The sequence below is a fragment of the Aquarana catesbeiana genome, linkage group LG01 (genome assembly GCF_042186555.1).
Source record: "Aquarana catesbeiana isolate 2022-GZ linkage group LG01, ASM4218655v1, whole genome shotgun sequence".
NCBI classification, from domain to species: Eukaryota; Metazoa; Chordata; class Amphibia; order Anura; family Ranidae; genus Aquarana; species Aquarana catesbeiana.
In genome coordinates this window covers 901,843,499-901,915,587 of record NC_133324.1, presented here as the reverse complement: position 1 = coordinate 901,915,587, position 72,089 = coordinate 901,843,499, and the positions used below count along the sequence as shown (strand labels likewise).

Below are 72,089 nucleotides of genomic sequence, written 5' to 3'. Positions count from 1 at the left end.
CCCCCCCCCTTCCCTCTATTTTCACGTTCTTTTCTCTCTTTCTCTTCCTTACATCCTAATCATGCTTAGATACCTCAGCCGCTGCACGGCTGTATCACAACTGTAGAGATCATAGGACCCATAAAGATTACGCAATTTCTGGTGTTAGGATGACGGTACATGATCTACACACTTGATCGATTAACTCTGTTATATTAACTTTATGTTTTAGTTAACATGATAATTCTATAAAGGTTTTCACATAGACAAAGTAATCCTTGATCTGTTAACAACATTATTGGTGAGTCTTGACATATCTCTTAATTCACGGACTTTGTTGAATAATATATATGTATAAAAAAGATGTGACCACTGTATGTCAAGGAACTTTGCCTTAAATAAAGAATTCTTTTAAAAAAAGCTCCTTGTATCTGCATCCCCAGGGGAAGAGCTGTGAAGATAAGGATGAAGCAGGGCCGGCAGAAGTCCCTAAAAAGAGATGTGCCTCTTGTAAACATACGTTATCATCCTCATGGAAAAAAATCATTATGCCAGGATTGCATAAACGCCTTAGCCAAGAAAGAAACAAACAAGAGCTATGTTCAAGAAGCTTCTAGATACAATGAAGACAGAAATGGTTAAAACGTTTGAATCCTTCAGATCCTCTCCAAGATTCAGGACCTCCAGATACTGCTATTCCTAGTACTTCAGGTGCTAGTTTAGCAACTCTGACTCCCACCCCTGTGACAGCAGTAGGGAAGCAGGGGGTGCTAGAGGAGATGGGAGAAGGGTCCAGCGGGAAATCTAGCCCTGAAGAGGGAGAACTCATGGAAAAAAAAAGGTAGTCGGGTTCAGAAATTCCTTTTTCCTTCCGATGAAACAGAGGAGCTCCTGAAATTAATTTGATACTTTAGAGCTGGAAGAGGATTTATCTATCCATGACAAATTATATGTGGGGTTACATACAAAAGATTCAAGATCTTTTCCAGTTCATGCAGCATTGAAGGATACGATTTTACATGAATGGAAAGAGCCCGAAACTAACATTTATCCCTGGAAGCCTCAAAGGGAGGTTTCCGTTTAAAGAGGAGGATGCGTCCCTATGGGAGAAGTGTCCAAAACTGGATGCAGCCCTGTCCAGTGTAGCGAGGAGTTCAGACTTATCTTTTGAAGATGCAGGATCGCTCAAAGATGCTATGGACAGAAAGGCAGAAGCCTACCTTAGGAAGGCATGGGACGCAGGAGCAGCAAATTTCGAACCTGCCATTGCTTCTACCTGCATTGCCAGGACCCTTGACCTATGGTTAAGACAGCTAAAAATTTTACTGGAGAGTGATACCCCAAAAGAAGAGCTGGATTCACTTACGGTACTTAACAAAACGGTTGCCTATATTGCTGACGCTTCAGCTGAAGCAATCAGATTTTCGGCTAGATGCACAGCTATAATCAATCAACCAAGCAAGAAGGGCTATTTGGTAGAAAACATGGGCAGAGGATGCCTCTTCCAAGGAAAAGTTGTGCTCCCTACCATTTAGTCTTTTTGGAGAAGATTTAGATTCGGTGTTGGAACGTTCGTCAGACAAGAAGCGAGGTTTTCTGTTCCCCAAAAAAAACAGAAAATCGAAAAAGGGTTTCGTCCTTTCAGGAAAATGGGTCCAAAAGGAGGTGGCAAGCAAGAGCAGAAAAAGCCATGGCAAAATAGGAAAAGGGGGTTTTCTGTTTAACTCCTCGCAGCCTAAAGAAAAATGGCAATGACTCCCTTTGCCGGGTAGGAGGGAGGCTGGGGGCTTTCCTAACTCAGTGGCAAGCCACATCAACCAATGGAGAAATATACCGCTCAGGATGGCAATAGCCTCATCTCACCTTCTCCGTTAGATAGGGTGCCGGCTCAGTATACAAGGTAATGTGAGCAAAAAGAAAAGTCCAGATGGTCGCACACCATAATATATTCGTTTATTGAAAAACAGTCCATACAGCAATGGGAATAAAAGCACAAACTGACGCGTTTCACACCACTCTACAGGTGCTTATGACTAAGGTCTAAAACGGACAACCTATTTTCAATTCAACACGTTACCTTTCGGGTTAGCTTCAGCTCAGAGAATATTCACAAAGGTGTTAGCAGAGGCACTACAGACCTTGAGGATAGAAGGGATCTTGATAATATCGTACCTAGAGGACCTACCTCTTGTTTGCAAAAACAGCAGCGGAATTGGAAAGGTCTTTAACCACTTGCCGCACGCCCTATTACAGAATGACAGCAGCAAAGTGGTTTGATATTCCTGATCGGACATCATATGACGTGATCAGGAATATCGAGCCGCTGCGCGCCCCCGGGGGCACGCATCGCGGCGATCGTTGTTGCGGGGTGTCAGTCTGACACCCTGCAACACCGATCTAGGTAAAGAGTCTCCGTCGTGTCCAATCACGGCTGATCACGATGTAAATAGGAAGACACAACAGACGCGAGTAGAGGAGAGCCGATCGGCTGCTCTCCTGACGGGGGGTCTGTGCTGATTGTTTATCAGCACAGCCCCCCTCGGATCCTACCCAGGACCACCAGGGAAGCCGCTAAGGACCACCAGGAAAGCGATCCACACTGGACCACCAGGTATGCCCCTAGACCACCAGGGAAATGCCACTGTGTGCCCAGGCAGCTGCCAATCTGTGCCCAGGCAGCTGCCAGTCAGTGCCCACTTCAAAGCCTACCACTGCCAGCGCCACCAGGGATGCCCATCAGTGCCTCATATCAGTGCCGCGTATCAGTGCCCATCTGTGCAACGTATCACTGCCCAGCAGTGCCCCCTATCAGTGCCCAGCAGTGCCGCCTATCAGTGCCGCCTATCAGCGCCACCCTATCAGTGCCCAGCAATGCCGCCTTTCATTGCCCATCAGTGTCACCTATCAATGCCCATCAGTGCTGCATATCAGTGCCACCCATCAGTGCCGCCTACCAGTGCCCATCAGTGCCGCATATCAGTGCCCGCTCATTGGTGCCACCTCATCGGTGCTGCCGTATCAGTGCCTGTCAGTGCCGCCTTATCAGTGCCCATCAGTGAAAGAGAAAACTTACGTATTTACAATTTTTTTTAACAGAAACAAAAGCAAAACTTTTATTTTTTTCAAAATTTTCGGTCTTTTTTTATTTGTTTAGCAAAAAATAAAAACCGCAGAGGTGATCAAATACCACCAAAAGAAAGCTCTATTTGTGGGAACAAAATGATAAAAATTTAGTTTGGGCACAGTGTAGCATGACCGCGCAATTGTCATTCAAAATGCGACAGCGCTGAAAGCTGAAAATTGGTCTGGGCAGGAAGGTGTCTAAGTGCCCTGTATTGAAGTGGTTAAACATAACACGAAAACACCTTCAGAATCTGGGATGGATTTTAAACACAGAAAAATCAAATTTTCTCCCTGTACAGAGTTATTTATTTGGGTTACATAGTGGATTCCCTAAAGGCAAATCTTTTTACCAGAAGAAAAAAGAGCAACGCTGATACCAGAAACCGACAGGCTCATACTGAACCCCTCAGTGTCCATCAGGAAGATAATGAGATTATTAGGACTTATGACAGCAGCGATTCGGGCAGTAACTTGGGCTCAGACTCGCATGAGAGCTCTTCAGAGGTTCAAGTTATGCGTATGGGATGGTCACCAACAATCACTAAACAAGCTTCTGGAACTGCCGAGTCAAGTGAGGGAGTCCTTACAGTGGTGACTGCAAGAAAAGAATCAGTCCCTGGGATGCTGCTGGACACAAGTAAACCCATTAAGGATTACAACAGACACAAGTGCACGGGGCTAGGGAGCTCACATAGACCACCAGGCAGCGCAGGAAAGATGGGATCAGTCCTGGACCGAGAAGTCTTCAAATGCAAGAGAACTGAGGGCCACCTGGGAAGCTCTATGCACCTTCGCATCCATCCTAAGGGGAAGACATGTATTAATCTATTTAGACAATATCGCCGCGGTATCCTATGTAAACAAACAAGAAGGCACGTGCTCAGCAATCCTCTTAGAAATACCGGGGTTAATATTTTCGCGGGCAGAAGAGAACGTTATTTCCCTTGCAGCAGTGCACATCAAAGGAAAGTTAAAGCAGATTTTCTGAGCAGAGAACGGATCTCACATACAGAATGGAGTCTAAACAAAGCAGTGTTCATGCTGATCGCTCGTTTTATCCAGAGATGGACCTTTTTTGCTTCTTCAAAAATGCTTCAATACATGGATCCGAGCAGTTTAGTCTTGGATGTGTTAGCCCACCCCTGGTCAGGGAAGCTACTGTACACATTTACTGCCTTCAGGTTCATTCAGAAAGTATTACAGAAGATCCAAGCCACAGAAGCAAAGGTCATCGTAATAGCCCCGTTCTGGTCGAAAAGAGCGTGTTTTTTTTTTCTGCGCTCCAGAACCTCTAGACCATACCCCTGGAAACTTCCAGTGAGGGAGGACTTACTAGTACAAGGAGAATTGCATCACCCACAACCGGGCTGTCTTTCTCTGACCACCTAGCTACTGAGGAAGAATTACAAAAAAATAAATAAATATGTTAGAGAAAGTGATCGGTACTATATTGGATAGTAGAAAAAAGTCCACAAACTTAATTTACTCCAAAATTTGGAAGAAGTTCTGCAGCAGCTGGAAGGAAAAGGGCAGGATCTTTGGGTCTGTAATTCCAGCCATACTTGATTTTTTACAGGACACTACAGATTTAGGCCTTGCACCCAATACCCTTAAAGTGCAAGTAGCGGCATTATCCAATTTTTTAGACCTAAGATTAGCAGACAACTCTGATAAAGTGGTTCATTGAGGCAGTCTCCAGGAACATACCTCAACAAAGGAGATTTATCCCTTGGGACCTATCAGCAGTACTGGAGAGTTTCATAAAAGAACCATTTTGAGCCTCTGGAAGAAAGCTCTTTAAAATCTCTAACCTACAAAACAGTACTCCTTATAGCCCTGTAGTCGGCCAGGAGAATTGGTAAATTATAAGCTTTATTAATAGCTGAACCTTTTATTGCTCTAATTTTCCCAACGAGGTAATTTTGTCCATGGACCCCAGGGTTCCTACCTAAAGTGTCCACGCATTTTCACAGGTCTCGGGACATAGTAATTCCATATTTTTGCAGGCAAGCACGCAATGTAAAAGAAGAAAATTTTCACAAATTGTCTGTCAGGAGATGCCTGTTATGCTACAGCGAAAGAACTAAGGATGGAAAACGGTACCCAATCTGTTTGTACTGTACTCAGGACCTAGGAAAGGACAAGGCGCCTCAAAAACAACTATTTATAGGTGGATGAAATCCACTACTGAGGATGCCTATTCCATAGCAGGACTGCAAGCGCCACCAAAACTTAGAGCGCATTGCACTAGAGCCTTAGCCACCTCTTGGGCGGAGAAAGCAGGGGCTACCCCGATCTAGATCTGCAAAGCAGCCACCTGGTCGATTTTCTAGACCTTCGTAAGACACTAACGTCTGGCACTGCTGTCATCAATCGACCAGGCTTTTGGTAGAAAAATGCTTCAGTCAGTAGTCTCTCCCTAACAGTTATTTTATGATGTCGCTCTCCTAAGGCTTTCCTGGAAGATGACTTAGGAAAACTAAGTTATTACCACCTTATGATTATGTAATTGCAATTAATGGTTTTTAAGGGTGTACGTTATAGGCCTTCTATTATTTGTTATTACCGAGGGACAATGCATAGTGCCTGTCCTTTTATACTAACGTGGGTTTGTGTTTCCTGTGCGAGGAGCCACTCTCTCATAAAGGCGTCCTGGAAGATTCCTGGAAATCAAGTTAACACGTAATAACTTAGTTTTTTATTTTCCTTGCATGCCCCCCTCAGACCTACAGAGATTGCACTCCCAAGTGCACTTGTAGTGGAAAGTGGATTTGCCTTTAGTAAAAGAACCCCATAGATTTCTGTTACCTGCGGGTTTGGTGCGCTTTCAGAAAGTGCACCACACCTGCAAGATATAATAGAATTCTATGGCAAAGTGCAGCTAACCTACAGAAAAGCCACAGGTACACTGTGCTGCACCCGTTGTACGGGTAAACCGCAGAGCATCAGTGTGACAGCAGCCTTAGGCCCCTTTCACACGAGCAGGGTGATCAGGTCTGCCCATTTGCTTTTCAGGCGGACCTAATCGGACCCTCCATTCACCTCTATGGAGCGGCAGATTTAAACAGATTTGTGTGTGTTTACACCCACCTACCTACAATCTGATCTGCTAAAAAAATAAAAATAAAAACACACAGAAGGGGGATCTGTTTGGGCGGATAGGATTGGAGGGCCCATAGCGTAGAGTGGGCTGTATCTTGTTATCCGCCCGCTCCACTCATTGTGGCCCGCAACCGGTTACCAAGTCGCTGAAGTGGTCCTCGCTCTTAAAAAGGTTGGTCACCCCTGCACTATAATTTGACCCTAGAATTTCATTCAGTTCTTTACTTGTTGTTTAGTCACACTGTAACCACAGACATTGCCCATAAAGTACCCCAGAATCTCAGTATCTAAAAGTGCATTCTGTTACTTCATCATGAAATACAGTATTCTAGTTCTGGGGAAAACGTGTGTAAATCCTAGATGTGTTTCACACGTTACCCTGCTTCATCAGGAAGCTGTGGGACCTACTCATGTGTACGCCCAATGCATATGCAAGCAGTCCCATTCACGTCAATTAGGATGTAGCAAATGCTCTCCTGCAGGTCCCTAAACGTAGACAGTGTGTGTTCAGAGATCCACATGCTTAAAGCAGAGTTCCACCCTAAAAAAAAAAATTTACATTAAAAGACTCCTTTTAACCTAGAAAAAATAATTTGGAGGAATTTTTTATTTTTTTTTATACTTACCAGAAAGGGCCTGTTGCTATGTAGTCCTCGTAATCTGCCACTTCCTGGTCCGCGGAGCTCCTAGAGACTTCCTCCCTCGCCTGTCCTCCTGGGAAATGATGACACATCATTTTCCAGGAGTCTGTGGGCAGTACTGTCCTCGGCGCTACGGCCGCCGTTGAATCGCGCATGAGATCGAGAGGTGCATGCTGTTACCCAGCATTCACCTCTCCCAAGGTATTCCAGGAAGTGATCTCGATTGGGCTTCACATGCCCACATTAAGGATGGAAACGGCCACAAACGGAGGCATAAAAAAGAACCGTAAGATATTTATTTTTTTTAACAAGCAATCTTGATCATTGTGTAGTCTCTTTTGAAATTTCATTAGCAATAATGCTATGATGCAAAAAATGTTTTAAAAATGTTCGCCAGAACTCCGCTTTAAGTACTCTTCTGTGAATTGAAATCCCAAAATGTTACTCAAATCACATACAACATCTATATTGGAGTACAATAACATAGAGTTTCACATTCATAGATTGATGTATTTAACCCTTTCATGACTTATGCCGCGTACACACGGTCGGACTTTACGGCGGACTTTGCCCGGCGGATTTTTCGACGTACTTTCCGACGGACTTTGTGAATGAACGGACTTGCCTACACACAATCCACCAAAGTCCGTCGAATTCGTACGTGATGACGTACGACCGGACTAAAACAAGGAAGTTCATAGCCAGTAGCCAATAGCTGCCCTAGCGTGCCTTTTTGTCCGTCGAACTAGCATACAGACGAGCGGACTTTTCGACCGGACTCGATTTCAACGGATAAATTTTAAACAAGTTTAAAATCTAAGTCCGTCCAACTTTTGAGAAAACAAAGTCCGCTGGAGCCCACACACATCGAATTGTCCGACGAAATCCAGTCCGCCGGGCAAAGTCCGCCGTAAAGTCCGCTCGTGTGTACGCGGCATAAGCCTATTTTTGAAATTTGGTGTTTACAAGTTAAAATTCATATTTTTTGCTAGAAAATTACTTAGAACCCCCAAACATTATATATATATATTTTTTTAGCAGAGAATCTAGAGAATAAAATGGAGATTGTTGCAATATTTCATATCACACAGTATTTGTGCAGCTGTGTTTTAAACGCAAATTTTTGGAAAAGGGACACTTCCATGAGTTTTAAAAAATCCAAACAGTAAAGTTACCCCAATTTTTTTGTATAATGTGAAAGACGATGTTACGCCGAGTAAATAGATACCAAGCATGTCACGCTTTATAATTGCACGCACTCGTGGAATGACGACAAACTATGGTAGCTATGAATTTCCATAGGCGACGCTTTAAATTTTTTTACGGTTACCAGGTTACAGAGGAGGTCTAGGGCTAGAATTATTGCTCTCGCTCTGACGATCGCGGCGATACCTCACATGTGTGATTTGAACACCGTTTACATATGCGGGCGCGACTTCCGTATGCGTTTTCTTCGCTGCGCGAGCTCGCGGGGACGGGGGCGCTTTAAAAAAATTTTTTTTTTAAATTTATTTTTATACTTATAAATGGTGTTTAAAAAAAATGTTTTTTTTTTTACTATTATTGCTGTCACAAGGAATGTAAACATCCCTTGTGACAGTAATAGGTGGTGACAGGTACTCTTTATGGAGGGATCGGGGGTCTAAAAGACCCCCGATCCCTCCTCTGCACTTCAAAGTATTCAGATCGGCGAAAACGGCGATTCCGAATACTATGTATTTTTTTTAATTTGGCGCCATTGGCAGCCGAGTAAACGGGAAGTGACATCATGACGACGCTTCCGCGTTTACATTGAGAAGGCTGGAACGAAGCCACCCACAGCTTCATTCCAGCCCACCCACAGCCACCGGAGGCACCCGATTGGACACGATCGGGAGGCCCAGTAAGAGCGGCGGGAGGCGGCGGGAGGGGGGGATGTCCCCTCCCGCTCCTCCAGTATAACAGCCGAGTGGCTTTTAGCCGCATCGGTTGTTATATACGGATAGCCGATCGCCCGCTCGAAACAACAGTACCGGAATGATGCCTGCAGCTGCGGGCATCATCCCGGTATAACCCCCGAAAGCCGAGTACGCAGATATGCGTACTGTCCGCGGGAAGGGGTTAACTTACATAGACTTTGCACATACAGGTATGCATCCCAGAAATGCGAAGAACCACCAGCCAGCAAACCACTCTGTAGGACGGTGTAATAAAAGCCAGCAGAATACCTCAGTACAAAAACAAAAAACTTCCGGAGTACAATCTAAATATGGGAGGTGTAGAGTTTAGCAACCAGTTGATGAAGTCCTACCTGCCAACCTAAAGAACTTGGCACTGGTACAAAAAAGTATCTTCTATTTATTTCAATTTATTTCAAAGAGCTCATCACAACCCTAATTTAAAGCCAAGTCCTGGCAGTATCTCTCTCAGGTAAAAACGTGTCACATAAACTGTGTGAAAGAACCATGGTTTACACGCTTTCTGCATTTAGAAAAGGAGAGAGAGCCAGCTGGAGCCCCCTGATTGAACATCTTCTATTGGTAGCAACTGAAAGGATAGTGTGGGACCTTTTGTCACCGATCAGAGATACCACCTCCATGTGGACAATGTTGTTGTGTGCCACTTTTCCAACCTACTTGTGCAAATCCTAGCTTGTAGTACAATGTGACCAATTCACAATAGCTTTCAACAAGGACTGGTGAAAAGCTGAAAACGGGGGAGCAAGATTGCATAATGCAGAACTTTTGGCCTTTTAAATGGAAGGATACGTTCTTTCATCCATCGACCAAGATACCAAAACAGTTTCCTCTATAGCTTGACATGAAAAATATCTCTGCCCTAATTTAATTAGGACTCTATTCAGATGCAGTGTGCGTGAGAGATGTATCTCTGATCTCCTTTTTACATAAATGCAAAGGAATCCATAAAAAGATGCCATTTGCACCAAAGATGGAATAAGGTGCAACGCCTGTTTTAATTCTTCCTCCACAGACTGGACTCTTTTTATAAAGTATTTCCATATCTCAATATTATTCCAAGGTATCAGACTGCACAGTGTGGTGAAAGGTAGCTTCCATTTGCATTTTATCTGGTTTCCTGTGTGCCGACCTTTTTTTGCTTGATTTTATTTTTTTTTTTTACCACATTTCTGCCTGTTGGCTGGACCAACCCATCGCCTGCATTTTGACCATAGAAAAAGGACATTCATTTGGACTTTAAAAGCACCAAAAAAACAAAAAACTCATGGTAACAGCATTTTTTTAAGAAAAAGTTAAGACAAGGTTTATTTTTAGTTTGTATTAAAATCAAATAAAACCAACAAGATAGATCTTGTAGTTTGTATATGTAATACTGTGCCACTATGGCACTGGAAAGGATGTATCAATACAACATTTAACACATGTATAGTGCCATATTTTCATGATGCCATCCACAGCAGCTTATGGCAAGTATGGTTCTACGCGTTTCACAGCTAACAATGCTGCTTTCTCAGGAGCACATTATGAGACAGAAAGAAAGAGGATCCACAATAAATGCATGTATAATTATGGCGTTAGAACTATATGCAAACAGCTGGTATACAAGATATCATTAACCCCTTTCTGCCACCACCTGGTCCTTCTAAATGCCTGGAGGCGACCATTTGGGTCATGTGACTGCTGTGATTGGCTGTCACAGCAGTCATATGATGCGAATGCTTCCGATCGCAAGTATGCTTCAAGAGCTTTTCAGTTCCTGCCGGTAACTATGCTGAGAGCACGCAGGGCGCATGCTTTCAGTACAGAAAAGTGTTTACATAGGGCTGCATATGTGCGTATGGCAGGCGGGAAGAGGTTAATGGTAAATAAAATCAGGTGCGCTACTGATGCCAAAACACACTGGTGAAAGGTGCACCTTCAACCTAAAATTCATATTATTCAGACATTGAGTGTAAATGGATTGATTATTCCAATAATGTGCAGTCCACCTAAAAAGTGAGTGACTAATAAAAAGTCCTGAAAACTGGATGGAGCCACGGGACCTGACGTCACCACACATCAGCTGGCTAGCTTCACCGCGGCTGAACTGTTAGTTTCGTTTTGGATTTTCTGCTATACCCTTTGATGTCGGCTACCCAGTCGGCACAGTTCATCATACTGTTACCACACGCTCGAGAAGGATCCAAGGCGGATTGAAGTCTGTGTGTGAAATCAAAATTTTTTTTTTTTTCAAAATTGTCTATTTTTTTTGTATAGCGCAAAAAATAAAACCCGCGCAGAGGTGATCCAATACCACCAAAAGAAAGCTCTATTTGTTCAGGGGAAAAAGGGGCATCAATTTTATTTGGGTACACTGTCGCACAGCCGCGCAATTGTCAGTTACAGTAAAAATAGTGCCGTGTTGCAAAAAAATGGCCTGGTCAGGAAGGGGGAGAACCTTCGGGGGCTGAAGCGGTTAAAGGATAAGTTCATTTGTTAAAAATAATAAATGCACAGATAAAACAAAAATGTGCATTTATTATTATTTTTTTATTTCTTTTACCAGAAGCCTGCAAAGCATTGCACCCGCAATTGGCAGATCGCAGATGTAATCTCAGGCTGCTGCAGACTGTCGGTGTGTCTGCTCGTACAGGCAGATAGTTGCACAAAGTATCAATGAACTAGAACTTGAGCGCTCAACAGCACGTTGAGCGTTAATTCATTTCCATTGGGCAGAATAAATTATTATTTTGGCCAACGAAATGAATTAATGTCCAAGCTCTTGACGCCTGTAAATGCATCTAAAAGCTTTAGAAACTTTTACAAGTGTCAGGCTTTTTTTCTGCCAAAACGTTACTGCCAGGAAGAAAAAAACCTTCTAGGAGAGTTTGCAAAACATCTTGTGTGCATGAGGCCTTACCTGTTGGAGCAGCCTGGTACAGGGGCAGACTAATGACTCATGGGGCCCCCGGGCAATAGGAGATTATGGGGCCCCCAGGCAATCAGAGATTATGGGGCCACACGGTATACACACACACAGTATACAATCACACAGTATACATGTGCCTGTACACACAGTATACACAGACAGATGTAAAAAAAACACAGATTTATACATTCTGTCCCTGGTTTTACTGAGGCTGGCAACCCTGATGGGGCCCCCAGGCAGTGCCCGAGTGGCTCAATGGTCAGTCCGCCCCTGCCTGGTATTTGACTGTAAGGCCTGGTTCACACCTATGCAGGTGGCAGTTTGCATATGTCATGTGCATTATGCGTTTTTCAATACACGTTTTTGATCCATTGAAGTCTATGGAACCAGAAAAAAAGTCCCTGGCCCTTCCCATAAAATGCACAGATGTGAATATGACCCATAGGAAACCATGTTAAATGGACTGTAGTGTGTTTCTGCAAAACTGAAAACCCACTAAAAATGCATAGGTGTGAACCAGACCTTAATAGACCAGCTAAAAGGCTCATGTCTGTGAAAATGTAAGGTCCCCTTATTATATTTCCTTGCACACACTAGAATAAAAATTGTCAAGTAAAAAAAAAAATAATTTTTTTAAAAATTGTTTTTTTTTCTTCCAACTTTCTTTTTTTTGTGTGGGGAATAGCTAACATGCAAACCTTGGGATGAATAAATCAGTCCACTAAACTGTTCAAAGGAAATTGTAGCCTCTAGCCACATGGTGGTGCTAAGCATGTGTCATTCTCTATTCTATTCACCTCCTATGTTTTCTGTATAAAGAAGAAAGCCATTTAAGTACCAGATATATTCATTCTCCATTTAGCACTGTTTTATTTATGCTGATTATAAAAAACTTATAGAAATGAGTAGTAGTGATTTTGACCAGACCAGGCGCCCAAAATGTTTATCTAAGTTATCCAGAAATGCCCTGAAATATTTTTCATAAAGGTAAATTACACCAAATGTGTATTTTTGCAGTTTAAACTTTTTAATCTCTCTGTTAATATTCGTTAAGAAGTTCTCTTTATTATATGAAGACAGGAAAGAGTTGAACTGTGCAGTCTAGAGTCAGTCTGTTAAGTAGCCTATAGATTATTTGATTTTATGGTGGAAGGAAAGAAAATTGCTCGATTTTCCCCCATCAACACAGTCAGTGTTGATGGGGGAATCGCTCCCACAGCGCGATTGTGTTCTGCCTTCTTGGCCAGCAGAACACAATGATTACTGCTAGTGGCTATAGTCACCAATATTAATCGCATGTAGAAACTTTGACAGGCTGGTTGTACCCAAGTCGATTGATGGATCAACTTGGGTACAACCAAGGCTGCCCATAGATGGATCAAATCTCGGCCAATCCCTGCTGAACCAGCTGAAATTCCATTCATCTATGGCCGGCTTTAGTTCGGAGAAGGGAGGAAGGAGGACGACAAGAGAGTGCCTTGCAATCCTAGGCTACAAGGTTGTGTTTCTATTGAAGCACACAGTGTAGCGAGACACAAATCTAGCCCCTGCATGCATGAATTGCTCCATAGGAGGCTGCAAGAGAAGGGAAACCTGAAACTTGCTTAAAAATGCTTGAAGGGGTTGTAAACCTTTTTTGTTTTTTCACCTTAATGCATCCTATGAAAAAACACCTGGCAGTGACCGCCCCCCCCCTCCCCGTTTTACTTACCTGAGCCCTGGAACTTGACCCAGCGGGGACGCGCTGTCTCTCTGCAGTGGGGTTCTCGGCTCTTGATTGGATAGATTCATAGCAGCGCAGCCATTGGCTCCCGTTGCTGTCATTCAAATCCAATGAGCGTGGGAGGCGGGGCCTAGTCATACATTCGGTGTCTATGGATGCCGAATGCTGGACTTGGGTGCACGCCCGCAAGGTAACCCCCTCGGGAGAGCGCTTCTCCGAGGGGGTTATCTGATGTGGGGAGGAGCCACGAAAGCCTTCGGGGGACCACAGAAGACGAGGTTTGGGGCCACTCTGTGCAAAATGAGCTGCACAGTGGAGTTAAGTATCATATGTTTGTTATTTAGAAAAAAAAAAAACGAACCCTTACAATCACTTTAAATAAACTCATGGTTTAATATCCCTTTAAGAAGGAATGGACTACCTCCAAGCCATACCTATTGTCAGTTTTATCATTACTTTGTATGCGCCAAGGTGGGACCTTTGTTAGACAGGAGTTAGGAAACACACTTTGCAGACATGCAACAGTGTGGCTTTAAAGATGTACAGTACAGTGCAAAAGTTTTAGGCAGGTGTGAAGAAATGCTGTAAAGTAAGACTGCTTTCAAAAAACATTTTAATTGGTTATTTTTTTTTTTTTTTTATCAAAAATGCAAAGTGAGCAAAAATCTAAATCAAATCAGTATTTTGTGGTACTTTGGCTTTAAACCAACATCAATTCTTCTAGGTACACTTGCACACAGTAGGGTTGATTTACTAAAGGCAAATAGACAAGTGCAGTTGTACCAGAGCGAAGTACATGAGGCAAAGCTTCACTTTACAAGAATATGCAATCACATGCATGGAAAATTAAAAAAAAAAAAAAACTTTTTTGCTTGCACATGATTGGATGATGGAAGTCAGCAGAGCTGTCCCTCAGTTGAAATTGGTCTGGAGCAATTGCACTTGCAGAGTGCAACTGCGCTGGCAAATATGCGGAGTCTATTTGCCTTTCGTAAATCAACCCCAGTTTGTGAAGGGACTTCTTGGCAGGTAGGTTGTTCCAAACATCTTGGAGAACTAAGCATAGATCTTCTGTGGATGAAGGCTGCCTCAAATCCTTCTGTCTCTTCATGTAATCTCAGCCAGACTCCATGATGCTGAGATCAGGGCTCTGTGGGGGCAAAACCATCACTTCCAGGACACCTTGTTCTTTACGCTGAAGATAGTTCTCAATGACATTGGCTGTATGTTTGGAGTCGTCCTCCTGCTGCAGAATAAATTTGGGGCCAATCACACACCTCCCTCATGGATTGGCATGGTGGATAAGTATCTGCCTGTATTGCGCAGCATTGAGGACACGATTGATCCTGACCAAATCTCCAACTGTGGTGGACAGGTGGTCACAAATATTGATTTTTGAGTTCTCTCCTGTTCATTTACGTTGTTTTGTTAATTAATAATTGATCATTTATTTTAAACACTTCTATTTCTGACAGCATTCTTAATTTACAGAATTTTTTCACACCTGACAAAAATGTTTGCACAATAATATATGTATCAAAAACTGCTGTTTTTAATGCAAATAGTTGAAAACGTTTAAAGTGGTAATAAAGTCTTTTTTATTTATTTATTTTATTTTTTTTAAACTTGTACATACAGGTAAAGTTATTTAAGGCTTACCTGTAGGTTCAGTGAATATCTCCTAAACTTGCACAGTTTAGGTTAGGATATAGTCACACTGCATGCAGTCGGTGACGTCACCGGCACATGCGCTCTGAAGGGACAGCATACCCATCCCTTCAGAGCTCTGTGCCACGGCTGTTACTCCTGCATGTGTGACGTCATTGTGGCTCAGCCAGTCAGAAGGCTGGAGCATGCAAACCTGGAAGGAAGACTGGGTAAAGATAGAAGCCCGGTCAGTGGTGACAGCGTGGCGTAGGAGGGCTTTGTTCTAAGCTAAGCATTTCATAATGTGCTAGTATGCAGTGCGGGTGGGTTCTGCAAAGTGCAGATACTCGCCCACCCAGCCAATCAGGCATTGTCCTGCAGAATCCTCTCCTCTTCTGCCACCAATTGGAGCCCACGCCATCATCATTGGGAGGCTGCCTGCTCTTCTGAGCTCAGCTGGTGGGCCTCCTGATGGCGCACCACTAGGCCCCCCCTTTGTGAATTTAAGACGGTCTCCTGTGATATGTGATGTGCATATCCCAGGGAGCTCAGTGCGTGTTATTTGTCTAGGCGAGTGACATGCATGAGGGATCAAGATTGAAAGCTGTAAATTTAAAAAAAAAGGAGTGGTGGAGGGAATTTGATTTAGAGGGTGAAGATCTGCTTTAACCCGCCATTGATTGCCTGGACTTTATTCTCTTTTCTCCTTTGGCTCTGATGTTTTAAACATGGCATTCCCGGAGTCAAACCTGGACTGTCCTGTGACTTATTGGTATAAAGTCCTGTATTTTACAGCTGTGGTCACTGATCTGTCAATAAATGTACTTTGAGGAGGGAAGAGCATGGATGACAAAACACATTAAAATATGAGGGATGTACTAAAAAGTAATGTAAAAGTGGGCATAACTTTTTATTCAATTTCACATGTTGGCAGAGTAATGAATGCCCCATACACACAATGAGATTATCGGACGAATGACTGTCCGTTTTTTTTTTTTGCATGCTAATCTCAGATCGAATCTGATGAGTTTACTAAAGTCACAAATTCCCACACGGCAGAAAAAAAAATTCGGAAGTGATGTCATGTGTTGTCATGCATTTGTATTGCATTTTCGAACAATAGCTGTACTGACTAAACGAAAATCGTACGATCTGGCATCGTACAAATTTCTTTTTTCTTGCATATCCGATAGAATAATATCGGATGAACTGTCCTGATCGGCTCTCGAAAGCTCTGTACTAATGAACCGATTATCGTACGATCGATTCGAAAGCGATATTTTCCGTACGATTTTCTGATCGTGTGTACGGGGCTTAACTCTTTCTCTACAGTAACTCTTCTATTTTTGTTGAAGGTAAATAATGGATTCCAAGCAGAAGCAACGTACTGTCTTTAAATTCTACTTGGCGAAGGAGGGGGTGCAGGCTGTCCAACATTCACAGAAGGCTGCAGAATGTTTATAGAGATGACACCATTGAGAACAGTCACCAAGCAGAAGATGTTGGTCAATGGTGTCATCTCCAAAAAAACCCTCTGTAGCCCTCTCTGGATGTCTGACAGCGTGCATCCCTTCTTTGTCGAGAAGAACACAATGACAGCACATTGCTTCTGCTTAGAATCCATTATTTACCTGTAATGAAGAAGAAAAGTTGCTATAGAACACATGGATCTTAGAACTACGGCCCTCCAGCTGTTGCGAAACTACACGTCCCATGAGGCATTGTAAAACTGACATTCACAGACATGACTAGGCGTGATGGGAATTGTAGTTCCTGAACAACTGGAGGGCCGTAGTTTGGTGACCCCTCCTATAGAGGAATAGTTACTCTACCAACATGTGAAATTTGAACATCCTATGTAAGTTAAGGGCTAAAGGCTAAACCTAATTAGTCTTAAAAATGCTCCCTCCCCACTCCTAACACCTATGCTGACTAACCTGTGTAGGCAGAGGCGGCTCTAGGCCTGGAGAGGCCTTAGGCAAAACTTAGACATGAGGCCCCACTTATGCCCGTCATGAGAAAAATAATTAAAGCAATTAAAATTAACGATATAAATTACATACAGTGGGTATATAAAATAATCCCCCCTTTTAAAATAATCCCATTTTGTTGCTTTGCAGCCTGAAATTAAGACAGACACTGTTTTTGTTTTATCTAGCTGTATTTACTAGTGCAACTTATTACATCAAATTAAAAGATATAACACCAACATGTCAGAAAAAAATTGCCGCCTGTCTGAAAGAGATTGCTCTGTCACTGCAGAGGACACTGGGCAGTGGCATGCATAAAACAACTGAAACAGGCTGCATACTACGCTGGCTCCGACCACAAGCCCCCTCCCACCCTTGAACCTCCCTGCCACTTTATTACCCTTTCTTAAGTCCCTGCACACAAACCCTCATGACAAACCTGCCGACTTATCTCCCCTCCTGTAGCCTGCATCCCTTCCAACGGGATCTCTGAGGCTTGGTAATGCTCTCCCTTTCCGCCAGCGCCTGTAAGCAGCAGCCGGCCCGGATTTATAGATGCTCCGCCTCCACCTTGGTTTCTTTTTCTTTTTTTATTCATCCAGCACTGCAGAACCATAGAGAAGAGGGAGGGAATGTTGGAAAGTGCTCGGGGAGATGGGGGCAGTGCTGGAGTGCCAGAGCTTACAAGAAGGGAGCACTGGAGAGTGCTGAGGAGACACAGAGGAAGCGCCGGGGTTTTAGATTTTACCACCTCCACTATCCTGGCAGCCTAAGTGGCTGCTTTATGCTGATGCTAGCCCTGGGTGTGTTTGCAGAGGAAGCGATGCGGCCTTTTACAGGGAACAGGGCCATCTTTAATATTGATTGGACCTTGGGAAAACATTTTCTTGATCTTATGCTATTTTGCAAACATACAGTATAGCTTGTTTTGGAGACTGCATTCCAGTATATCCAACTGCTGAGATTTTGGGGGCCTCAACTGCAGCCCCTGACACACCAAAGGGTTGTGCATATTATTTAGTGCTAAACGTACTACAGGAGATGATCAGAGACTGCAGACATAGTACAGGAGACGGTCAGAGTCGGCACATAGTGTACAGGAGATGATTGGATACCGCACATAGTATACAGGAGATGATCGGAGACTGCACATAGTATACAGGAGATGATCGGAGTCTGCACATAGTATACAGGAGATGATCGGAGTCTGCACATAGTATACAGGAGATGATCGGAGACTGCACATAGTATACAGGAGATGATCGGAGTCTGCACATAGTATACAGGAGATGATCGGAGTCTGCACATAGTATACAGGAGATGATCGGAGACTGCGCATAGTATACAGGAGATGATCGGAGTCTGCACATAGTATACAGGAGATGATCGGAGTCTGCACATAGTATACAGGAGATGATCGGAGACTGCGCATAGTATACAGGAGATGATCGGAGTCTGCACATAGTATACAGGAGATGATCGGAGTCTGCACATAGTATACAGGAGATGATCGGAGTCTGCACATAGTATACAGGAGATGATCGGAGTCTGCACATAGTATACAGGAGATGATCGGAGTCTGCACATAGTATACAGGAGATGATCGGAGTCTGCACATAGTATACAGGAGATGATCGGAGTCTGCACATAGTATACAGGAGATGATCGGAGACTGCACATAGTATACAGGAGATGATCGGAGACTGCACATAGTATACAGGAGATGATCGGAGTCTGCACATAGTATACAGGAGATGATCGGAGTCTGCACATAGTATACAGGAGATGATCGGAGACTGCGCATAGTATACAGGAGATGATCGGAGTCTGCACATAGTATACAGGAGATGATCGGAGTCTGCACATAGTATACAGGAGATGATCGGAGACTGCACATAGTATACAGGAGATGATCGGAGACTGCACATAGTATACAGGAGATGATCGGAGTCTGCACATAGTATACAGGAGATGATCGGAGACTGCACATAGTATACAGGAGATGATCGGAGTCTGCACATAGTATACAGGAGATGATCGGAGACTGCACATAGTATACAGGAGATGATCGGAGTCTGCACATAGTATACAGGAGATGATCGGAGTCTGCACATAGTATACAGGAGATGATCGGAGTCTGCACATAGTATACAGGAGATGATCGGAGTCTGCACATAGTATACAGGAGATGATCGGAGTCTGCACATAGTATACAGGAGATGATCGGAGTCTGCACATAGTATACAGGAGATGATCGGAGACTGCACATAGTATACAGGAGATGATCGGAGTCTGCACATAGTATACAGGAGATGATCGGAGTCTGCACATAGTATACAGGAGATGATCGGAGACTGCACATAGTATACAGGAGATGATTGGATAACGCACATAGTATACAGGAGATGATCGGAGTCTGCACATAGTATACAGGAGATGGTCGGAGACTGCACATAGTATACAGGAGGTGATCGGAGACTGCACATAGTATACAGGAGATGATTGGAGACTGCACATATTATACAGGAGATGATCGAATATATACTATATCAATAATGTCAGCAATCTGGAGGCACTTTCATCCCATATAGTTAAACTGTCCCTTATATGAAAACCATTTTGGTAAATACAATCAGCTCTGCAATAACTTGCAGGAACAACTAAGTAGCCATTTAAAAAAATTCTACCTTACTGCAATATACAGCTTTTAAAAAGCAAACTCAAATGTTTTTCAGGTGCAGTACTTCAGGTAAACAAGAAAGCACAGGGAACAGTCTCGTTCCCCGCCCGTTCCGATCCAGCCCACTCCCGTCGCCTATTCTGAGTAACAAGTGGAGGTCTGGGGAAGGGGGGAGGGTTACAGTATAGTGCAGAATGCTGAGTGGCTGAGAGGTGGCAGGGGCGGAGCAATCGTCACTGTTGCAGCCCCGCAGTGTCAAACAATCCCCTCCACTACCTATTCAGCTGGGCACTGTGTGCAGCGGTGGATACCTGCCGCTGAGCTTCCCACTGTCGGACTCCCTCCACACTAACCGCCGGCAACTGCTTTTTAAAGACGACCTTGCCGCCAACCGGGGGACATTCCATACCACGTTAGGCAAATTAGGTGGCCGCGAGGCCCCCATGAGGGCGAGGCCTAAGGCGGCCACCTAATTAAAGAGCCACCTCTGTGTGTAAGAAAGATGTGTAGCCTGCTTGACCACTTCCGGACTGCAGCACGCCATTGTACGTTCTTACTTTGAGGACGGATATCGTTGTAATGGCAGCAGCTAGCTGCCATATCCACGTGTTCGGCCGGCAGTCCGGTACAAGATAAAAGTGGTCACTGCGGCCAATTCGCCACAAGATCACTTTTATCGGTGGCGGGAGAGGGCCCCCCTCCTGCCGCGATCCGGTACTCTCTGCCGCTTACCAGAGGCAGCGGCGGACGCAATCGGATACTTCCCATGGCTGTGCATGGAGACAAGTGAGGGGAAGATGGCCCCCACCCATCTCCATGACACTGCAGGGCAGAAGCAACGTCAAAATGTCACTTCCGCCCATAGCTCTTAATGGGCCAGAAATATACAGCTACATTTAAAAAATGTTTTTTTTTTTTTATTTTTATTATTTTGGGCCAGTTATCCTTAGATAATTAAAAAAAAAATCCTTTACCATTTACCACCAAATGAAAGCCCAATTTGTCCTGAAAAAATGTGATATAATCCACCTGGATACACAAAGTATTTGTGATGATATGTACGGTTTTCCTAACACATGTCAAGGTTGCACAATTGTGCTTAGGCATTTAGATATGTTTTACCCTTGGGTGCGAAGGGGTTAATATACATCTTTCTTATACAGGTTAGTCAGCATAGGTGTTAGGAGGTGGAAAGGAGCACCTTTAAGACTAGTTAAGTTTAGCTTGGAGTTCTACTTTAATTCATCTACTTATGTGGTGTAAGGCCCTTTTCACACTGAGGAGTTTTTCAAGCGCGTTTGCGTTAAAAAAGAAAAAAGCGTCTGAAAAGCTCACAAACTGCTTTCCATTAAAATCAATGGATGGTTTCACACTGGGGCGGTGCACTAGCGGGGAGGGGAAAAAACTCCTGCAAGCAGCATGTTTGGAGCGCTAAAAAATGCGCCTCAAAAGCACCCCCCCTCCATTGAAATGAATGGGAAGCACCTGAAAAGCGCTTCAAAATGGTTCTTGCAGCAGTTTTTTTGAGTCATGTGCCCTTCAAAAAAGCGCACCACTACTAACTCCTCAAAAGTGCCGCAAAATTACTCGCCGCTTTATAGGCAGTTTTCAAGCGCCTCCGTGTGAAAGGGGTCTAACTAAACTTGAGAAACAGGAGATCAAATGAAAGGCTATTCATGGCATAGTAGTAAATCAGTGAAGTGTTGGAGTGTTTCCGCCAGTGTAACACCTGCTCTTTACAGATGGTAAATATGTTACTGCTAAATTTTTATTTTAGAGTATTTAGCTTGTAAGAAATGTGAAAATATTTTTAAAGGTACTTTTTAGTCCTGAACATAATAAAGTTAAAACTATACATTTTTCTTTAACATGTTTTAATGCATTTCATGAAGTATAGAAGTACAAAAAAAGGTCAAAACACTCCTTTTTTTTGTTTTTCCTCCTTCAGCGTGATTCTGTCACGATTGAGGTTTTTATTCACATATAAGTACTTTTTCTCAGCATGTAGACGTGCGCGACAGAAAGAAGCAACATTTTGGGGTTTTGGCCATTTACAAGCATTAGCATGCACTTCAATCACATTACCTTCATAGAAATACATTTACATGCAGATGTAATAATAAAAGAGACGGAGGGTAAATCGACAATCTCTTGCTAACTGGGAATCTGTTAGTTAGGTTTCCATATACTTTCTGTTTTGGGCTCAATGTTTTGACAGATAGGAAGTGAGGGAAATTTTTCAACAGGAAAGCAGACAACAAAAAAGCAGTATTCAACCCAAAACCAAAAATGTCGTATATTGCAGCTTACCAATCCTCTAGATGTGGTGGCTGCATTTTCTTTTCTTTTACTTTTTTCCCCCCTCTGTTTTCACCTGGTGATCTGACCAGTAACACACCTCCTGTATGCATCCTATGCATTAAGGTGAAAAACACCTGGCAGTGACCGCCCCCCCAGGGCCAGATAAAGAGCAACATGGGCCTGGTGCTAAGGATTTTAGTGGGCCTTTTTATGGAAATAAATAAAATGAAAACGCAAACAATTTTTGTTAAATTTAAATTAAAGAGAGAGAGGGGTGTGAGAGAGTGGTTAAGAGAGAGAGAGAGAGGGGGGGGGGGTGATAGCGAGATGGGGGGTTGAAAGAGAGGGGATGAGAGGGAGGGGAAAAGAGAGAGAAAGTGGGTGAATGAGTGAGAGAGAGGGGGTGAGAAAAAGGGGAAGGGGAATAGAGAGAGGGTGAAAGAGAGAGAGGGTGGTAAGGGGTGAAGGGGGTGAGAGAGAGAACAGGGTGAAAGAGAGGGGATGAGAGAGGGGGTGAGGGGGGTGAAAGAGAGACGGGGGTGGGAGTGAGGGGGTGAGTCTGTGGGAGGCACAGCATTGTACATAACACGGGGTGGGAGGAATAGCACAGTACATTACATGGTTGGCACAACACATTACATGGTGGATACATGGATACAGCACATTTAATGGTAAGCAAAGCACAGCACATTACACAGTTGGCACGGCCTAATACAGCACATTACAAGGTAGGCACAGTTCATTATATGGTGGGCACAGCACATGACATGGTTGGTACTGCACAACACAGCACATTGCATGGTGGGCACAACACAGCACATGCACACGGTGGGCACAGGACCTTATATGATGGGCACAGCACATGACATCGCGGGCACAGCTGAGCACATTACATGGTGGGCACTGCACATTACAAGTGGGCACTGAACAGCACATTATATGGTGGGCACAGCATATTATATGGTGGGCACTGCACATAGCATGGTGGGCACTGCACAGCACATAACAAGGTAGGTACTGCATGACACCACATGACATGGTGGGCACTGCACGACACAGCACAGCACATTACATTGGGAGCACAGCACATTAAATGGTGGATACCACACATGACATGATGAGCCCTGCACACCACATTCCATTGGGCACATTGGTGGGCACTGCACGACACAGCACATTACATTGTGAGCACAGCCCATTAAATGGTGGACACAGCACATGACATGGTGAGCCCCACACAGCCCATTCCATTGTGGGTACTGCACGGCACATGCCATGGTGGACAATGTACAGCACATTACATGGTGAGTACAGCACATTAGATGGTAGGCACTGCATGGTGCAGCACATGAAATGGTGGGCATAACACAGCACATGACATGGTAGGCACAACACAGCACATGACATGGTGGGCACTGCACAGCAATTTACATGGTGGGCACTGCACATGACATGGTGGGCACTGCATGGCACAGCACATTACATGGTGGGTACAGCGCATTACATGGTGGGCACTGCATGGCACAGTACATTACATGGTGGGTACAGCACATTACATGGTGGGCACTGCATGGCACAGCACATGATGTGGTGGGCACAGCGCATTACATGGTGGGCACAGCACATTACATGGTGGGCACAACACATTACATGGTGGGCACTGCATGGCATAGCAGATTTCATGGTGGGCAATACAACTGCACATTACATGTTAGGAACTGCACATGACATAGTGGGCACTGCTGAACAGCACAGTACATTACACAGTGGGCACAACACACTACATGCTGGGCACAACACATGGCAGGGTGGGCACAGCACATGACATGGTTGGAACTGCACATGACATGGTTGGCACTGCATGGCACAGCGCATTACATGGTGGGCACTGCACATTACATGGTGGGATCACTGCATGGCACAGCACATGACATAGTGGACACTGCAAATTACATAGCGGGCATTGCAAGGCACAGCACATGACATGGTGGGCACTGCACATTACATAGGGGCACTGAATGGCACAGCCCATGACATGGTGGGCATTGCACATGACATGGTGGGCACTGGATGGCACATCACATGACATGGGCACTGCACATTACATGGCGGGCACAGTGCATGACATGGTGGGCACTGCATGGCACATCACATGACATGGTGGGCACTGCACATTACATGGTGGGCACTTCACATTACATGGTGGGCACTGCAAGGCACAGCACGACATAGGGGACACTGCACATCACATGAAGGGCAATGCAATGCACAGCACATGACATGGTGGGCACTGCACATTACATAGTGAGCACTGCAATTTACAGCACATGACATGGTGGGCACTGCACATTACATGGAGGGCACTGCAATGTACAGCATATGACATACTGGACACAGCACATTACATGGGGGGCACTGCATGGCACAGCACATTACATGGTGGGCACAACGCATTACATGGTGGGCACTGCATGGCATAGCAGATTTCATGGTGGGCAATGCAACTGCACATTACATGTTAGGAACTGCAAATGACATGGTGGCCACTGCTGAACAGCACAGTACATTACACAGTGGGCACAACACACTACATGCTGGGCCCAACACATGGCAGGGTGGGCACAGCACAGCACATGACATGGTGGGAACTGCACATGACATGATGGGCACTGCATGGCACAGCGCATTACATGGTGGGCACTGCACATTACATGGTGGGATCACTGCATGGCACAGCACATGACATGGTGGACACTGCAAATTACATAGCGGGCATTGCAAGGCACAGCACATGACATGGTGGGCACTGCACATTACATGGGGGGCACTGAATGGCACAGCCCATGACATGGTGGGCATTGCACATTACATGGGGGGCACTGAATGGCACAGCCCATGACATGGTGGGCATTGCACATGACATGGTGGGCACTGGATGGCACATCACATGACATGGTGGGCACTGCACATTACATGGCGGGCACAGTGCATGACATGGTGGGCACTGCATGGCACATCACATGACATGGTGGGCACTGCACATTGCATGGTGGGCACTTCACATTACATGGTGGGCACTGCAAGGCACAGCACGACATAGGGGGCACTGCACATCACATGAAGGGCAATGCAATGCACAGCACATGACATGGTGGGCACTGCACATTACATGGTGGGCACTACAAGGCACAGCACGACATAGGGGGCGCTGCAAATCACATGAAGGGCAATGCAATGCACAGCACATGACATGGTGGGCACGGCACATTACATAGTGAGCACTGCAATTTACAGCACATGACATGGTGGGCACTGCACATCACATGGAGGGCACTGCAATGTACAGCATATGATATACTGGACACAGCACATTTTATGGGGGCACTGCATGGCACAGCACATTACATGGTGGGCACAACACATTACATGGTGGGCACTGTATGACATAGCAGATTTCATGGTGGGCAATGCAACTGCACATTACATGTTAGGAACTGCACATGACATAGTGGGCACTGCTGAACAGCACAGTACATTACACAGTGGGCACAACACACTACATGCTGGGCACAACACATGGCAGGGTGGGCACAGCACAGCACATGACATGGTGGGAACTGCACATGACATGGTGGGCACTGCATGGCACAGCGCATTACATGGTGGGAACTGCACATTACATGGTGGGATCACTGCATGGCACAGCACATGACATGGTGGACACTGCAAATTACATAGCGGGCATTGCAAGGCACAGCACATGACATGCTGGGCACTGCACATTACATGGGGGGCACTGAATGGCACAGCCCATGACATGGTGGGCACTGGATGGCACATCACATGACATGGTGGGCACTGCACATTACATGGTGGGCGCTTCACATTACATGGTGGGCACTGCAAGGCACAGAACGACATAGGGGGCACTGCACATCACATGAAGGGCAATGCAATGCACAGCACATGACATGGTGGGCACTGCACATTACATGGAGGGCACTGCAATGTACAGCATATGACATACTGGACACAGCACATTACATGGGGGGCACTGCAATGCACAGCACATTACATGGTGGGCACAAGAGAGCACATTACATGGGGGAGCAGCAGTCTGTCCCCTAGCACAATAATTACACATCTCCCTAACAAATGTACTGACCTTATCATAACAGCATGTAAGATGTCCTTCCTCCCGGGCTCCTGCTGGATAGAACATCAGCGCCCCTCCCCCAGACAGCTCCCAGACACTGAGGAGGATCTGTGTGAGTGTATCAGATCCTGTGATAGGAGTCAGGCATCCACAGAGACAGGACTTGGCTGCACTAACACTTGTCTCCTCCATGTGTGCACAGAGGGCTCCTCTTCCTTCAGGAAGGCACATAGATATTGATAAGCCACTGCCATGGGCCTATATTGAGGGAGGGGCCTGGAGCTGCAGCTCCATCAGCCCCTATGTTAATCCGGCCCTGCCCCCCCCCCCGTTTTACTTACCTGATCCCCTTATCTCCATCGGCAGAGACGCGCTCTCCTTCTTTCCACGGGGTCCCGGCTCTGGATTGGATAGATTGATAGCAGCGCAGCCATTGGCTCCCGCTGCTGTCAATCAAATCCAATGACCCGGAGGCGGGGCCGACTCCGACATTCGTGTCTATGAACGCAAATGCTGGACTCGGGAGCGTGCCTGCAAGCAAACCCCCGGGAGAGCGCTTCTCCTAGGGGGTTATCTGATGCGGGGAGGAGCCGCCGGGGGGGACCCCAGAAGACGAGGTTCAAAAACGAGCTGCACAGTGGAGGTAAGTATGCAATTTTTGTTATTTAAAAAAAAAAATTTTAAAAAGAGGGTTTACAAACACTTTAAGGGCTGCACTACAGGAGTTAGTTCACATTTTCGTAAAATGTAAACTTACCCTTTAAATAAAAAAAAAAAATGTTTACTTCTGACTGTTGCTGTTAGAGAGATTTCCCCTAAAATCCTGTCTGGGGGACAACCTTTTAGCTAGACAGAAAGTGAAGAAATATTTCCAATGTGTCATATACAGATATGTGATGTTATGTGCAAAGGACACTTGAGTCTACATGTCACTGTGCAGTCAACCCAGAAGAGGGGAGGCAGCTATTGGACCCTGCATGCTATCTTCAGTGGGACAGCTCAGGGGAGAAGGTGTGTACTGCAGCGACAGGTGGTGGGGAATTCAAAAGCTGGAGTTGGGCTTTTAGCGCTCTCTAAATTTTTGAACATTTACAAACCCTAAAGGCTCTCTAAATAACGATCCATGTGTGGATTGCTCTTCAGAGAAAATTTAACAGGCACTGAGGATTGTCACCCCTTGGACCCCACAACTAGCACACTGCAACCATGTGCATTGCATGACGTTACAGGTAGGGTTGCACCTGTATCACTACCAATACTAAGCATTTGCAGGAGTAATCATACTCCTGCAAATGCTCCAATACCCAAACCAATACCTTTGCAGTATGATTTGGGCCCACACAAAATGAATGGGCTCAAATCTCACTGCAAAGGATCGTATACGGTTTGAACAGGAATGCAGTGCGATTCCTATCCGAATCACATGGGGGCTCCTGCACTGCTCCTGTGTTAACCCAGGCTTGTCATAGTGACTTCAGCCTGGGTTCACACAGCAGCAATGCAGGAAACTGCATGCGATTCAGATAGGAATTGCTCTTCATTCCTGTTCAAATCACATGTGATTCTTTGCAGTGCGATTTGAGCCCATTCATTTTGTATGGGCTCAAATTGCACCTCAAAGGTATTGGTACTCGGTTTCGGTGAGTACTTACTGAAAGTATTGGTACTCGTACTCGCCAGTAAAAAAAAAAACGGTATTGGTTTAACCCTAGTTGCAGGGCTTTTGCAGAATGGCACTATTTACTCGAATAGGTCGCTATCGCCAAGTGGTACCGTGCACCGAAAATACACAGGGAATATAATTCCTGCAGTAGCATGTGTACACCCCAGGTCGCTACTGCTGCAGCTAAAGGGGTTATTGGTTTGGGGGTGGTAAATCCATGGAGATTTGCTGCTCCCCTACCTCACAGGTGAATAAGCCCTAAGGAGCTGAATGGGGCCAGTCTGCAAGCACCCTGCATACAGTTGTGTTGTGCCAGTGCAGGGTCCATGGAGTTAAAGCAGGCTGTAAGGAGGCAATACAACACCTCCTCACCGCTTGTCAAATGCTCTCTGAAGATCAATCCGAACATAGATAGCTCTTCAGAGGGTATCGACCATCTGAACAGGTCCTTATGGTGACACTATGACAGGTGTGACAGTGATCATGAACACTGTAACAGGTGTGGCAATGATCGGGATACTGTAACGGGTGTGCCAGTGATCAGGGACACTCTGACAAGTGTGGCGGTAATCAGAGACACTGTGACTGGTGTGCCGGTGATCAGAGACACTGTACCATGTGTGGTGGTGATCAGGAACACTGTGACTGGTGTGGCAGTGATCAGGGACACCGTGACAAGTGTGATGGTGATCGGGGACACTGTAACAGATGTGGTAGTGATCAGGGACACTGTGACTAGTGTGGTGGTGATCAGGGACACAGTAACCGGTGTGGCAGTGATTAGGGACACTAACTGGTGTGGCGGTGATCAGGGACACTGTAACAGGCGTGGCGGTGATCGGGGACACTGTGACTAGTGTGGCGGTAATCAGGGACATGGTGACTGGTGTGTCGGTGATCAGGGACACGGTGACTGGTGTGGCGGGGATTAGGGACACTGACTGATGTGGTGGTGATCAGGGATGCCGTGACTGATGTGGTGGTTATCAGGGACTCCATGACTGATGTGGTGGTGATCAGGGACACCGTGACTGATGTGGTGGTGATCAGGGACTCCATGACTAATGTGTTGGTGGTGATCAGGGACACCGTGACTGATGTGGTGGTGATCAGGGACATGGTGACTGGTGTGTCGGTGATCAGGGACACCGTGACTGATGTGGTGGTGATCAGGGACACCGTGACTGATGTGGTGGTGATCAGGGACACTGTGACTGATGTGGTGGTGATCAGGGACGCCGTGACTGATGTGGTGGTGATCAGGGACACCGTGACTGTGGTGGTGATCAGGGACTCCATGACTGATGTGGTGGTGATCAGGGACACCGTGACTGATGTGGTGGTGATCAGGGACACTGTGACTGATGTGGTGATCAGGGACGCCGTGACTGATGTGGTGGTGATCAGGGATGCCGTGACTGATGTGGTGGTGATCAGGGACACTGTGACTGATGTGGTGGTGATCAGGGACACTGTGACTGATGTGGTGGTGATCAGGGACACTGTGACTGATGTGGTGGTGATCAGGGACACTGTGACTGATGTGGTGGTGATCAGGGACACTGTGACTGATGTGGTGGTGATCAGGGACACTGTGACTGATGTGGTGGTGATCAGGGACGCCGTGACTGATGTGGTGGTGATCAGGGACACTGTGACTGATGTGGTAATGATCAGGGACACTGTGACTGATGTGGTGGTGATCAGGGACGCCGTGACTGATGTGGTGGTGATCAGGGACACTGTGACTGATGTGGTAATGATCAGGGACACTGTGACTGGTGTGGTGGTGATCAGGGACTCGCTCTTCAGAGAGCACCACACATGTGAATGAACCCTTACAGAGTAGCATTGTATGCAAATTATGACTTGTTACAAAGTCAGAGATCTGGCACTAACCCCCACCTACTATACTGCATTGTGCAGGCCTTTCTATCAGAAGTATCCCTTTAAATTCAAGTTTTTGCAGCTCTGGCCTAATTAAGGCAGCAATTAATAGTATCGCATGCTGAAAAGTGTCCATGCTATGCATTGCAATCTTCTCTTTGACATCAATGTATTCCTGTTCTATTATGCTGTGAGCTGTACATTACAATTGTGTATTCCCATGGCTTTCCCTGATGGAGCTTTACATTAAGACATGCCTGACAATATTAAAACTCAGCTTGAATTGCAGCCAGATTGCTTTATGAGAGACTCGATGGGCTGTGAGATTTCTGAATTCCGCCAATAATGCAGGAGGTCAGGATCAGTGTTACTAGGCAGTAAAGAGAGTTAAATTATGGTACAAAGACACCGTGAGCGCCATAAGCATCCTGTTAATTAACAATGGAATTGTTAAGATTTATTAGAGCAATGAACCAATTGCAGTTAATCTGATTACAGACACAATTGACGTTAATAATGCTGCCCGCTGTTAAACGATTGGGTGGACGTTATTCATGAACAAATTTCATATCTCATACGGCATCTATGCAGCTATCATTAACATTCAACACAAAGGAGGTCATAATAAACTGTAATATTCTGTTATTTCTAATGAGCCAATTCACACATTCTGCTTTAACTTGGTAATTTGTTCTTGCAAGTGTGACTTTTTTTACCGTGCTAAATGTGGTTCTATAGTATGGTTTGAATGTTTGAACATGAGCAAGGGCGTAGGGGGAGGGGTAGGGGGTCCAAACTCTCACCAGAACTTCCAGGCCCAGAATGTTATTTAGCAACACAGGGGGAGTGTTCTGTGACATCACTTCCTGCTTAGGTCCCACCCTCTGTGACCAGGGCGGAACACAGGCTAGCTGCGGACTCTGCTCTTGGTGCCCTACTGTTCCAGGCCCGTCCCACAATAACTGTGTGTGGCTCGATCCCCACCCCATCCTCTACCTGCTGGGCTCACCAGTGGTGTTATAAGGACCTAATTTGTCTCTGTATATGGTATTAGTATTAGTATAGTACTATTACTATAATGGGCCAGAATACTGGGGGGAATCAGTGCGGAGACTGGTAGCTTGGAGTCATAGAGTCTCCAAAAAGAGCTAGAAAAACCATGTTTATATTACTAGACTAGCCACTTGTACTTTCTCTGATTGCAAACTCCCAGTCTCTGCACTGTTATAGTAATATAAATGATATCACTGTAATCAGCCAGAATACTAGAGGGTCCATGTACAAAGATTGGAACCTTGCAATCACAGAGCAGATAGAGCTTCAGGTGGAAGGTAATTTTTTGTTGTACTCTGCCTACTGACCCCTGCATTCTGCATGTTACACTTTCCTGACCCCTATACTCTGTGCGTTACTCTCCTGACCCCTGAAATGTACGCATTACTCCTGCACGCTGTACATTACTCTTCTGGCCTCCTTCACTCTGTGCGTTATGTTATCCTGATCTCTGCGCTCTGCACATAACGCTCTCCTGACTCCTGCACTCTGTGCATTACGCTCTCCTGACCTCTTGACTTGGTGCAATAAATACCCCTGACCCCTGCACTAAGTGCAATACACACTCCTGACCCCTGCACTCTGTGTGTTATGCTTTCCTGACTTCTGTTTGTTACACTCTGCTGATACATGCAGTCTGTGCGTTATGCAATAAATAACCCTGACCTTGGTGCAATACACACTCCTGACCCCTGCACTCTGTGCAAGATGCAGTCTTGACCGCTGCGCATTACACACTCCTGACCCCTTCACTCTGTCCATTATGCTCTGTGCACTCTGTCCATTATGCTCTTGTGCACTCTGTCCTTTATGCTCTCGTGCACTTTATCCAGTATGCTCCCGTGCTCTCCTGACTCCTGCTTGCTGTGCGTTATGCTCTCCTAACTCTGCACTCTGTGCGTTATGCTCTCCTGACTCCTGCACTCTGTGCGCTATGCTCTCCTGACTCCTGCACTCTGTGCGTTATGCTCTCCTGACTCCTGCACTCTGTGAGTTATGCTCTCCTGACTCCTGCACTCTGTGCGTTATGCTCTCCTGACTCCTGCACTCTGTGCGTTATGCTCTCCTGACTCCTGCACTCTGTGAGTTATGCTCTCCTGACTCCTGCACTCTGTGCGTTATGCTCTCCTGACTCCTGCACTCTGTGAGTTATGCTCTCCTGACTCCTGCACTCTGTGCGTTATGCTCTCCTGACTCCTGCACTCTGTGCGTTATGCTCTCCTGACTCCTGCACTCTGTGAGTTATGCTCTCCTGACTCCTGCACTCTGTGCGCTATGCTCTCCTGACTCCTGCACTCTGTGCGCTATGCTCTCCTGACTCCTGCACTCTGTGCGTTATGCTCTCCTGACTCCTGCACTCTGTGAGTTATGCTCTCCTGACTCCTGCACTCTGTGCGCTATGCTCTCCTAACTCTGCACTCTGTGCGTTATGCTCTCCTGACTCCTGCACTCTGTGCTCTATGCTCTCCTGACTCCTGCACTCTGTGAGTTATGCTCTCCTGACTCCTGCACTCTGTGCGTTATGCTCTCCTGACTCCTGCACTCTGTGAGTTATGCTCTCCTGACTCCTGCACTCTGTGCGTTATGCTCTCCTGACTCCTGCACTCTGTGAACTATGCTCTTCTGACTCCTGCTTGCTGTGTGCTATTCTCTCCTGACTCTTGCACTCTGTGCGTTATGCTTTCCTGACCCCTGCATTTTGTGTTTTATGCACCCAGGATTCATCATATGGTTGTGTTCTGGGTACCTAGGTACCCAGGTCATCCAACCCCCACCTGAAAAAATTACCAAAAACAACACAGGATTAAAATAGCCAAAGCATTGATGTTTTCTGCTGATGTCTCAGTGCTGATTTGTTTCGTTCAGGCAGCAAGTGCCAGTCCAAGCACAGGGAAGTATGAGGCTAAAGTAAATATGTACTAGGATTGGCTAAAGCGGCCCTGTTACTAAACTGAAAGTCCAAATAAAAGATGTGCCTGTTAAGTGTTTACCTCTCCTGCCGCACACACTGCTGAAAGCTGCTTCACTAACTGACACTTCTAGACAACTTCTGCAGTCAACAGCTTCACAAGTCAGAAAGTAAAGGAAAATGGGCTATATGGACACAGACAGAAATAAAACACAGAGAGGGGTCCTAGCTTTCTCTGCTGTATGAAAATAAATATTTTCGGTTCTGTCTGTGTTGCTACTGGCGATCTTTTTCTAATTTTTTTTTTGTCTGCTGAAAGTATTTACACCAGGACACTAAGTAACAAATCTTTCTGTTAAGGGCTTGTTTACACGCTTGGTTAGGGGGCGGTAAAAACAGGCAATTGAGCTTATGCATCGGCAAAAATTATACCTCCCTTTCTTGTTCAACAGTTAGTACCTCTGCTGAATGCATCTCATTCAAGTGAATGCATAGTGCGGCATCTACAGGGTTGAAACAGGTGAGGAGGGTCCTAATCTTACCCCATTTTATCCTGCTTTTACCCCTTTTAGTGCACTTGCAACCAAAACTCTTTAGTACTCTGTTTTATTTGTACTAAAATACAAATTTTCAGGACAAGCTTTTGGGATGTTCTCTGTTTTCAGTTGTTTTTCGATTCCTTTGCATTTGTTTTTTTTGGGGGTTTTTTTTTTTTTTTTTTAGGTGTTTGCTTAACCCTCATGACCATTTAAAGCCCATTGCACCTTTGAAAACCACCAAGGCACCTTAATTGTGGCTTAGTGGTTAGCACTTCTTCCTTGCAGCACACTGGGCTCCTCTGTGACTTTGGGACCTCAGACACTTCTCCCAGCATCTCTTCCACAAGATCCCGTGTCCAAATCTCAGACACAGTCGTTTTTGGAATCCCAGATCAGCTTCTAGTTCTCGCGCTGTCACTTGCCGATGTTTGTTCATTTAAACCTGTACATTTTCAACATTCTCGGGTGTTCTGCTTGGTGCAGGCCTTCCAGAACATGTATCACTTTCAACAGACTATCGACCATCTTTGAAGCATTTGTGGCACACTTTTATTTGTGGCGCACTGATTGCATCGTCCCCGAAAGCCTTCTGAACCATCCAAATAGTTTGTGGAGGAACATTTAAACTTAACGCAAAATTTGATGCAGATTCGCTGCTTTATTCGCTCAGGAATTTTGAATGACACATGCTCACTCAATGATGTCTAGCGTCCCCGCTGACTAGTACAGTAAAGCCGTCTTGTTCACGCATGAGCATTCCAGTCCACTCTTCTTGGCTGCCAGGTTACATTGATGTCATGCAAACTGTTCTTGTTATAATAAAGCAGTAGTAAACTCTTTAAGAGAACAAAAAAAAAGTTTCCACCTGCAAGGAAATATTATAATGTGCTAGTATGTATCACATACTAGCACATTATAAAAGACTTACCTTAAAACAAAGCCCTCCAGCAGCGGGCTGTCACCACTGCAGAGGCTTCCATCTTTACCCGATCTTCCTTCCGGGTTACGGGACTCTGGCCGTCTGACTGGACGAGCCCTGATAACATCTCTCCCGTCTCAGTCGCGGCACACAGCTCTGAGGGAATCGCAAGAGTATGCCGATCCTTCAGAGCGCATGCGCCGGGGACATCACCGGCTGCTACTCACTAGAAATGATGCACATTTAGGAGATATTCATTTTACTTACCACAAGTGCACCAAGAAGGCTACAATCGCTATATGCCAAATTTAACACGAACACTAAATTCCTCTCTTAAAGCGGAGTTCCACACAAAAATGGAACTTCCGCTTTTCGGAACCCTCCCCCCTCCGGTGTCACATTTGGCACCTTTCAGGGGGGAGGGGGGTGCAGATCAGGGGCGGATCCAGGGGGGGGGCAACGGGGCAATTGCCCCCTCCGAGAAATGCGGGTGAGTGAGCCGGCGGGCGGCTCCGTAATTGAGAGAGCCGCCGAGCGGCTCGGCGGCTCCATAGGTGAAAGAGCCGCCGGGCGGCTCCGTAGAGACAGACATCGGCAATGGCGTTGTCAGGTGGGTGCGGGGGTGTGCGGTCCGCACCCGGGTGACACCCGCCAGAGGGGTGACACCCGTAGGTAGCGGCACGCACCGCTAACACCGCTCGCTGACCCAGGGGCGGATCCAGAGTCTAGTCTCGGGAGGGGCACTGCCAGAAAATATATTTTTTTGGGGTGCATCTATCGGGGAAATGGCTGGTGTTGGCGCTTCAATCATCACGGCACCATGGTTGTTATGGTGTCAGGATGATTGAAGCTCATTATTACTATTATTACATTGTTATAAAAAATTAAATAGTTTAACTCACCATAATGCAGAATCAGTGGGAGCCCCGAGTGTGTCACTTGCCACGTCACCTGTCACCAGATGCAGATTGACACTTGCCACGTCGCCTGCCACATGTTGCGGATTGTCTCTTGCCACGTCGCCTGTCACCAGATGAAGATTGTCACTTGCCACCTGCTAAGGTGGTCTCGTGTGTCCCAGAGACAGGCAGCAGAGAGATGTTGTAATCCCCATTAGTATAGAATCCCCCCTCAGTGCAGAGCCCCCCATTAGTATAGAATCCTCCCTCAGTGCAGAGCCCCCCCATTAGTATAGAATCCCCCCTCAGTGCAGAGCCCCCCATTAGTATAGAATCCCCCCTCAGTGCAGAGCCCCCCATTAGTATAGAATCCCCCCTCAGTGCAGAGCCCCCATTAGTATAGATCCCCCTCAGTGCAGAACCCCCATTAATATAGAATCCCCCTCAGTGCAGAGCCCCCCATTTGTATAGAATCCCCCTCAGTGCAGAGCCCCCTTTAGTATAGCTCCCCCTCAGTGCAGAGCCCCCCATTTGTATAGAATCCCCCTCAGTGCAGAGCCCCCATTAGTATAGATCCCCCTCAGTGCAGAACCCCCATTAATATAGAATCCCCCTCAGTGCAGGGCCCCTATTTGTATAGAATCCCCCTCAGTGCAGAGCCCCCCATTGGTATAGAATCCCCCTCAGTGCAGAGCCCCCCATTGGTACAGAATCCCCCTCAGTGCAGAGCCCCCCATTGGTACAGAATCCCCCTCAGTGCAGAGCCCCCCATTGGTACAGAATCCCCCTCAGTGCAGAGCCCCCCATTGGTACAGAACCCCCCTCAGTGCAGAGCCCCCCATTGGTACAGAATCCCCCTCAGTGCAGAGCCCCCCATTAGTATAGAATCCCCCTCAGTGCAGAGCCCCCCATTGGTACAGAATCCCCCTCAGTGCAGAGCCCCCCATTGGTACAGAATCCCCCTCAGTGCAGAGCCCCCCATTGGTACAGAATCCCCCTCAGTGCAGAGCCCCCATTAGTATAGAATCCCCCTCAGTGCAGAGCCCCCCATTGGTACAGAATCCCCCTCAGTGCAGAGCCCCCATTAATACAGACCTCAGAACAGCGCGGACCGGAAGATACACACAGCCGTGTGTGTCCCTCGGGCTCCTCCTCCTCCTGTGTGAATGTAAACAGAGAGGAGGGGGAGGTGGCTTCAGTCCGCTGCGCTGAGGCACACACACAGCGCAAGACCTGAGAAGCAGATCAGGTCAGCGGGCGGTGTTAGCGGTGCGTGCCGCTACCTACGGGTGTCACCCCTCTGGCGGGTGTCACCCGGGTGCGGACCGCACACCCCCGCACCCACCTGACAACGCCATTGCCGCTGTCTGTCTCTACGGAGCCGCCCGGCGGCTCTTTCACCTATGGAGCCGCCGAGCCGCTCGGCGGCTCTCTCAATTACGGAGCCGCCCGCCGGCTCACTCACCCGCATTTCTCGGAGGGGGCAATTGCCCCGTTGCCCCCCCCCTGGATCCGCCCCTGCGCTGACCTGATCTGCTTCTCAGGTCTTGCGCTGTGTGTGTGCCTCAGCGCAGCGGACTGAAGCCGCCTCCCCCTCCTCTCTGTTTACATTCACACAGGAGGAGGAGGAGCCCGAGGGACACACACGGCTGTGTGTATCTTCCGGTCCGCGCTGTTCTGAGGTCTGTATTAATGGGGGCTCTGCACTGAGGGGGATTCTGTACCAATGGGGGGCTCTGCACTGAGGGGGATTCTATACTAATGGGGGCTCTGCACTGAGGGGGATTCTGTACCAATGGGGGGCTCTGCACTGAGGGGGATTCTGTACCAATGGGGGGCTCTGCACTGAGGGGGATTCTGTACCAATGGGGGGCTCTGCACTGAGGGGGATTCTGTACCAATGGGGGGCTCTGCACTGAGGGGGATTCTATACTAATGGGGGGCTCTGCACTGAGGGGGATTCTGTACCAATGGGGGGCTCTGCACTGAGGGGGATTCTGTACCAATGGGGGGATTCTGTACCAATGGGGGGCTCTGCACTGAGGGGGATTCTGTACCAATGGGGGGCTCTGCACTGAGGGGGATTCTGTACCAATGGGGGGCTCTGCACTGAGGGGGATTCTGTACCAATTAGGGGCTCTGCACTGAGGGGGATTCTATACCAATGGGGGGCTCTGCACTGAGGGGGATTCTGTACCAGTGGGGGGCTCTGCACTGAGGGGGATTCTGTACCAGTGGGGGGCTCTGCACTGAGGGGGATTCTATACTAATGGGGGCTCTGCACTGAGGGGGATTCTGTACCAATGGGGGGCTCTGCACTGAGGGGGATTCTGTACCAATGGGGGGCTCTGCACTGAGGGGGATTCTGTACTAATTAGGGGCTCTGCACTGAGGGGGATTCTATACCAATGGGGGGCTCTGCACTGAGGGGGATTCTGTACCAGTGGGGGGCTCTGCACTGAGGGGGATTCTATACTAATGGGGGCTCTGCACTGAGGGGGATTCTGTACCAATGGGGGGCTCTGCACTGAAGGGGATTCTGTACCAATGGGGGGCTCTGCACTGAAGGGGATTCTGTACCAATGGGGGGCTCTGCACTGAGGGGGATTCTGTACCAATGGGGGGCTCTGCACTGAGGGGGATTCTGTACCAATGGGGGGCTCTGCACTGAGGGGGATTCTGTACCAATGGGGGGCTCTGCACTGAGGGGGATTCTATACTAATGGGGGGCTCTCCACTGAGGGGGATTCTGTACCAATGGGGGGCTCTGCACTGAGGGGGATTCTGTACCAATGGGGGGATTCTGTACCAATGGGGGGCTCTGCACTGAGGGGGATTCTGTACCAATGGGGGGCTCTGCACTGAGGGGGATTCTGTACCAATGGGGGGCTCTGCACTGAGGGGGGTTCTGTACCAATGGGGGGCTCTGCACTGAGGGGGATTCTGTACCAATGGGGGGCTCTGCACTGAGGGGGATTCTGTACCAATGGGGGGCTCTGCACTGAGGGGGATTCTGTACCAATGGGGGGCTCTGCACTGAGGGGGATTCTGTACCAATGGGGGGCTCTGCACTGAGGGGGATTCTATACCAATGGGGGGCTCTGCACTGAGGGGGATTCTATACAAATAGGGGCCCTGCACTGAGGGGGATTCTATATTAATGGGGGTTCTGCACTGAGGGGGATCTATACTAATGGGGGCTCTGCACTGAGGGGGATTCTATACAAATGGGGGGCTCTGCACTGAGGGGGAGCTATACTAAAGGGGGCTCTGCACTGAGGGGGATTCTATACAAATGGGGGGCTCTGCACTGAGGGGGATTCTATATTAATGGGGGTTCTGCACTGAGGGGGATCTATACTAATGGGGGCTCTGCACTGAGGGGGGATTCTATACTAATGGGGGGCTCTGCACTGAGGGGGGATTCTATACTAATGGGGGGGCTCTGCACTGAGGGAGGATTCTATACTAATGGGGGGCTCTGCACTGAGGGGGGATTCTATACTAATGGGGATTACAACATCTCTCTGCTGCCTGTCTCTGGGACACACGAGACCACCTTAGCAGGTGGCAATCTTCATCTGGTGACAGGCGACGTGGCAAGAGACAATCCGCAACATGTGGCAGGCGACGTGGCAAGTGTCAATCTGCATCTGGTGACAGGTGACGTGGCAAGTGACACACTCGGGGCTCCCACTGATTCTGCATTATGGTGAGTTAAACTATTTAATTTTTTATAACAATGTAATAATAGTAATAATGCGCTTCAATCATCCTGACACCATAACAACCATGGTGCCGTGATGATTGAAGCGCCAACACCAGCCATTTCCCCGATAGATGTACCCCAAAAAAATATATTTTCTGGCAGTGCCCCTCCCGAGACTAGACTCTGGATCCGCCCCTGGACCAGTGTTTTTGATTTTTCAGCACTGTACGATGTGGGTGATGTCGTTCACTCTGTCAGAGGGAAGTGGGGAATAAAGTCAAATTGCCCGTGTTCCAATAGGAACCAAAAGCCTTCACCTAAACCAACTGTGAAAGAAGAGGTGAAACAGGTATGCAGTCCTATATTTGTTATGTACCTTATTTCTGCTTTCTGCCCTTTCTTACCACTGTGTATCTATTTGCAGAGTTCTAGCACTGAAACCACAAATGGAACTCTACCTGAGCAAAGTAAGCCTTCCACACAAGATCCTTTACCCCCTAGTAGTAAACCGCCTTTATCTTCAGGCTCTGGTCCTTTAAGTTGGCTGACAAATCTTCCCAACACAAATGTCAACAAGGAAAATAAAGGTAGGAATGGTGTTCTTTGCCGTTTTTGTCTTTGACCTAGGGCGGTACATGTGTAATTTTCCAGTGTGCAAAAGGAACAAACAAATCTCGATTATAGGCCCTATAAGCTTGGCTCTACTTTTAACAAGTGCTTTGATTTCTACAGATAACCCATTCACATCTATAGTGAAGACAGAAAGTAAAACACTACCCTCTTTTGCTAGTTTTGGGAAGCCAGCTGCCTCTCTACAGCCATTCAGCACCTCCATTCTCTCTCCTATGAGCAGTAATAGCTCTGGCTTTTTACGGAATCTCCTCAATTCTTCCAGCATCAAGGTAAGGAAGGGCCTGTGTTCACGTTTTACGAATTGTTTATATGTTGAGACCTAATAGATATGCGAGTTAAAAATATATGAAATACAACAGGCATGGTTTGACACAATTACTGTTCTAGATGCTTACTGCTGTCCCTCTAAATTCAAGTGATTGTAAAGTCTTGTGTTTGTTATTTTAATAGGGAAAAAAAAACATACTTGCCTGCTCTGTGTAATTGTTTTGCACAGGGCAGCCCGGGTCCCTGGCTGGAGCTCCTGGCCCCTCCCTCCTGTTGAGTGCCCCCACAGCTAGCTTGTTACGGGGACACCCGAGCCAAGCTGCAGCTCCGGATATCCATTTAGACACGGAGCTGCAGTTCGGCCCTGCCCCCTCTCCTGATTGGCTCCTGCTGTCAAACTCAGTTAGCCAATGGCACCGCTGCTGTGTCTCAGCCCATCAGGAAGGAGAGTTCTGGACGGTCGAGGGACTCGTGGACATCGCTGGATAGAGATGAGGCTCTGGTAAGTATGAAGGGGGTCGGGGGCTGCTGCTGCACACAGAAGGCCTTTTATCTTCATGCATATAATGTATTAAGATTAAAAACCTTCTGCCTTTACAACCCCTTTCATTCTTCCGTTGGGGCAGCCTAATATTTAGAAGCCATGCAGCTGATTTGAGCATTGTAGCGGTAGATCTCATCTTTAATGAATCAATAGGGCACATATCTTCATTGCCAAATTGCTACTTTTATTCATAAGGGATACCATGCTTTGCTTTATCCATGCAGTGAAAAGCAATATGGTCATTTAACTTGCCCCATACCTAGCGGTATATTCTGGCATTTCCCTTGCTCCCTTACTGCTCTGCTCAATTTCTTGGAGCTAAATTTAAATGCCCAGCCTATGTTTGATGGGCCTAAAAATTTGAGGTGTCAAAATTTGATATCTGGATATAGTTTGTTATGTTTGTTTATAGATTGTATCATATTTTATTATGGTATAAAGCTACTGAGCCTGCTGACTGCATCTGTAGTATTCTGAGGTTTAATGATGGCAGATCAGGGGTCTCCAAAGGTTCTAAACAAAGGGCCAGTTTACTGTCCTTTAGACTTAAGGAGGGCTGGACTGTGGGCATCAGGGGTAGAAAAGGTCCCAACGTCGGTGGGAATAAACAATGCCCCATCTTTGGTCTTAGTGGGCAGAATAGCACCCATTGTCATTGGGAGGAATTGGGCCCTTTTGGTGTCACTGGGAGGAATTCCGCCCCTTCGTTGGTGTTTGGGGGGGGGGGGGGGCGGGGATATAAACCCATTGTTATCAGTGGATGAAACTATTTCCCCTAGGGCCAAATAAAATCAAGCGAAGTATTAAATTAATCAAATTTTATACCGTGCTCTAAATCATATAAACATCCATAAACAATAATAGTGCTGAAATAAGTGAATTCATAAAACATGCCTGCCAAAGCACTAATGGTAGATGTCCACGTATAATTTCCAAAGAATGGGCAAATTGTTTTTACCATGTTTTATGCCAATGCCTCCTATGGAATAAAGGGATTTTTTTATACTACACAATGAGGAACTCCTTGTTATCTCTTAATATATGATCAATTGTTGGAGTTTATCAGGCTGTGGACCAGTCTCCCTTCAGAAGCCACACTCCTGTTGGTATCTGCGCTTGGTCTGACTACCTGTAATGGGTGTCGGTCAATTCTGGTGAGTAGATTGTTTCCCTGGTAGTTGTGGAAGACGGTATCTCACCCAGTTCATAAAGGATTCTCATCACTCATGTTAATGGAAGATTTTGGTGGTGGTCCACAGACATTTAATTTGAAAATTAATTTTCTTTGGAAATTATATGGACATCTACCATTTAGTGCTTTGGCACACATGTTTTATGAATTCACTTATTTCAGCACTATTATTTATGTATGTTTATATGATTAATTAGAGCGCGGTATGAAATTTGATTTCTTTAATACATCATTAGACCTTTGGTCTCACTACCAGATGCTCCTTAGAAGGTTTTAGCACAATTTACATTAATTCACGTTAATTGATTTCAAGGTGCGCGGCTTATAGGTATTTCCTATTTTCTTCAAAAATCAAGCAAAGGGCCACATCTGGTCTCCGGGCCGCAGTTTGAAGACCACGAATATAGATGTTTGATTTTGTGAACACGGGTCTGTGGTCTTCTGCCTTACTTTGAAATATGGTTTGTTCTGTAGCAAGAAAACAGTGAGAAGAGCACTCCGAAGCTCCTTGATGACATCTTTGCATCACTGGTACAAACAAAACCTATGACTGAACCCATCAGAAGGCCACAAGGGCTTGCAGTCCAACCCAGCCTCATGGGATTCAATACACCGCACTATTGGTTGTGCGACAACAGATTGCTATGTCTACAAGACCCCAGCAATAAAAGCAACTGGAACGTGTTTAGGGAGTGCTGGAAACAAGGCCAGGTAAGTGTCATATCTTCATGGCTATAGATCAGTGAAGTCACACTTGCTCTGTTAGTAATCTGGTGATTGTTCTGTTTTTAATAGTTTGTAGTTTAAATTGGCTTGTAGTTTTCTTAACTGATTCCTAGTGGCTGTTACACTCCTGGACAGTTGTAAGTTTCGAGACTAGAAGGGGACGTTAGTAAGGGACTTTAGACCAGTTTGCCCAGTGCTGGGTGCAATAAAGATTGTATGCGGCATCTGAGTTGTCTAGCACAGATTAGCTCTTTTGTGCACATGAGGGAACTGCCTTTGCTTTGTACAAATATTGGATCTTATTTATTAAAGTGGGGTTCCACTCAAATTTTTAACTTAATCTTACCCCCTTCAGTTAATTGCATAGATGTTCTAATGCCGCATGAAAAATTTTTTTTTGCTGTAATTACCTTTATATTGTACTTTATTGTGGCACTTCCTGTCTCTCCTCCCATGGGAGTAGGCGTGTTTTATTGCCTTTCCCCGGCGCCACACTGTCTCCTGGGAGCTTAGTGTCAGGCTTCCCAAGATTCAGTGCGGAAACAATGATCATGCGCATGAACAAGCTGTGAATGAACAGCATTCACCGCATCCCGGAAATCAATGCTTGTGGGCTTCACATGCCCACAAGCAAGATGGAAACAGCCAGCATCACATTTTTTAAGTTATTCTTCAGTACGAAAACAGACAGAGGCGGAAATATTACACCCAAGCTGTGAGTATTATTTTGGGATTAGCGAAGTGTCTCAATGACCTAAAAAAAAAAAAAAGATTGGTCGCCCGACTCCCGCTTTAAACTGCTTGAGGGAAAAGTTCTGACAATTCACAGCAGCCAGTTAGGTGCAAATGGGTCATCACATTGCTGGATTAAGTCTGGCTTCCATGGGTTATGTGAAACAGCTGTTTGGTTGCATAGATGGACACTTGTGGTGTGATTCAGACTGGAGCTCCGGCCATTTTGATTGGTATAAGGAATAAACAATTCACCCACCGTGTACAAGGGAATGAATATGTATGTTTTTGCTGTTTTGTTGCATCAGCTGTCATTCAGCGATGACTGTGTGATTTCTGTAGCGTTCAGTGAGCCCTTTAAGCAACCTAAGACTATGTGGCACTGATGATTAACCACTTGCCGCCCGCCATATAGGAAAATGACGCCGGCAAAGTGGTTGTGATATCCTGGCCGGACATCATATGATGTGGTCAGGATAACAAGCCGCTGCACGCCCCTGGGGGCGCACATCGCGACTATCGTTGTTGCGGCGGGTCAGTCTGACACACCGCAACTCCGATCTAGGTAGTTGTCAGTCTCTGACGGAGATTCTTTACCACGTGATCAGCTGTGTCCAATCATGGCTGATCACGATGTAAACAGGAAGAGCCATTGATCGGCTTTTCCTCACTCGCATCTGACAGACGCGAGTAGAGGAGAGCCGATCAGTGGCTCTCCTGATGGGTAGCACAGCCCCCCCCCCCCCCCTCAGGTGCCCACCCTGGACCACCAGGGATGGCCACCACCGATGACCACCAGGTATGGCATCCCTGGTGGCAATGATGGACATGTATGCTCACACATGATGCCAATACCTGGCAGTGCCTCCTAATCAGTGATGCCTATGGGTGCCCGGCGGTGCCGCCTTATCGGTGCCCATCAGTGAAGGAGAAAACTTTATTTACAAAGTTTTGTAACAAAAACCAAGAAAAACCTTTTTTTGAGGGAGGAAAAAAAAATTTCTGTCTTTTATTTAGGAGAAAATAAAAATCCCAGAGATGATCAAATACCGCCAAAAGAAAGCTCTATTTGTGGGAACAAAATTATAAAATCTTATTTGGGTACAGTGTAGCATGACTGCGCAATTGTCATTTAAAAAGCGACAGCGCTGAAAATTGGCTTGGGGTGGTTAAATTTAGCGCTGCAATATCATTGCCTTATTTTTGTTGTCCAGCAATACTTTACTAGTAGCTTAATTTCTAGATATTGTGTAATTTTGTTTTATACCTAGCGCAGCAGATTTGTGTGTTCACAACAATACATATCAACCCTTTACCTTCAGTGACAGGTGTAATGCTTCTCTTTCCCAAAACTTTTTTTTTTTTTTCAACATTGTTTTGTTCTCTTCTAGCCTGTGATGGTATCCGGGATCCACAACAAATTGAACAGAGAGCTTTGGAGGCCGGAATCTTTCAGGATAGAGTTTGGTGAGCAGGAGGCTGACCTGGTGAACTGCAGAACCAACGACATCATCACAGGAGCCACTGTTGGCGATTTCTGGGATGGCTTTGAAGATATATCTAGTATGTAGGATTTTGTCACTTGCTATTTGGAACACAATGTCAACAAATTTGATTGGCTTTTCAGTTATAACAATCTGTGCCCTTTTTTATATATATATATTTTTTTATTTATTTACAGAACGCCTTAAAAATGACCAAGGGGAGCCAATGGTGCTGAAGTTAAAAGATTGGCCTCCTGGTGATGATTTCAGAGATATGATGCCCTCTTGGTAGGTTAATCCAGCCTCTGTGAACCTGGGTGCGCCTTCCCAATTAGTCAGGGGTGCATTAGCAAAATGCCTTTAAATTGAGTACAAGCCAGTGGGAGGATCAAGTCTGCTTTTTTTGTGTTACACAGGGCCTCAGGTTTTCATTGTGCTATATTACAACCTTAGGCACTGGGCCAGTCACGAGCAATCCTAACCATTGCTGAAGTAATCAGTTAATATGGAGGATGTCTAGTACCTGCACAGCATCCTTGTTTCACACCCTGACCTTCTGTCATCAATAGCCTCACGTTAGCTGCGTGGTGGAGAGAAAATGAGGGAGAACCCTCAGTACTAGTGTGCAAAAGTGTATTTGTTTTGCAAGAATAAGTCATCTCCAATGTTTGGTGTCCTACATGTGTTGATGCTGCTGCATTATGTAAAACGATTAGCAGTAGGGGTGCACCAAATGGACGTTTTGGTTCCCGAAACCAAAAAAGGAGGTTGCACTTTGCCGAAAACCAAAAATGACCGTTTTTAAAAAATATTTATATATTTTTATCTAATTGTATAACATTCGACTTTTTAATTAATATCAGATTACATTTTTATATGAATTTATTTTTGGCCATTATTGGCACCTTTAGTGCAAGAAATGTCAAGAAAAATGCAGTCTCTATTGCATTTTTTTAACCATCTCTTGCATCTTGTCCTCCGTCTCTAACCGTCTCTTGCATCTTGTCCTCCGTCTCTAACCGTCTCTTGCATCTTGTCCTCCGTCTCTAACCGTCTCTTGCATCTTGTCCTCCGTCTCTAACCGTCTCTTGCATCTTGTCCTCCGTCTCTAACCGTCTCTTGCATCTTGTCCTCCGTCTCTAACCGTCTCTTGCATCTTGTCCTCCGTCTCTAACCGTCTCTTGCATCTTGTCCTCCGTCTCTAACCATCTCTTGCATCTTGTCCTCCGTCTCTAACCATCTCTTGCATCTTGTCCTCCGTCTCTAACCATCTCTTGCATCTTGTCCTCCGTCTCCTAAACTTAAACACACTGCTAATAGTATTAGCAAAATTTCCATTCAGTGCACTTCTAGCAGACATGATACAGGAGATGGTCAGAGACTGTGCAGACATGATACAAAAGATCAATGCAGCCTCACCAGTGCCTGTGGATGCAGCCCGCATGTGCCTGGATCAGAGCTGTGATCTCCCGTGTGTCGTGGAGCTGGATTTGAATCGCCCGGGCCGCAGTAAAAATGTCCCACCTTCTGTGATCACGTCACACTGATTCAATGTCCTGCAATTGGATTAGTGTTCCGTCTATCACAGGAGGCGGGACATTGCTACTGCTGTCCGTACAATTCAGCTCCGTGACACACTGAGATCGCTGGGAGGGGAGGACTGGGGCACGCCAGGATGACACCCCTGCAATGGGTGGTACCCGTGGCAGACCGCGTCCCTTTTTTTGCTTCCATTATCAGCATTTTTTTTTTTTTTCGACCGATAATTTTTGGCGACAGAAATTTAGGTGCACCACTAATTAAAAGTGGCTCGGAATTGTGCATAATTGGAAAACGGGTTAAACACTGCGGTTTTCAATATTCTACTGTTTAACTTTTATAGTTTGCCAATCATAATGGTAGTGGAGGCTGAATTACCATGGGAGAGCAGTTTACAGCTGATGATTTCCTCAAACGTTCAATATTTTCAGTTTATGGCCTGACGATGAGAACCAGTAGTTATGTAACACCAAATGTAGGTATATATCCATCATATAAAATCAGTAGCAATGGTGGCTTGAATAATCCTACCTATCCGGTCATGTGAGTTCCCCATTTCTCATCCAGTGGCAGCTGGAGATGAGAAACCACAACGGATGTGCCATTGAAAGCGATGGGTGGCCTCACTGCTCCAGGCATAACCAGCTTCTGTTGGAAGTGCTCGCCCTTCCCTTTTTGAAGCCACCGCTCTGACACAAGGTCGCGTGACTGGAGCGGCCTGAAAATAGTCAAGTACAAGGGGAGCTTAATAAGTTCTTGCCCTCACCATGATCTAGATGTGCTAGAGATCTGCGATTTTTGCAGGTTTATAGGTGGATATCTTGGTAATATGCATGCCAACTTTGTTTTTATAGGTCGTGGTGCATTATAGTTAGAGCCAAGAGAAATGAAGTAGTTATTATGCTGGACAAAGTTGAATCCCGAGCAGTGTTTTGGTGCCTCCATCTTCAAGATAAATCAGCCCAAATAGTCCATGAAGAGATGTCAGCTGTGTATGGACCATGGATGAAAGCTGGCTATATCTATATGATCTTGAGACTAAAGAAATGAGTAAAACATGGAAACATGCTAAATCGCCCACCCCCACAAAGACTAAGGTGCAACATTCATCCATTAATCACAGCTCGGTATTCAACTTTGTCTGGCATGACACTTTTATTCCATTTCTCTTGGCTCTAACTATAATTCACCACGACCTACAAAAACACAAAATTGGCATGCATATTACTAAGAGAGGCACCTATAAACCTGCAAAATTTCAGATAGCTAGCACATCTAGATCATGGTGAGGGTAAGAACTTAGTGCCCTCCCATCGTATACACCTCTTTATTGCACAGGTACGCATAGGTGTTAGGAGGGGGGTGGGCGGTTTTAGGAGTAGTCAGGGTTAATCCGTAAATCTGCTTTAGTCAGTTTGTAACTCGGTATAATTTAAAATACAAAGGCTTTCATATTATAGGTGTAATAAAGGAAATCTTGAATACGGCTTGCTGTTTTCAAATTGGTTTTATAAAATATCTTCATTTTGTATGGCAGGTTTGATGATCTCATGAATAACATCCCACTGCCAGAATACACCAGGAGGGAAGGCAAGCTAAATCTCGCCTCTCGGCTTCCAACATACTTTGTGCGCCCTGACCTTGGACCCAAAATGTACAATGCTTATGGTAAGAATCCTCGTGATCTCATGTCCATTACAGTAGCTAGTATACTAATCAGAAAACGTAGGCTGCTCTGTTTCGATAACTTCCGGAAGTTGAGTTGTGGATGCTTTTGTTCTGGGATTAATGTGATCTTTCTGTTAACATAATTTTTATACAAACAGTATACCACAGTACATGGTTGAAAGCTGTTGACATATTTTTATTAGGTCTCTTGAAAAGCAGTTTACATCCACTTCTTTCTAATTTAAATTCCTCATTTTTAAAGGCCGTATATCCTTGAGATTTCAGCTTTCATCTGTGTGTGTATTTTTTTCACTGCTTGGATATTACAACGCTTATGTACTTTGTAATAGGTTTAATTACACCAGAGGACCGAAAGTATGGGACAACCAACCTCCACCTTGATGTGTCTGATGCTGCCAATGTTATGGTGTATGTGGGAATCCCAAAGGACGAGGGTGATCAGGAGCAAGGTAGGTCGGTTTTATTTATTTTCCCTTTCCGTCATTTCAGGACAGCCACAATAGAGAGATAGTCTCCTCCCCTTCCTCTGGAAACACTGCGCCAGCCCATAAAATCTCTCCTCCCCTGCCAGACCTCAGTTATTAGTGTTTCCTCCGGTGGGGAGACACTGTGCAGAGGAACCAGGCCGGGTGCAGTCAGGGAGACTGTGGCCTCTTTTTTAAAAAAATCATCCCTAGGGAAGCAGGGGCTTCCAGGATGAAGAGTGGCGGTACTTACCGCAGCTGAAGCCACCCCTTCCTTGCCGAGCGCGGCATCAGGTCGTGGGGGACCCCTATCGCGTCCACAGGGCCGCAGCATGGAGACAGTCCGCTCTCCCCTGTATCTATACAGGCCGCAAAAGTTTGGAACCAGCGGGCCGGACGACGGGTGACGTCATTTCCGGCGGGGGGGCGGACGCTTTCCCTTTGACCCGCGACTTCCGGTTCCGGGTCGCGGGGCTGATAGGGGGCCGGGCTCAGGCTGGAGTGAGTCGGTTCACATGTACACAGTGTGAGACTCTACACAGGCAACCACCTGCAGTCATGTCTGAGGCAGATGCTGCAGCTCATACGGACGCTGTCTCCAGCCTTCCAAAGGTAAGAGTTCCCTGGGGAGGGGTCCTCTCTATCTAAGGTTTGCTCTCCCTCATGTATGGTTCCTTACTTAGAGGGAGGGCAGTCCCCCTGGGTGGTCAGGGGGTGGGGGGGTGAGCGCAGTTCCCTTAAGGTGGATCTGGTACACCCCCAGGGTTGTTTCCACTTAAACTTGCTGAAAGTAATATGTGTTTTTTTGTATGTATTTTCAGAAATCTACAGAAAAAACAAAGTCCACTCATGTCTCTAAAAGGAAGTGTGCCTCTTGTAGAGACAGTTTAGGGGAAGCATGGACTAAGGTTTTGTGTAAAGAGTGCATAGACTCCCTGGTTAAGGAAAGGGAATCTGAACAGCAGTCTGGGTTGGCAGCTTCTGTGAAAGAGCTGTCATCCACCTTTTCATCTTTTAAAACCTTGTTTGAGACGTTCAAGCTTCCCTCTAAACCCATTCAGCAGGACACAACCCCGCCTCATGCTCAGGGCTCTGCACCTGCCAGATCTACCAATTTAGTTATGGCAGAGGAGATGTCAGGCCCTTCCGGGGTGGAGCGGAGGCAACCGGACAGTGGCACGTCTGATTCCCATGAGGAATCAGAAGGGGAGGACCAGGACGGGGAGTCCAGGAAAATCTCCAGGTATAAATTGTCCCTGGATGAGGTGGAAGATCTCTTGGGGGCAATATATACAACCCTCGGGATACACGAGGATAAAAAACCCCTATCTCTCCATGACCTTATGTATAAGGGCTTGGGAGATCAAAAAAGAAAAGTTTTTCCAGTACATGAAGTTCTGGTGGAAACGATTAAGAAGGAGTAGCAGGATCCTGAGAGGAAACCCTTTTTTTCTAGCTCCCTTAAAAGAAGGTTTCCATTTTCAGAGGATCCAGCGTCCATTTGGAATAAAAATCCCAAGTTGGATGCCGCCTTCTCTCAGGTCTCTAGGCACACAGACCTGGCATTCGAGGATATGGGGGCTTTGTCGGATGTCATGGACAAAAGGATAGACTCACTTCTAAAAAAGACGTGGGACTCAACTGTGGGTAACTTAAAGCCAGAAATGGCTGTTACGGTCGTAGCCCGCAATTTAGAGCACTGGCTTTTCCAGATTCAGGAGCACATTGAAGCTGGCACAGCCAAGGAGACTATCCTAGCCTCGTTCCCCACGATTCTGCGAGGAATCGCATACATTGCAGACGCCTCAGCAGAGTCAGTCCGTATGTCGGCCAGATCAGCGGCGCTGGCGAATTCGGCCAGAAGAGCGCTCTGGCTGAAAACTTGGCCGGGGGACACCGCCTCCAAGGTCAAATTGTGCGGGATACCCCTGACAGGTGATCTACTCTTTGGCCCTGGTTTAGAGACGGTCTTAGACCGTACAGCGGACAAAAAGAAGTCCTTTCCGCCTAAGAGGAAAGCCCCAGCTCAGACGAGAAAGGGGTTTCGTCCGAAAAAAGGCAAGGAATCTCCCAAGCAAGGGAGGAAAACTTGGGGCCAAAGAGGCAAGGGCAGAGGAGGGGCGATTTTTCGCCCTCCTGAGAAGGCCCGTAAAGATCAATGACTCTCTAGGGACGGTGGGAGGAAGACTGGGGGCCTTCCTTCCACAGTGGGAGACCCTCTCACCCAATCGATTCATCCTGGGGGTCATAAGAAGGGGTATCTCTTGGAATTCTCAAGGCCACCCCCGCAAAGGTTCCTTGTTACGAAGCTTCCCAGCTGCACAGCAAAGGCCGAAGCTTTGGTGGACGCCCTGAAGGAACTGGAGATTCAGAACGTAGTTCACAGAGTACCAAGGGGGCAGGAAGGAGAGGGGTTCTATTCCCACGTATTTGTGGTGAAAAAGCCCTCGGGAAAATTCAGATTGATTCTGAATTTAAAACCCTTAAACAGGTCAATTTGCTACAAAAGATTCCGCATGGAGTCAATCTTTACGGTCAGGGCCCTGTTACCACACAACTGTTATATGGTGTCTCTGGATCTCAGAGACGCATATTTACACGTCCCTATCGCAGAAACCTCCCAGAGGTTCCTCCGTTTAGCAGTAGACCTGCAGGGCACAATACTGCATCTGCAGTTTCAAGCACTGCCCTTCGGGCTATCCTCCTCGCCCCGCATATTCACAAAGGTACTGGCAGAGGCGTTGGCCTTCCTGCGACTCCAGGGGGTATCAGTTATAGCCTATCTGGACGACCTGCTTCTTTTTGCAGTATCCCCAGAACAGTTGATCAGGGACCTCGATCTAACCAAGAGGGTTCTAACAGGTTTGGGGTGGCTGCTGAACTTAGAAAAGTCCAGTCTCATTCCCTCACAGCGCATTGTGTACCTGGGGTACCTGCTGGACACTACGCTCTTGAGAGTTTTTCTTCCAAGGGAAAAAATTCTAAAACTGGACAGAGCAGTTTTCTCCCTCCAGTGCAACCATCTGGTGTCCAAGAGGTCCATAATGTCAACATTAGGCCTTCTAACTTCTACTCTTCCAGCAGTGCAGTGGGCAGGATTACATTTTCGCCCCCTACAATTATATGTACTAAGAGTATGGGACCACAGTCAGAGGGATCTAGACACCTTAGTACAGGTTCCCCATCAAATAAAGAGATCTCTTTGGTGGTGGAGGAAGGAAGTGAACTTGTCACAGGGACGTCTGTGGCTCATCCCAGTCCCGCAGATCGTAACCACGGATGCAAGTGGCAAGGGCTGGGGGGCACATCTGGGATCCCTTCTAGCGCAGGGCACATGGAAGGGCGACGAGCTGCAGAGGTCTTCCAACTGGAAAGAGCTGTGGGCAGTAGGCCTAGCCCTCAGATTCTTCAAAAAGGAACTCCAGGGCCACCATGTACAGGTACGGTCGGACAACTCATCCACCGTGGCCTATATAAACAAGCAGGGAGGCACCAGGAGCGGAAGTCTGCTGGCCCTAGCAGAAGACATTCTAAGCTGGGCCGAGTCCAACACTCTCTCACTCTCAGCGGTTTTTCTGAGAGGGGAGAGGAATATAATCGCAGATTTTCTCAGCCGGAGGAATCTAAAGGAAGGAGATTGGGCCCTCAACCAGGAGGTTTTCAATCTCATATCCGAGAAATGGGGACCCCCGGAAGTGGATCTTTTCGCTTCAAAAGACAACGCGAAAACCCCCTGTTTTTTCTCCCTAAACGCAGGGGAAGGAGCACTGGGGGTGGACGCATTATCTCAGAATTGGCATTTCAGGACATGTTATGCCTTCCCTCCTCCGGTACTATTACCGGCGGTTCTGAGGAAGTTTCAATTAGAGAGCACCTCTCTTATTCTGGTAGCTCCACATTGGCCGAAAAGGGCATGGTTTTCAATCCTCAGTCAGTTAGCAGCGGAACCTCCCCTTTTCCTTCCACCTCGAAAGGATCTTCTGTCGCAGGGTCCAGTCCTCTGCCCACAGGTGCAGCAGTGGAAATTAGCGGCCTGGCTACTGAGGAGGGTATATTAAGATCCAAGGGGTTTTCAGAGAGCTTGATCTCTACCCTCCTCAACAGTAGGAAAAAGGAGACCCGTAAGATTTACAAAAAGGTCTGGCTCCTTTTCAACAAATGGTGCATAGAAAACTCCTTCTCGGTGCAGAGTCCCGTAGCTGCGTTGGAATTTCTGCAGTGTGGAGCGGACAAGGGTTTAGCTGTAGGTACCCTTAAAAGTCAGGTTTCAGCACTCAGTGCTTATCTGGAGAAGTCTCTGGCTACCAATCCATGGGTGGTCAGATTCTTTAAGGCACTGTCAAGACAGAGACCTACCAGGGGTCCTCCCTTTCCCGGGTGGGACCTATCTCTGGTTTTACAGAGCCTTACGGGAAGTCCCTTTGAGCCATTGGACAAGTGCCCGTTAAGGGAACTTACCCTAAAAACAGTATTTTTAGTTGCAGTGACAACTGCCAGGAGGGTCAGCGAAATTGAGGCGTTATCAATTAGACCTCCTTTTTGTGTTATTTTGCCAGACAGGATAGTCCTTAAGACTGATCCAGCTTTTTTGCCTAAGGTGGCGTCAGGCTTTCATAGAAGCCAGGAAGTAGTCCTACCCTCGTTTTGTCCCAATCCTTCAGGTGAAAGGGAACTAAAATTTCATTTTTTAGATGTAAGGAGGTGTATCCTACAATACCTAGAGATGACTAAAACAATAGGGAAGTCTGATTCTCTATTTATTTTATTTTCTGGGGCCAGAAAGGGTCTCAGAGCGTCCCGACGCACGATTGCCAGGTGGCTTAGATTAGCTATTGGGCAGGCATATTCTTTAGCAGGGAAGGAGGTCCCTAGAGGCATAAAGGCACACTCCATCAGAGCAGTGGCAACTTCCCAGGCAGAGAAGGCTGGAGCAACGCCAGAGCAAATATGCAAGGCAGCGACATGGTCCAGCTACTCCACTTTCGTTAGACATTACAGAGTGGACCTGGTGGCGGCAGGTGAGCAGGCTTTTGGGCGAAAAGTTCTGCAAGCTGTAGTCCCACCCTAATTGGTAAGTGCTCGATTATCCTCTCTATTGTGGCTGTCCTGAAATGACGGAAAGGGAAAATTAAAGTTACGTACCGGTAACGTCTTTTCCTGTAGTCTTTCAGGACAGCCCTAGTTACCCACCCTAAGCTTGGGGGGGTCTTATTAAAGACCAGAACGCAATATGGTAATGATATTGATTGGTATGTTATTAATGTGTTCTTGTGTCTCCCCAGCTGGCCGGAGGTACTCTTGAAAGAACTGAGGTCTGGCAGGGGAGGAGAGATTTTATGGGCTGGCGCAGTGTTTCCAGAGGAAGGGGAGGAGACTATCTCTCTATTGTGGCTGTCCTGAAAGACTACAGGAAAAGACGTTACCGGTACGTAACTTTAATTTTTTTTTCTTGGCTTGGTCTGCTTTCAGAAGCATTCCAAAGCTGGACACTAATTATTATCATCGATTCCTAATGCAACAGAGGTGCTGAAGACTGTTCAAGACGGAGATGCCGATGAACTGACCATTAAGCGATTTGTGGAGTTCAAAGAGAAGCCTGGAGCCTTATGGCACATCTATGCAGCAAAGGACACTGAGAAGATTCGGCAGTTCTTAAAAAAGGTAATGTGCCTATTACACAGGGTGCTTTTTAGTGGACTAATGTTTATAGCTGCTGTAAAAGAGTTTAGTACCAGAATGATTGGGAGATGGACCTCTGCTCTTGAACAGAGCGCAGTGGTCTGACATGCCCCTTCCTCAGTATTTTAATCAAGCAGTTGTGCTCTGAGAGAGCAGAGGTCCAACTCTTTAGGATGATGCTGGTTAGTACAGTTAACCTCTTTCCAATGGCCGCATGCATATGTGGCTGCACGGACCTCAGCCTCATTCCATCTGCTACATATTGCACTACTGCTTCCATGTTGGGAGTGCACGCAGCACTCTGACACTGTTGTCACCTACAACTTCCATTCACACAGTGATGATCAGGAGATGGTAGGAATGGGCTGCTGACCACTAACAGCCAATCGCATGATTAGGAAGCTAATATAACTCTGGTTTTAAAATTTCATATAGGGCCAGCAGGAAAGGTTTAACCACTTCAGCCCTGGAAGAATTTGCCCCCTTCCTGACCAGGCCATTCTTTGCAATATGGCACTGCGTCGCTTTAACTGACAATTGCACGGTCGTGCAACATTCTATCCCATCAAAATTTATGTCCTTTTTTTTTCCTCCACAAATAGAGCTTTCTTTTGGTGGTATTTGATCACCCCTGCCTTTGTTTGTTTTTTGTGCTATAAACAAAAAAATACCGACCAATTTTGAAAACACTTTTAGTGTTATATTGTGTAATATTTTTGTACTTTTAGCTATAATATCCAAAAAAAAAAAACAAATTTCTTCAGTTTAGGCCAATATTTATTCTTCTACATGTTTTTGGTTAAAAAAATCGCAATGAGCGTATATTGATTGGTTTGCGCAAAAGTTATAGTGTCTACAAAATAGGGGAAAGATTTATGTAATTTTTAACATTTTTTTTTTTTAACTAGTAATGGCGGCGATCTGCGATTTTTTTTTTTTTTTTTTTTCAGGACTGCGACATTGCGGCGGACAGATCAGGCACTTTTGACACTATTTTGGGACCATTGACATTTATACAGCGATCAGAGCTAAAAATAGCCACTGATTACTGTATAAATGTCACTGGCAGGGAAGGGGTTACCACTAGGGGGCGATCAAGAGGTTAACTGTGTTCCCTATGTGTGTTCTAACTGTAGGGGGGATGGGACTGACTAGGGGAGGAGACCGATCGGTGTTCATATTTAGATAATGGTTCTCGCTCTGTCACAAGCGATCGTGCGCCCGCTGTGACATCTTAAAGGAGCGGCGTACGGCTACGCCGATTTGCATAGCCGCGCTAACCTGCCGCAGTATAACTGTGGTGGCTGGTTGGCTAGTGGTTAAACACGAACACATAGTAAATAATTAAAAATAAATCCATTTTAGTGGACTTGCATGTAAAGCTACACAATTAAGAACTAAAAAAGACTTCAATTGGACTTTTATTCCCAGCTTAAATGATACCATGTTAAGTTGATGACCTGTGTTTTTCCTAAAGGTGGCAGAGGAGCAAGGTCAGGAGAACCCCCCAGATCACGATCCAATCCACGATCAGAGCTGGTATCTAGACAGCACTTTGAGGAAAAGGCTTCTCCAGGAACACGGGGTTCAGGGCTGGGCCATTGTACAGTTCCTGGGAGATGCAGTCTTCATTCCAGCTGGAGCCCCTCATCAGGTAATGTCATCTTTTGCTGGTCCTATTCTCTTTGCCTGTGAAATTCTGATATGTTGGGATTATGATTTCTGATTCCTTTTTATTGCTTTTCTCAATTTCAGGTGCACAACTTGTACAGCTGTATAAAGGTTGCAGAAGACTTTGTATCTCCGGAGCACGTTAAGCACTGTTTTTGTCTCACTCAGGAATTCCGCTATCTTTCCCACACACATACAAACCATGAGGACAAGCTGCAGGTATGAAAGGGTTTCCATTGCCTTGTTTGTACGGTGGTTTCCACACCTCAAAACTAGAATTAGCGGCAAACGTTTTTTTTAAACGCGTGCGGTTTTGTAATGTGTTTTTCTAATGCATACTCCCCATATTTTGGCAGGTACTTTTTAGGGCAGTGTTTGTTCAAATTCCGTATAATATGCTCATTTTGAAAACTACTGGTGACAGTCCCGAAGATCTGTACTATGAAACACCATAACTGGTGTGTGTGGTGTTTTTTTTTTTTTTTTTTTGTTTTTTTGTTTTTGCAAGATCTACTGACAGTTGAAGTCACTTTAGTTACGGTTTGCTCACTTAGCCAATATCGGTCATTTAGGATATTCTGGTTAAATAACAAAGTCACTGATGCAGCCTTATTGGTGTTGCTTTAAAAAAAAAAAATTGGGATAGGAAAACTTGTCACAAGTTAACCACTTAAGGACCGCGCCTATTTTTCAGACTGCGTTTACAAGTTAAAAAGCTCAGCGAAGCTGGCCCCCCTACAATCAGCACAAAAAAAAACTTAAGTGTGTTTCTTTAGTGCTACGTTTGTGCTGTTTTGTGCCGTAAAAATTTACATTTGTGCTGCTTTTATTTTTAAGATATTAGCAATTGTTTTTTCCAGACTATGACATCACCTAGCCCCCCTACAACGCCCAAATGACACAAAACTGGTCTCGTTGGTTAGTGCTACGTTTGTGCTGTTTTGTGCTGCTAAAAATTCCGTTCTATCTTTTATCGTTTTTGCGTTATTAATGATTTATTAAAGGTCACCAAAGGTCAGTCAGCCCCCCTACAATGCCCAAATGACACAAAACTGGTCTCGTTGGTTAGTGCTACGTTTGTGCTGTTTTGTGCTGCTAAAAATTCCGTTCTATCTTTTATCGTTTTTGCGTTATTAATGATTTATTAAAGGTCACCAAAGGTCAGTCAGCCCCCCTACAATGCCCAAATGACGCAAAACTGGTCTCGTTGGTTAGTGCTACGTTTGTGCTGTTTTGTGCTGCTAACATTTCCGTTCTATCTTTTATCGTTTTTGCGTTATTAATGATTTATTAAAGGTCACCAAAGGTCAGTCAGCCCCCCTACAACGCCCAAATGACACGAAACTGGTCTCGTTGGTTAGTGCTACGTTTGTGCTGGTTTGTGCTGCTAAAATTTTTATTTGTGCTGTTATGGTTTTTAAGTTATAACAGTTTTTTTTTTTTTTTTCAAACCCCACTCACTTTGCCCACCCTACAATCAGCACAAATAAAAACTCAAGTGTGTTTCTTTAGTGCTACATTTGTGCTGTTTTGTGCTGCTAAAATTTCCGTTCTACCTGTTATCATTTTTGCGTTATTAATGATTTATTAAAGGTCACCAAAAGTCAGTCAGCCCCCCTACAACACACAAATGACACAAAACTGGTCTCGTTGGTTAGTGCTACGTTTGTGCTGTTTTGTGCTGCTAAAAATTCTGTTCTATCTTTTATCGTTTTTGCGTTATTAATGATTTATTAAAGGTCACCAAAGGTCAGTCAGCCCCCCTACAACGCCCAAATGACACAAAACTGGTCTCGTTGGTTAGTGCTACGTTTGTGCTGTTTTGTGCTGCTAACATTTCCGTTCTATCTATTATCGTTTTTGCGTTATTAATGAATTATTAAAGGTCACCAAAGGTCACTCAGCCCCCCTATAATGCCCAAATTACACAAAACTGGTCTCGTTGGTTAGTGCTACGTTTGTGCTGTTTTGTGCTGCTAAAATTTCCGTTCTATCTTTTATCGTTTTCTCGTTATTAATGATTTATTAAAGGTCACCAAAGGTCAGTCAGCCCCCCAACAATGCCCAAATGACACGAAACTGGTCTCGTTGGTTAGTGCTACGTTTGTGCTGGTTTGTGCTGCTAACATTTTTATTTGTGCTGTTATGGTTTTTAAGTTATAACAGTTTTTTTTTTCAAACCCCCCCAAAACACCTTGTCCCCATGTTGATGAGGACAAGGGCCTCATCCCCACAACCCTGGCCGGTGGTTGTGGGGGTCTGCAGGCGGGGGGCTTATCGGAATCTGGAAGCCCCCTTTAACAAGGGGACCCCCAGATCCCGGCCCCCCCCTGTGTGAAATGGTAAGGGGGTACTTACCCCTGCCATTTCACTAAAAAACTGTCAAAAATGTTAAAAATGACAAGAGACAGTTTTTGACAATTCCTTTATTTAAATGCTTCTTCTTTCTTCCTTCATCTTCTTCTGGTTCTTCTGGCTCTTCTGGTTCTTCCTCCAGCGTTCTCGTCCAGCATCTCCTCCGCGGCGTCTTCTATCTTCTTCTCCTCGGGCCGCTCCGCACCCATGGCATGAGGGGAGGCTCCCGCTCTTCTCTTCATCTTCTTCTTCATCCTCTTCTCTTCTTCCTTCTTCTCTTCTTCTCTTCTTCATTTTCTTCTCCGGGCCGCTCCGCACCCATGCTGTCATGAAGGGAGGCTCCCGCTGTGTGACGGCGTCTCTTCGTCTGACGGCTCTTAAAAAACGGGGGCGGGGCCACCCGGTGACCCCGCCCCCCTCTGACGCACTGTGACTTGACGGGACTTCCCTGTGACGTCACGGGGAATGCCACAGGGAAGTCCCGTCATGTCCCGTGCGTCAGAGGGGGCGGGGCCACCCAGTTATTTAAGAGCCGTCAGACGAAGAGACGCCGTCACAGTATGGAAAGTAAATAGGCACAAATCAACACAAACGTGGCACTAACCAACCAGCCCGTTTTCATTTTGTTTGGCTGCTGTAGGGGGTGTCAGGGAAGGCTTTCGCATAGCACAAATGATGTCTCCCTGTACATACATATGCGCATGCGCAGACTGGCAACTGGCTGGGCAGATGAGCGTGAGCCTGTCACCAATGCTGGCACCAGACAGACTATTTAAACAGGCTGCAATTTGGTGTGCCGCTTCTGTGTGTTCATTCCTGATTCCTGTGTTTGACCTCTGATCCTAACCCAGCTTGCTCCTGACCTCCGTTTGACTGTTACCTGCCCTGACCTTGGCTTGTCTCTGGATTCTGCTTCTGCCTTCTCTTCTTGCCTGATCTACCTCCTGTTGCTGACTTGGTTTGTGACCCGATTATCCTGTTGTGTGCCGTCTATGCCTGATCTGCCTGACCATTATGGATCCGGCTCATCTGACCCTGCATCCTGCTCATCCAGCCTGCTACAGCTCTTCAGCCCAGCAAGGTCTCATCTGTCTCCTGCTTCCAGCTGCTTACCCACAGTCTGCCACCAGCCAAGCTCAGTGCCAGCTCATCTGCCACCAGCTGGTTCTGCCGCCACATCCACCTGCTGACTGCTTCCACCACGCAGTCTACTGGACTGATCACAGGCACTCAGACCTCACTGTGCTCCCATGGCTGCTTTCTAACCAGGAGCTCACTAACCAGGTATGTGACAGGAGAGCGGGGTGATGTCATCATCTGGAAAAAACAAATTGCTATTATCTTAAAAATAAAAGCAGCACGAATTTTTATTATTATGACACAAAAAAGCACAAATATAAAAACAAGCTGTTATAACTAAAAAACCATAACAGCACAAATAAAAATTTTAGCAGCACAAAACAGCACAAATGTAGCACTAAAGAAACACACTTGAGTTTTTATTTGTGCTGATTGTAGGGTGGGCAAAGTGAGTGGGGTTTGAAAAAAAAAAAAAACTGTTATAACTTAAAAACCATAACAGCACAAATAAAAATTTTAGCAGCACAAACCAGCACAAACGTAGCACTAACCAACGAGACCAGTTTCGTGTCATTTGGGCGTTGTAGGGGGGCTGACTGACCTTTGGTGACCTTTAATAAATCATTAATAACGCAAAAACGATAAAAGATAGAACGGAAATGTTAGCAGCACAAAACAGCACAAACTTAGCACTAACCAACGAGACCAGTTTTGCGTCATTTGGGCATTGTAGGGGGGCTGACTGACCTTTGGTGACCTTTAATAAATCATTAATAACGCAAAAACGATAAAAGATAGAATGGAATTTTTAGCAGCACAAAACAGCACAAACGTAGCACTAACCAACGAGACCAGTTTTGCGTCATTTGGGCATTGTAGGGGGGCTGACTGACCTTTGGTGACCTTTAATAAATCATTAATAACGCAAAAACGATAAAAGATAGAACGTAATTTTTAGCAGCACAAAACAGCACAAACGTAGCACTAACCAACGAGACCAGTTTTGTGTCATTTGGGTGTTGTAGGGGGGCTAGGTGATGTCACAGTCTGGAAAAAACAATTGCTAATATCTTAAAAATAAAAGCAGCACAAATGTAAATTTTTACGGCACAAAACAGCACAAACGTAGCACTAAAGAAACACACTTGAGTTTTTATTTGTGCTGATTGTAGGGGGGCCAGCTTCGCTGAGCTAAGTTAAAAGCAGTTTTTTTGTTTTGTTTTTGTTTTTTTTGTTTTTTTGCTAGAAAATTTAGAACCCCAAATATAAATATATATATACACACACACACACACACACAACAGCTGGGGGTGCTTTAAAAAATTTTTTTTCTTACCCTGTCCTTTTTAAAAATTAAATTTTTGGGTTATTTTTATTCCTATTAAAAGGAATGTGTTAACATCCCTTGTAATAGAAAAACATGACAGGGCCTCTTAAATATAAGATCTGGGGTCAAAAAGACCTCAGATCTCATATTTACAATAAAATGCAATAAAAGTCATTTGAAAAAAAAAATCTCCTTTTTAAGAGCATTGGGCGGAACGTCACTTCCGCCAGTCAATGCTATGGAGCCGAGTGGGGGCCATCTTCCCCTCACTTAGGATCTCGGGGGAGAGGACGCGATTGGATCCGCCACTACCTTTTTTTTATACCAGCAACATTTGAGTTGTGATAAATAAGACAAGACAAGTTGCAGGATAAAATATGTACATTGAGAGGAATTTATTAAAACTGGAGCAGGTGTGCGTGGCAACTAATCAGTGTCAATCTTTGATTTTCAAAACGTAAACTTGGTATACTAACCTCTTCCCTAATGGTCCAAAGTCCACAAGAGATACCTCACCAGCATCTTCTCTGTGGCTCCTTTTTTGGGTGCCAGAGTTCAGGCATCTTCATTGGCTGGCTTGGAATGATGTAACTCCAGTACACAAGTGTCGGTCACCCTGGCACACAGACCATATTGGCGATGTAATGCTCAGTTTACAAACTGGCAGATAGGTGTGTTTTATTGCAGGAGAGACCTTGAATGTCTCTTCTGCAATAATTAGCCTGCTTGCTTGTACACCTCCCCCCCTTCCCTCCTCTGTCATTTTATAGCCATCAGTGGGCAGTTGGTATGCATCGCATACTAGCACATTATGACAAACTTGCCTTAAAACAAAGCCCTCCAGCGACACGCTTTCACTGTTGACAAGGCTTCCATCCTCACCTGGTCTTCCTTCTGGATTTGGAGGCTGTGGCAGATTGAATGGCTAGGCTGCGATTATGTCACTCCCGCACATGCACGTTGGAGTTATGGTAACAGCAAATCGCTCTCAATGGGTGGCATACTCCAGCATGCTGTACATTGAGAGTGCAGTGTACCAGTGACGTCACTAGCTGCCACAAATGTGAATATTCACTGTACCTACAGGCAAGCCTTGTTTTGGGTTTACCTGTAGGTAGTCATAAAGTGACCGACTTTACTACTGCTTTAAGTAATGAAGGGTCTCCTGTGTGGTCATCCCGACTTTTAATGCTTAAAGCAGAGTTCCACCCACAAAATTAACTTTACATTAATCAACTGCAAAAAGCATGAGAAACAACATTTGAGATTTTTTTTTCTTTTTTTACATACATGTTCAGGGCTGCTGCTATAGGGTCCCTTGTAATCTGCTCCCTTCCTCTCCGCGGCGCCTGACGTAATTTCCCTCAGCGCCTGTGTTCGCTAGTGCTCCTGGGAGATGTGTGTAATTTCCCAGGAGTCAGTGGGCAGCGCTAAGGGCTAGAATCGCGGTATTTCAAAACCGGAAGTGGTCTTGGTTGCCATCACAGCGGGATGGGCACTTCCGACGACACCCGTTGTGATGGCAACCTGAGAAGTTTTCTGCACTTCTAAATGAGCTTGCTGCGCATAAGCGGGTGGTGCATGCTGGTTATTCAGCAGCACCGAATCCCGGAAGTTTATGCCTGCAGGCTTCGCCTGCCCACAAGCAAGATGGGAACGTCCAAGCATAAGGAATATAAGGTGAGGTTTTTTTAAATAAAAAATTAGCTAAAGCTGTGCTATTTACCACACAAACCAATGCAAAAACATCATATGATAGTAACAGATCTAATTAAAAAAAAAAAAAAAAACATTTGTAGGTGGAACTCCGCTTTAAAAATCTAATTTTGCCCAGAATGGCCAAAAGTATAACCGGTTCATTTTACAGGAGGGACTTGAAATGTGTACTTCCCCTGTGCCCCCTCACCTCCCCAGTCTAAATTTGCAGGCCTGTGCAAATTTCCCCTTTTACCACCTAACAGCACTCTGTCCATACACTTCAGACAGTTCTGCATAATGGCACATGTTCTCCCATGCCAACGAATATCAACTATTTGGTGGTGGGTCAGGAAACTGCAGGGGGAGGTTGGCTCGCTTAGTGGCGCTGACGCGGTTTGAAAAAAAAAAACTGCAAACAAGCAGCAGTGTTAACTTTCCCTGCCTCCCATTCTTCAATCCTCTGTGTGTAAGAGATTTGGCCTTCCAACAGAATCGTCAAAATTTGACATGTGGAGGTGATTCTTGGTCCCCATTGGGCACTGTGATTCTGTCTTGATGGCTCCTGAGGAAGTGTCTGATGTATAGATTCTGCCTAAGGTCTGTCGTAGCTGTTGAACAGATAAAAGATCCTAGGACCATGTAGTGGGACAAGCTATTCTTTTTTTTTTCTCCCCCATTGTTATAATAGCAACATGGCTGTTGAACAAACAAGTGATTTTGTATATAAAGAACAAATTTCCATAGCCTTCAAAACCACCATGAAGTGAAATATTTACACATCCATAGTGCCCTTGGGTTCGGGTGTACCTGGGAGGGTTCAGAAAAGTACCTTGCCTCTAGGTATTATATTATTGATGCCTTAAAATATACTTCTGTATATTGAATTTATATCCTTTGCATATGCAGGTGAAGAACGTCATCTACCACGCAGTGAAAGATGCAGTGGCAGTATTGAAAGCAAATGAAGCCAGTATCGGGAAAGTTTAACACCTTTGGCCTCCATACTGTATATCGAATGGACTTCCTGTGGCAGCTGACCTATGCCTATATATAGTTTTATGAAGCTTACCTCGTCACAGCACGTTCCCAGCACGGGCTTAAAGGAAGTGTTTACAATCCCTGGAATAGTTTGGAGATTGCAAAACAGACACACGCTAGATAAAGGTTCCACTTTTTTGGAGTTGCATTGTCTTACTGCCGATAAGAACTCTTCTCAGCTGAGGTGTGAGACCAGAAGACCTACAAGTCGAAAAACCAAAACACTTTTTTTAGACTGTACAAAATATACCTCTGGTTTTTGGAGTCGCTCCAAAGACACCCTGTAAATTTGATTTAAATATCCTTTTTCCCCTCTTAATATTTTGCGGGCTTATAGGGAAGTTACTTTATAGAAGGGGTTTTTTTTTTTTTTTTTTTCTTTTTCCCTCAATTTTTTTAAATGAATACTATTGTAGCCATGACGCTCTGCTAGAATGCGTGTTCTAAGTAAAATGTAAATAAGCAGGTTCTTATAATTTTACATTGATTTAGAACTAGCACTGATGTGCCTGGATTTGTGTATTAAATTGATTTAGACCTATTTTTTTTTCAAATGTATTCCTTTTAATTTAACATTTCCTTTTGGCTTATTTTCTTTGACAATTCAGAAGAAGGAAGGGTGGGGAAATGGGCAAGCGACCTGGACCATTACCAGGTCATGGAGTACTTTGTAATTTTTTTTATTACTTCAGTACTTAAAAACAAGGAAAATAAAACAGTTATTTGTGTTCGTGTTTTGTACATTTTGCGTTGCTTTATCTTCAAATTGTTTTCTATTTTACTGTTCCATGAGGTTGTACCTACATTCAAAAATCTAAAGCTAAGGCTCTGTTTCCACTAGTGCGACTTGTCATGCGACTTTGGACACATTAGGTCACATGACAGGTCACAGCAGTGCATTCTAATAGATAGGGGGCAGGTGGGCCTGGAAGTAACCCAATCCTCAAAGGCACATGGGCATATTGGACACATAGCACAATGACAGCAAAGGTGCCTAGTGTGTCCCCTGACTAAATTTACACCAGTAACAAAGAGATGGCCCCTGCTTTCACCTATATCTGGCCTTTACAGCAAGGAGCGCATGTAAGGGCCAACAAGAGAAAATTCCCAGCTCAACTTGCCAACCAGTTTGCTTACCAACCGGATACCCACCTGCCCCTTATCTATCCATTAGAATGTATATGCTTCCGTTGTGGAGACTCAAACATTTAGAAGGGTTAGGACGCAAGCAATACACAGGGTGCCGTGAAGAGGCCTTGCAGTTTACGCATGCAATTGCAAATGTGTGCTAACTAAACCCCTGTTTTTAACGCATACTGTTGGACTAGTCGAGTTGGTAAGCAGAGTCGGGTTGGTGAGTTGAGCTGGGTTTTTATATTTGTCTGGTACACCCTTTCTGTTATGGGCATTGGGATAGAAATGCGTAAAACAGAAAAACTTACAGCTGAACTCCAGGCATATATAAGCCACACATTCATGTTGCTAGCTATTCATTATCCATTGAAGAACACTATTGTAGAAAAGTCTGACGTTTTGCATCAATGCAACTGCCTAGTATGTGGACTCTGACAAACAGAAGAAATGTTAAAGGCTGGTAACTGTATAGCCCCTCCCGTAACACTCATGCTTCATTTTTTGCTAGTGTTTCAGAATATAGGACACCTTTTCCTCAGCTCTGCTATGGAAAACCCCTATTCCTTTTCTTTATCTGACATCCCAGGACACAGTATTTTCATATCCATTGTAATAGGGTTATGTTGCCACCTTAAGGTGATTGGACACTGGCAAAAAAGACAGGAAATCTTGGCCTAGGCTTAACCACTTCAGCCCCAGAAGGATTGTTCCCCTTAATAACCAGGCCATTATTTGCGATACGGCACTGTGTCACTTCAACTGACAATTGCGCGGTCGTGGGATGCTGTACCCTAACAAAATTGATGTCCTTTTTTACCCACAAATAGAGCTTTCTTTTGGTGGTGGTTGATCACCTCTGCGTTTTTGGTTTTGTTTTTTTTTGCACTATAAACATAAAAAGACCAACAATTAAAAAAATGTATATATATTTTTTTAATTTCTGCTACAATACATATCCAAAAAATATATAAAAAAACATATTTTCTTTATCATACATAATGGGACCCCAGAGCCTTAAGTAAAATACTTGATGGGTTATGGGCCACCTTCAGGTTTTGACACTGGTATACCCAATACAGGAAGTTCACTCCCCTATGTAACCCTTCCTTCCAGGAGTTTTTTCGCCAGTGTCTAAGGTGTTGGTCACGAGTGAAGATGTGCTCTCACACCACTGTAGCCACAGGATGGTACCCGGGCCTCCCATAGAAGAACTAGGTTTTGCCCGTAACGCATCTCTTTGAGGGCTGGACCCTAGGAACCAGGACTCTTTTTTTTTCTTGCTACATTACCTAAAGTTGTCCTGAGGGGTGCTATACAGGTCCAAAGGAGTGGAACCCCTTTTATAGGGACATGGTCTTTGAAGGTTTACTAACGCTGTCCGCCGTGATGGGTGAAGTTTGGATCTGTCTGTTTTCAGCAGTATCCTGCAGCGAGGATAAGGTAGGAGAAAAGCATAGGAACTGCAATGTCCACCTATGCCTTTCTTTCCATATGTAACATTGTAATGCCTTAAAGTCTTCTCTAGAGGGAGTAAGCTCTGTGTCCAGCTATAACAGCGTGGTGTGCAGCGGGAGGGTGTTCTTTCTTATTCCTCTCCCCCTAATTGGGGAAACTGAATGGCTGGGGGTACATGTACAGTGCATTACATCCTATCTGTTGACTCAGTGGGGCCCCCCCCTCCCTCGAGGGGTGGCTTTCTTAGCTAAACATGTTTGTGTTTACTTGCCCTTTTAGGCTAATGCAAGGAAGCCAGCTCTTATGTATTAGAAAAAGATCCCAAACGCCGCATGGCGGCTGCAGCCGTCTCTCCATTTGGGTCTGTGGCTCAGACCCGAATGCCGTGCCCATCCGCGTGTGGGCTGTGATTTCCTTTTTGAAAAGAGGAGGGTGGGTCGATGGAGGGGGTGTGGCTAAGGCAGTCAGCACCATGTGCGGACTCGGTGTCCTCGTGAAAGCACACGGCTCACGGGCAATCAGGCAGACGCTCTTTTCACTAAATGCTACAGATCAGCTGAATGAAAAGTCTGCCATAGGACACAGGAGCGCTGGAGCACGTGAAGGGTGTATACAGGCATTTCCAGTACAGGAAAATACATTGTTTAGCATCAGACTAATCTTTATGCTGCCATTGTTATTTCTTACTATTGCTCAGCAAATAGTAAATTTTTGAGAGTGCCTCTCCTTTTGTGCTTAGCACTATGGCTTCCAAAGTTACCACAAAGGCACCAAAAGTTCCACCCCCGGTGCTGGGAACTCCAGTCATGCCTCCACACTGTCATCCTCTCCGGAGATACCAGATATGGCAAGTGCTAGTACACATGCATAGGACACTTTTGGTTAAAAAATTGATCAGCCAAAGCTAACCTTGTAAAAAGCTTCTGGCTAGTTGCTCCTTTCATGGGGAGCAATAATTTGGATAAATACGTCCAGACGATTTCTAGTGGGAAAAGTACTCTTTTGCCAGTCAAAAAGTATAAATGTCCTTCATTTAAACTGACTTTTTCTCCTGCGCCAGGGGCATCCGCCTCTAGGCAGTGGAGACGGCCTCCGCTGTCAGACTCTAGAGGAAAACCTCAGGCTCAAAGGAAGACCTGGGGCCAGAAATCTGCAAAACAGAATACTAAAGCCTTATCATGAAGAGGCCTCCCCCTCACCAGAGTGGGGGGAAGACTTCTGCATTACTCAGAAGTCTGGCATAGGGAAATTCAGGACAGATGGGTCATCTTCACGGTGTCTCTAGGATACAAACTAGAATTTTCGGAGTGTCCACTGTCTCGTTTTCTGAGATCAAACGTTCCCAAAGATCCAGGGAAAAGGCAATCTCTGTTTCAAGCATTAGATCGATTATTGGCTCAGGGGGTAATCATACAGATCCCCACAGAAGAGCAAGGTTTGGGGTTTTATTCAAACCTGTTTATGGTACCTAACCAAATGGGGATGTCAGACCCATTCTAGATCTAAGGAATCTAAATCCTTTCCTGAAGATCCACTTCTTTCACATGGCGTCGATCAGGTCAGTAGTTTTCATCCTACAAGGAAGAGAACTTCTGGCATCCATTGATATCAGGGATGTATATCTGCATGTCCCTATATTTCCTGCTCACCAAAAGTTTCTGCGATTCGAGGTAGAACAACAGCACTTTCAGTTTGTAGCCTTACCCTTCGGACTAGCTACAGCACCCCGGGTGTTCACAAAAGTACTGGCCCCACCTCTAGCCAGGCTAAGGGCACAGGGCATAACAGTCTTGGCGTACCTAGACGATCTATTAATAGACCAGTCAGTGGCTCGCTTGGAGCAAAGTGTACGCTTTACAACCAGTTACCTGGAAAGTCTGGGTTGGATTCTCAACCTAGAGAAGTCTTCCTTAAAGCTGCTAAGAAAGCTGGAGTATTTGGGCTTGATTATAGCCACAGCCCAGAAGATGGTGTTCTTGCTTCCGGCAAAGATCAGCTCCATATGAGAGCTGGTGCGGATGGTCAGGTCGAAAAGAAATCCCTCAATTCGCCTTTGCATGAAGTTGTTTGGAAAGATGGTGGCTTCATTCGAAGCAGTCCCCTATGCCCAGTTCCATTTGAGACTGTTGCAAAACAGTATCCTGTCTGCTTGGAACAAAAGGATCCAAGCTTTGGACTTGCCAATGCGGCTGTCCCCAAGAGTGTCCCAAAGCCTCAGTTGGTGGTTACTAACCCAGAATCTGCTGAAAGGAAAATCCTTCAGACTAATTATCTGGAAAGTAGTAACGACAGATGCCAGCCTCTCAGGCTGAGGAGCAGTACTAGAGAAAACGACTGTCCAGGGACAGTGGTCAAGATCCGAAAGAGCCCTGCCCATCAACATCCTAGAGATTCGGGCAGTGTGTCTGGCTCTGAAAACCTGCACCTCCAGGTTAAAGAATTGTCCTGTCAGGATCCAATCCGACAATGCCACGGCTTTGGCCTATATCAATCACCAAGGGGGCACCAAGAGTCTCTTAGCTCAGAGGGAGGTGAACCATATTCTAACTTGGGCAGAAAAGAATGTTCCATGCCTATCGGCTCTTCATTCCGGGAGTAGAGAATTGGCAGGCGGACTACTTAAGTCGCCAGCAGGTATTCCCGGGGGAATAGTCTCTTCACCCTGACGTTTTTCGGGCTGTTTGCCAAAGATGGGGGACTCTGGGTAACCCCATGGGATCAGTTCTCACTGATCTATGCATTCCCCCCCTATTCAGTTGCCACGACTTCTTTGCAGGATCAAGCTGGAAAGAAAGCCGGTAATTCTGGTAGCACCATACAACCCCTGGCAAAAATTATGAAATCACCAGTCCCTGAGGATGTTCCTTCAGCTGTTTATTGTTGTAGAAAAAAAGCAGATCACAGACATGGCCAAAAACTAAAGGCATTTCAAATGGCAACTTTCTGGCTTTAAGAAATACTAAAAGAAATCAAGAAAAATAATTGTGGTGGCCAGTAACAGTTAGATTTATAGAACAAACACAGGGAATAAATTATGGAATCACTCAATTCTGAGGAAAAAATTATGGAATCACCCTGTAAATTTTCATTACAAACATTAACTGCATCAGATTAAATCTGCTTGTTAGTATGTAGGTAAAGAGGGTAAATCCTCACGCAGTGTTGCACAAGATGTTGATTGTTCACAGTCGGCTGTATCTAAAACATGGACCAAATACAAACAACATGGGAAGGTGGTTAAAGGCAAGCATACTGGTAGACCAAGGAAGACATCAAAGCATCAAGACAGAAAACTTAAAGCAATATCCCTTGGAAACAGAAAACGTACAACAAAACAAATGAGGAACAAATGGGAGGAAACTGGAGTCAACATCTGTGACCGAACAGTAAGAAACCGCCTAAAGGAAATTACATACAGAAAAGCTAAAAGAAAACCATCTCTAACACCTAAACACAAAAAAAAAAGGTTACAATGGGCTAAGGAAAGGCAATCGTGGACTGTGGATGATTGGATGAAAGTCATATTCAGTGATGAATCTCGAATCTGCATTGGGCAAGGTAATGATGCTGGAACTTTTGTTTGGTGCCGTTCCAATGAAATTTATGCAGACGACTGTCTGAAGAAAACATGCAAATTTCCACAGTCAATTATGATATGGGGCTGCATGCCAGGTAAAGGCACTGGGGAGATGGCTGTCATTAAATCTTCAATAATTTTTTTTTCATTTAAATTTTGGACACTTTTCTTATGCCATCTATTGAAAGGATGTTTGGGGATGATGAAATCATTTATCAAGATAATAATGCATCTTGCCATAGAGCAAAAACTGTGAAAAAATTCCTTGAAGAAAGACACATAAGGTCAATGTCATGGCTTGCAAACAGTCCATGTCTCAATCCAATTGAAAATCTGTGGTGGAAGTTAAAGAAAATGGTCCATGACAAGGCTCCAACCTGCAAAGATGATTTGGCAACAGCAATCAGAGAAGGCTGGAGCCAGATTGATGAAGAGTACTGTTTATCACTCAATAAGTCAATGCCTCAGAGACTGCAAGCAGTTATAAAAGCCAGAGGTGGTGCAACAAAGTACTAGTGATGTGTTGGAGTGTTATTTTGTTTGTTTTTCATGATTCCATAATTCTTTCCTCAGAGTTGAGTGATTCCATAATTTATTCCCTGTGCTTGTTCTATAAATCTAACTGTTACTGGCCACCACAATTATTTTTCTTGATTTCTTTTAGTGTTTCCTAAAGCCAGAAAGTTGCCATTTGAAATGCTTTTAGTTTTTGGCCATGTCTGTGATCTGCTTTTTTTCTACAACAATAAACAACTGAAGGAACATCCTCAGGGACTGGTGATTCCATAATTTTTGCCAGGGGTTGTAGAATAGTAATGGTGTTTGGAGGGAAGGTGAGAGAGAGCTCCTGTTCCCAGCGCTTGTCAGGTGGACTCAGTAAATTTTGGTATAAAACATGAAGAGATATGCATATAGCGTAATCCTGTATTGCAAAAACCAATTAATTAAGAAATACCGAAAAACAAACTCACATTTAAAAGATAGTATGGGGTAAAATCATCCACAAGCGCCGAACTCGTCTCCTGCCGTCAGGCTGGGTGTGTATCCAGTGCTCCAATCCCAAACTTCTGGTAGCACCAGCATGGCCCAGAAGGTCATGGTACACAGAAATTGTAAAGCTGGCAGTGCAGGGTCCATGGCCCCTCCCACTAAGGCCAGACCTGCTCTCACAGGGGCCGATATTCCATCCTATTTTACGAACGCTGAAGAAACGTGGGCTTTCTTGGTCAGTTATCTCTACTTTGATTAATGCAAGGAAACTAGATTCCAGAACTATATATTATAGTGTTTGGAAGGCTTATGTTTCCTGGTGTGAATCCAAGGGTTGGCACCCTCGGAGATATATCATAGGCAGAATTCTTGCCTTTCTACAATTAGGCGTAGAGATGAAGTTGGCCCTGAGTACTATAAAGGGCCAAGTCTCAGCCTTATCAATTTTATTTCAAAGACCGCTTGCTACGCATTCTTTAGTCCTGGGTATTATGCAACAGTGATGCGGATTAATCCGCCAGTTAATTCACCCTTGGGACTTAAATTTAGTTTTATCAGTGTTACAAAAACAGCGATTTGAACCGATACAGCATATTCCCTTAGTCCTTCTGACAAGGAAGCTGGTATTTTTGGTTGCTATATCCTCAGCAACGAGGGTTTTGGAATTGGCTGCCCTTTCTTGTAAAGAGCCATATTTGATTATTCATGAGGACAGAGTGGTGTTATGCCCTCGTCCAGGCTTTTTGCCAAAAGTAGTTTCAGGTTTTCACCTGAACCAAGATATTGTCCTTCCATTGTTTCTTCCAAAACCATGTTCCAGGGAAGAAAGGTCACTACATTGCCTGGATGTGGTGAGAGCAGTGAAAATCTATTAAAAGGCAACTGCTCAGATTCGTAAGACTGAGGTCCTATTTATTCTGCCAAAGGGTCCTAAGAAGGGACAGGCAGCGTCGAAATCCACTGTCGCTAAGTGGATTCGACAAGTGATAATTCAAGCTTATGATTTAAGGGGTAAGATTCCCCTGTTTCAAGTTAAGGCACACTCTACCAGGTCGGTTAGTGCTTCTTGGGCAGTGCGTCACCAAGCCTCCATGGTGATTTGGTCTTCAGTGCATACATTCACAAAATGTTATCAGGTGGATGTAAGGAGGTATGAGGATATCGCCTTCGGGCGCAGTGTGCTGCAGGCAGCAGTATAAGTCCTCAGGTCTGGGGGTGCCCTACAGGTTGTCTCTCCCTCCCCTCAAGTAGCATTGCTATGGGACGTCCCATTAAGTAATTACTTAAGGCTCTGTGTCCCATGATGTACGATAAAAAAATAGGATTTTTATAACAGCTTACCTGTAAAATCCTTTTCTTGGAGTACATCACGGGACACAGAGGTCCCTCCCCTCTTTTATGGGGTTTAAGTATATTGCTTGGCTACAAAAACTGAGGTACTGCTGGAAGGAGGAGGGGTTATATAGGGGAGTGAACTTCCTGTATTGGGTATACCAGTGTCAACACCTCAAGGTGGCCCATAACCCATTAAGTAATTACTTAAGGCTCTGTGTCCCATGATGTACTCCAAGAAAAGGATTTTACAGGTAAGCTGTTATAAAAATCCTATTTTTTCATCAGTTTAGGCCGATATATATACAGGGGGTCCCCGGGTTACAAACAAGATAGGGACTGTAGGTTTGTTCTTAAGTTGAATCTGTTTGTAAGTCGGAACAGGTAAATTTTTTAAGTGTAGCTCCAGCCAAAAAAATCTATTTTTAAGTTTTGTAGATAGCATAGGGAAGGGTTATCACCCCTGTAACATTTGTTTTGCTGTCTGTGCCCCTGTTCAGAAGATTTCACCTCACTTTCTGTCCCAATGACAATTGGATTTTGAAAATTTTGGGTTGTTGTGGAAACAAGCCTTGGTGATAAAGCATCAGTGGAGGTACCTTTTCCCCAAAATAGCTCTTACAGGAGAGAATTTCCCTTCCTAGGAGTAGATTTCCTCTCACTTCCTGTTGTCTCCCTCCGTTTGTAAGTAGGAGTCGTTTGTAAGTCGGATGTTTG

The 72,089-nt window shown here is 45.5% G+C and overlaps 1 protein-coding gene across 1 annotated transcript; it reads left to right on the top strand.

Moving 5' to 3' along the window:
• The first annotated feature begins 34,755 nt into the window (after window positions 1-34,755).
• Window positions 34,756-63,625, top strand: LOC141127997 (lysine-specific demethylase 3A-B-like). Its single transcript, XM_073615009.1, has 13 exons — window positions 34,756-34,768; window positions 38,988-39,115; window positions 39,191-39,353; window positions 39,499-39,668; window positions 41,877-42,113; window positions 44,252-44,423; window positions 44,542-44,632; window positions 47,421-47,551; window positions 47,902-48,021; window positions 53,558-53,697; window positions 55,193-55,369; window positions 55,471-55,605; window positions 62,753-63,625. The coding sequence occupies exons 1-13, from the start codon at window positions 34,756-34,758 to the stop codon at window positions 62,831-62,833; spliced, it is 1,758 nt and encodes a 585-aa protein (XP_073471110.1). The 3' UTR covers window positions 62,834-63,625.
• Window positions 63,626-72,089: the final 8,464 nt, after the last annotated feature.

What these genes read in the sequence shown, in the direction of transcription:
- LOC141127997 (XM_073615009.1), top strand. An exon ending in TTCGGCAGTTCTTAAAAAAG is followed by an intron (nt 53,698 to 55,192) that starts GTAATGTGCCTA and finishes TTTTTCCTAAAG; the next exon opens with GTGGCAGAGGAGCAAGGTCA. An exon ending in ACCATGAGGACAAGCTGCAG is followed by an intron (nt 55,606 to 62,752) that starts GTATGAAAGGGT and finishes TTGCATATGCAG; the next exon opens with GTGAAGAACGTCATCTACCA.